The following is a 60,948-nucleotide window of genomic DNA, read 5'->3' on the forward strand; positions in this document are numbered from 1 at the left end:
ATTATACAGACCTATATCACATTGACATTATACAGACCTATATCACATTGACATCAGAGTTCTTACCTGCTGATGTGTTATGAATGTGGCTGATGTTTTCTTCTTCCCAGACATCCAGCTTGGAAATGATACTGATGGTTAAATACGAGAAAACACTTTTTGACCATTCCATTTGAATCGCTGTGGACTACATTTTTTACAACCTGTTGATACCGTGGCATTTCCATAACTAACCTGACTACTACCGTATGTTTAGGATAAACTATGGGGCCGAACTTTAACCAGGTCACCTATCTATGATTTTAAACAAGACAATTTCAACTTAACCCTTATTTTAACATGTCATATAATCACATATATCGATATCAGTTAGTGTGTTTTGGAGACAATTGACTTGTCAAGAATTAAATCTATCCCTTTGCTTTTATCACCCAAGTAGGGTAGTGATCTCATAGTGTCTCACATGCGACTTGGCCCACCCACAAGGGGTGATGATCTCATAGTGTCTCACATGCGACTTGGCCCACCCACAAGGGGTAGTGATCTCATAGTGTCTCACATGCGACTTGGCCCACCCACAAGGTGTGATGATCTCATAGTGTCTCACATGCGACTTGGCCCACCCACAAGGGGTGATGATCTCATAGTGTCTCGCATGCGACTTGGCCCACCCACAAGGGGTGATGATCTCATAGTGTCTCACATGCGACTTGGCCCACCCACAAGGGGTGATGATCTCATAGTGTCTCACATGCGACTTGGCCCACCCACAAGGGGTGATGATCTCATAGTGTCTCACATGCGACTTGGCCCACCCACAAGGGGTGATGATCTCATAGTGTCTCACATGCGACTTGGCCCACCCACAAGGGGTGATGATCTCATAGTGTCTCACATGCGACTTGGCCCACCCACAAGGGGTGTAACTGAATATCTCAGACCTAGTTCATCTTACGTCCCACTGCTGACTTTATGCATCCAGATCTATTTTAGCCCCCCGAATTTCCCTTCACACACACCAATGGCATTAGGACTTTCTTTGACTGCCATAATGTGCACCAGGTTGTGTATCTCTTCTTTTATTTTATTTTATTTTTTTAAATGGGGGGGTAGATCAGCTTTAAAATTGCAGATAGATTATAGTTTCTATCAATGTAGTTGTCTGCATGAATTCCAAACTCGTATATATTTACTTTATATATATTTTCCATTATTATTATTATTATTATTTCCCCCTAACCCTAACACCCCTCCCCTAATTGGAGTAAACTAATGGAGAACAACACTAAGGCTTCTACTTCCAGCTTAAACATATTATATACATTTTACAGACACAGTATATTTTACATTAGTTATCTATTGTTTGTTTTTAGTCCCATCCTTCAGTTACCCTCAACCCCTCCCATCTATCTCTGAACACCGTCCAGTTTTGATTTCTACTTAGTGATGAGGATGGTTAGCCGCCATACTTCCATCTCGTAATGAACCCACTATTTTCTCAGCAAATTCCCTGAGTTGACTTCTTCACCCTCAGCCCCAATTTGTTACAAATTAGCAATGAATCGTCATATGGGAAACTTCATAATTCTCAGTCTCTCTACTGTGTTTGTTGCAGTTATTCAATGAAATAATTATTGACCCACTAGTAGTAGGCATATTCACTGTGCAGAGAAGCATTACAGAAGATGCTATTACTTAAATTATACCACAGCATTGTTGAATACTCTGATTGGCTAGAAGGGCATACTAGAATAAGCATTAAAACCATACATTTAGAAAAGATATTGGGACACCTTGCAATCATGATGCAATACGCACCTACACATGCAGCCCATACTTGTTACAAAGTTACAGAAAGCTAATCCAACAACCACACAAACTGAAATTGGATACATTGTAAACGCAGACCCAAACAAGAAGAACGTAGCTTTCAATCCCTTTGGATGAGTCTGGTCAATATCCAGGCCTTCAGACCTTCACACATCCCCGAGGTGTGCGTAATTCCCTGGCAATACACAGTATATCGAGTGTTGATGCTTATGTAATGTACAGAAACTCAGGGTTTGTACCTTACATGCACTACATGACCAAAAGTATGTGGACACCTGCTCGCCGAACATCTCATTCCAAAATCATGGGCATTAATACGGAGTTGGTCCCCCCTTTGCTGCTAAAACAGCCTCCAGTCTTCTAGGAAGGCTTTCCACTAGATGTTGGAACATTGCTGCTATAACAGCCTCCAGTCTTCTAGGAAGGCTTTCCACTATATGTTGGAACAGTGCTGCAGAGACTTACTTCCATTCAGCCACAAGAGCATTAGTGAGGTCGGGCACTGATGCTGAGCGATTAGGCCTGGCTCAGAACTATGTGCAGGCCTAACCCAGATTCGTCTGGGGGACTGCCAGATAGTAAAGCGTGAATCATCACTCCAGAGAACGTGTTTCCAATGCTCCAGAGTTCAATTGCGGCTAGCTTTACACCACTCCAGCCGACACTTGGCATTGGTGATCTTAGGCTTGTGTGCAGCTGCTCGGCCATAGAAGCCCACTTCACGAAGCTCCCGACAAACAGTTCTTGTTGCAACAGAGGATAGATCGGCAGTCCCGTTCTGTGAGCTTGTGTGACCTACCACTCCGCGGCTGAGCCGTTGTGTTGCTTCTAGACATTTCCACTTCACAATAACAGCACCCACAGTTGACATGGGCAGCCCAGAGATTTGACAAACTGATTTGTTGGAAAGGTGGCGTCCTATGATGGTGCTAAGTTGAAAGTCGCTGAGCTCTTCAGTAAGGTCATTCTACTGCCAATGTTTGTCTATGGAGATTGCAAGGCTGTGTGCTCGATTTTATACACCTGTGAGCAACAGGTGTGGCTGAAATAGCTAAATCCACTATTTTGAAGGAGTGTCCACATACTTTTGTGTGTGTATCTATAGTGTATATGTATAACTAGTTAGACAAATGGAATGCATCTCCTCCTCCCCTAGGAGGTGCTTCCCTCGACCTGAATATGGAGCCCAAGCCTAACACAGGATGCAGGACATGACGTAGCTCGGCCTGGTCCAACTGTCCAGCGTGCCCCCCTTTACCCAGCTGCTGACCCAGGTCACCCACAATGACCGCTCCTGGAGGGCCTGGTTCGACGAGCCCACCCCTGAGGACACCCTAGTACCTAACGGGTACAACACCATGCTGAACACCTTCACAAAGTTATTGTTGATCCAGAGCTGGTGCCCCGACCGTACCATCGCACAGGTGGTACGGTGAGGGTGGGCCTACCTGTTGCTATTTATGCCTCACTTCTGAGTCTGCTCAATCAACATTTCCTGTGCTATCGGCAACAATCTATTTCAGTTTCAACAGAAGATTCTTAAATGAATGTGAAAAAGCTTCATTATCTATGTCTTCTAGTGTAATATGTACATTTGCATATCTGTTTATTTCCGAGGTAGTAGTTTGTATCTACCCCTCAAATCAAAGGTAATTATTTCACTATATCAGCCAAGCTTGAACACATCTTTATGAATCTTTCATTGAGTCTAAATGATGCCTTTAAACTTTTGCTGCAGCTACTGTGCCTCAGAAATAAACATCCATGAAATTATACCAATCAGTGACTAATTAGCTCGTATTTAAATCTAAATAAAGTCGATTGCTGAGTGATGTCATTTGAAATGCCAATTTACTCCGTAACCATGGAAACTCTGGGGAGAGAGAGAGAGAGAAAGGCACAGGTGCACTGTAATCTTTTACAAATGCATCGTTACAGACAAGCACTATAAAAAGCCTCTCTGAAATGAGCGAACAGCTGACAGCCCACATAGCCAGAGATTACCAGTTCAAATCCCCCATCTCTCCTCAACCAAACCATTGGCAAGTTACACAAACCTGACTGTGTAGTGGAGTGCGTCCAGGTGCTTTAAACACTGAGCAAATGTTATGTGTCTGAAGAAATAACAACCGTTTGAAGATACGATGTGCTGTATTGTGTAATCATAAAGTCAGGTTGATTATGTTTTCAAAAACCGATTTAAAAATATTTTGGTTTTGTCAACAGCATATGCTGCTTCCTGAACTGAAATTAATAGACATAACAGCAAGGTAAGGGTGGGGTGGTACTTTCCCACTATCGGATAGCCAGAGGAACTAAGGCACTGAATTCCCATGTCAAATCTGATCTGAGCCCTCCACTTTCGAAATGCCACTTACGTAATGAGGGGAGGCAGCTTATTACATGTTGACACACAGGACAGGTGGAAGCTGAGCTTGAGGCCCTTTGCCAAACATCCCCTAAAGTAGGACTAATCCAGAAACCTGAACCCTTTTCACACTACTGAGCCAAACCAGGCTAAGACCAGCAGAGCTGTACAGGGCTGGTCACTCAGCCACCATAGTTTATGGATCCATGCTGGAAAGAACAATGTGAAAATAAAATAGCTGGGCCAGTGCAGTATTGTCCATTTCTGCCCCATACGGTGTTAATCAGGCACTGCATGCTCCTGAAACTGGGATGAGGTTCCCTCACAGTGTGGGTGCTGTAAACAAGCTGATTTTTTAAATATATGTTTCATAGATTTAGTTCATGTTCTCCACACAGTTTATTCTCCTTTAGTCAGTGTTGAATTATGTGGCTTCCCCCTTTGACAACACCTGTCTGTGTCTATTCTGCCAGCGCAATGCTGGCCATGCGTCACGTTTCCAATCCTCTATATATATAGAACACGGCTCACACTACTGCTCCCTATGCTCCTAGGCTACAGACCCACTGTGTTGCAGGCTGCAGACCCTCTGTGTTGCAGGCTGCAGACCCTCTGTGTTGCAGGCTACAGACCCACTGTGTTGCAGGCTGCAGACCCTCTGTGTTGCAGGCTACAGACCCTCTGTGTTGCAGGCTACAGACCCTCTGTGTTGCAGGCTACAGACCCTCTGTGTTGTAGGCTGCAGACCCTCTGTGTTGCAGGCTACAGACCCTCTGTGTTGCAGGCTGCAGACCCTCTGTGTTGCAGGCTGCAGATCTTCTGTGCAACACGGCAGTTCTTTTTCTTTAAGTTACTATTTACCATTGACCTTATTAACACCCTGAAATATCAACTTTTCACAAATAAAAACAGGTGGATTCAAACATGTAGATTTTTATTTCACAGTTCTCTGTCATCTTAGAACCCTATTTTAATGTTTTATGTTTACAGTTGAAGTCGGAAGTTTACATACACTTAGGTTGGAGTCATTAAAACTCGTTTTTCAACCACTGCATAAATGTCTTGTTAACAAACTAGAGTTTTGACAAGTCGGTTAGGACATCTACTTTGTGCATGACATGTTGTAGTTTTTGTTACATATAGAAACAGATATGACACTATTGAGCAAAGATAGGTACATTAGAACACAAACAGAAAGCGGACAGGAAACCACAGATTAAACAGACATAAGTGGAATGGCCGAAACCATATGTGCTTTACTGTGCATAAGGGCTTAGGGCAAAGAGGAGGAGGTGACCCTTAAATACATAATCTATCATGGAAGGAGCAGGACATCATTATAAAGATTAGATAGAGAGGGTAAAGGACATAAGTGCTTAGATTCAAGGCCATAAGTGCTTAGGGTAAGATAGACATATATTAATTTTGTCATGTATTGTCATGTTATGTCTTGTTCCTGTTCTTTCTCTTCTCTTCATTTCCCCCTGCTGGTCGTATTAGATTACCTTCTCTCCCTCTATCTCTCTCTCTCTCTATGGTCCCTTTCCTTCTCCCAGCTGTCCCTCATTCTCCTCTAACGACCTCGTTTACTCTCTCACACCTGTTCCCTCTTTTCCCTCTGATTAGGTCTCTATTTCTCTCTCTGTTTCTGCTTCTGTCTTTGTCGGATTCTCGTTTGCTTCGCCCTTGTTCTGTCCTGTCGTAATCTGCCTCTTCATTAGATGCTGCGTTTGATCAGGTGCCTCTGTCCTCTACGGCCCGCGCCTACCCGGAGGGACCTGCAGTCTGTTGCCGCTAGCCCTGCTATTCTCCTCTGCTGCTAGAAGGGGACTAGTCAACCGATACATCTGAAGAGGATTTATGTTTTCCCAGTGTTTGAACATTAAAAGACTCTGTTTCTGTTAAACCGCTTTTGGGTCCTCACTCACCTGCATAACAAATTTTAGGACACGAGAGGGTCCTGCCACCATTGTAATCTAATCAAGAGCGGATACAGGCGTTATTAGGCATGAACAAGCTGGAAGCCTGGACTGAAAGATAATGGTGGCCGATGACCTGAGAGAAGTAACTTCATTAACATATGGAATGGACTCATATACTGCGTGTGTATAAATACAGAGCCAGTGCTCTGAGAAAGTGTGTGTTCCGCGGACCATCTAGGCTTCTGATATGTTTGTATTAAAAGCCTATATTGAATTCACAAGTTCTTGTAAGTGTTATATTTTGTTACGATTCTCCACGACAGACACAAGTCATTTTTCCAACAATTGTTTACAGACAGATTATTTCACTTATAATTCACAATATCACAATTTCAGTGGGTCAGACACTTACATACACTAAGTTGACTGTGCCTTTGAACAGTTTGGAAAATTCCAGAAAATTATTTCATGGCTTTAGAAGCTTCTGAGTCAATTGGAGGTGTATCTGTGGATGTATTTCAAGGACTACCTTCAAACTCAGTGCCTCTTTGCTTGACATCATGGGAAAATCAAAAGAAATCAACCAAGACCGCAGAAAAAACATTGTAGACCTCCACAAATCTGGTTCATCCTTGGGAGCAATTTCCAAACGCCTGAAGGTAGGCAAGTATAAACACCATGGGACCACGCAGCCGTCATACCGAAGGAGACGTGTTCTGTCTCCTAGAGATGAACATACTTTGGTGTGAAAAGCAAAGGACCTTGTGAAGATGCTGGAGGAAACATGTACAAAAGTATCTATATCCACAGTAAAAGGAGTCCTATCTTGACATAAAAGGCCGCTCAGCAAGGAAGAAGCCACAGCTCCAAAACCACCATAAAAAAAGCCAGACTACGGTTTGCAACTACACATGGGGACAAAGATTGTACTTTTTGGAGAAATGTCCTCTGGTCTGATGAAACAAAAATAGAACTGCTTGGCCATAATGACCATCGTTATGTTTGGAGGAAAAAGGGGGAAGCTTGCAAGCCGAAGAATACCATCCCAACTGTGAAGCACAGGGGTGGCAGCATCATGTTGTGGGGGTGCTTTGCTGCAGGAGGGACTGGTGAAAAACTATTTTTAACACTGTACAGTGTAACTAACATTAGACAATATTTTCCTCTAGTCATCATGTTTTACCAACTGAATCCTTTGAGTCGCGTTTCAATAGGATTCAGGGAAAAAAAACTTAACTGAGTACCATTAGAAATCATTATCATGTCTGAGGATTTGAGGGATGCCCTGGACAGCATGTATGATGCCCACATCTACAAACTATGTCAAAATATCAGATGGGACTTGGCAATGTGGGCTTCTGTTTCATCAAGCTACAAGAGAGGAACCAGCAGTTCCATACCTGGATCTCCACTGGACGGTTCCACCAGTTCTGGTTCACTGGACAGCCCCACTGGTCCTGGCTCACTGGCTTCTTCAATCCACAGATGGAGTATAAACGTTTATACAACGGGTGGGTCTAATACTGAATGCTGATTGGTTAAAACTGTATTCCAGCCAGTGTCTATTTCACAAGTTACCACCGTCTAAATCTGTGACGTTACAATGGCTATTTACTCTGTTCCATCTGACTGTCTCGTCAGCCCATCCAGGGAATTTATAAACTTGATCTCCACTATAAAAACCATCGAGGTATTATCTCACATTTCTTATAGACTAACATTTAGTTTTCAACAGCAGAGATTTGTATAAACCTTCCTGTCTGTCTCTTCGACATTTGCAACATTGTTTCAATATTCAAATTCGATCTCCAGCTGTCCCATAGTAATACACATATCGGGACGAGACAGACAGGATGAGACAGACAGGATGAGACAGACAGGATGAGACAGACAGGCAGGCAGCTTTTCTCCGTCAGTTGAAATCATGAATCAGCATCATTTTTTTGGATATATATGAAGAAATAGGGTTTTCTGACTGCCACGAGGCAGGAGACCACAAAGGCTTGTCATATGGTTTTCTGACTGCCATGAGGCAGGAGACCATAAAGGCTTGTCATATGGTTTTCTGACTGCCACGAGGCAGGAGACCACGAGGGTTTGTCATAGGGCTTTCTGACTGCCATGAGGCATGAGACCATGAGGGTTTGCCATAGGGCTTTCTGACTGCCATGAGGCATGAGACCACGAGGGTTTGTCATAGGGCTTTCTGACTGCCACGAGGCATGAGACCATGAGGGTTTGCCATAGGGTTTTCTGACTGCCACGAGGCAGGAGACCACAAAGGCTTGTCATATGGTTTTCTGACTGCCATGAGGCAGGAGACCATAAAGGCTTGTCATATGGTTTTCTGACTGCCACGAGGCAGGAGACCATGAGGGTTTGCCATAGGGCTTTCTGACTGCCATGAGGCATGAGACCACAAGGGTTTGTCATAGGGCTTTCTGACTGCCACGAGGCATGAGACCATGAGGGTTTGCCATAGGGTTTTCTGACTGCCACGAGGCAGGAGACCACAAAGGCTTGTCATATGGTTTTCTGACTGCCATGAGGCAGGAGACCATAAAGGCTTGTCATATGGTTTTCTGACTGCCACGAGGCAGGAGACCACGAGGGTTTGTCATAGGGCTTTCTGACTGCCATGAGGCATGAGACCATGAGGGTTTGCCATAGGGCTTTCTGACTGCCATGAGGCATGAGACCATGAGGGTTTGCCATAGGGCTTTCTGACTGCCACGAGGCATGAGACCATGAGGGTTTGCTATAGGGCTTTCTGACTGCCACGAGGCATGAGACCATGAGGGTTTGCTATAGGGCTTTCTGACTGCCATGAGGCATGAGACCATGAGGGTTTGCCATAGGGCTTTCTGACTGCCATGAGGCATGAGACCATGAGGGTTTGCTATAGGGCTTTCTGACTGCCATGAGGCATGAGACCATGAGGGTTTGCTATAGGGCTTTCTGACTGCCATGAGGCATGAGACCACGAGGGTTTGTCATAGGGCTTTCTGACTGCCACGAGGCATGAGACCATGAGGGTTTGCCATAGGGCTTTCTGACTGCCATGAGGCATGAGACCATGAGGGTTTGATATAGGGCTTTCTGACTGCCATGAGGCATGAGACCATGAGGGTTTGCTATAGGGCTTTCTGACTGCCATGAGGCATGAGACCACGAGGGTTTGTCATAGGGCTTTCTGACTGCCATGAGGCATGAGACCACGAGGGTTTGTCATAGGGCTTTCTGACTGCCACGAGGCATGAGACCATGAGGGTTTGCCATAGGGCTTTCTGACTGCCATGAGGCATGAGACCATGAGGGTTTGATATAGGGCTTTCTGACTGCCATGAGGCATGAGACCATGAGGGTTTGCTATAGGGCTTTCTGACTGCCATGAGGCATGAGACCACGAGGGTTTGTCATAGGGCTTTCTGACTGCCACGAGGCATGAGACCATGAGGGTTTGCCATAGGGTTTTCTGACTGCCACGAGGCAGGAGACCACAAAGGCTTGTCATATGGTTTTCTGACTGCCATGAGGCAGGAGACCATAAAGGCTTGTCATATGGTTTTCTGACTGCCACGAGGCAGGAGACCACGAGGGTTTGTCATAGGGCTTTCTGACTGCCATGAGGCATGAGACCATGAGGGTTTGCCATAGGGCTTTCTGACTGCCATGAGGCATGAGACCATGAGGGTTTGCTATAGGGCTTTCTGACTGCCATGAGGCATGAGACCATGAGGGTTTGCTATAGGGCTTTCTGACTGCCATGAGGCATGAGACCACGAGGGTTTGTCATAGGGCTTTCTGACTGCCACGAGGCATGAGACCATGAGGGTTTGCCATAGGGCTTTCTGACTGCCATGAGGCATGAGACCACAAGGATGAACCTGGCCAAAGGCTGGGCCCTGAACACTGTCTTCCTGCAAAACGATGTCGCCTGGAGGATGAGGAAGGATGTCATGGCGCAGCCACCAGACGAAATGGGTGGAGTCTTCATCTACTGACTCTTCTTGGACAGGGGAGGGTGGGACAGGAAAAAAGTCAACTCACGAGTCGCCTTTGAAAGGTTACAAGAAACATCTCATCTTTCAATAGAAATGCTTATACACATTTTTGTTTTATAAAACGTATACTGAAATTATCTGAATTAAAAAGAGGTGATGTACCAGGCCTGGGTCAAATAATAATGTCATATACTTACAGATACTATCTTCATGCTATCTGCCTCTTCACACCCTTCAACTGTGGTCAATGTCTATGTTATCAGCATCTTGGCTGACTATGCCAGGGTCAGCAAGGGATGAGCCTGTATCCCTGTCCCATGTATAAGAAACCTAGACATACAGACCTGATTTTCCTCTTAAGTCCCCTGACCACTGGATGCTGAGGGAAGTGGCTCTGCTCTGTGACTGGAAATGAGTGGGAATTTCACTTCAAGTGGTAGCTATTTTAGTTTGCACAAGTTATGGATGGTGTGTGTGTGTGTGTGTGTGTGTGTGTGTGTGTGTGTGTGTGTGTGTGTGTGTGTGTGTGTGTGTGTGTGTGTGTGTGTGTGTGTGCGTGCGTGCGTGCGTGCGTGCGTGCGTGCGTGCGTGCGTGCGTGCGTGCGTGCGTGCGTGCGTGCGTGCGTGCGTGCGTGCGTGTGTGTGTGTGCGTGGGTGGGTCTCAACCACATACTGAATACGATAATGACAATGTGTGTGTTTATCTCATTCCAAGTAATTTGTCAGAATTATACTCTATTGATATACAAATTAATTGATTAATCAATAACAATATCATTTTGTGCAGCCAATTTACAATAATTTGCATTTTTATTGAACATATTTTCAAAGAATACCGGAAGATGGAAACAATGCAATGGTCTTATAGAAATTACTGTTTTTGAGTAACTCATCATCACACCCTGATGTTGTATCTGCTCAAGTGCTTTAGAAAATATTTTTGTTTGATAGTCAACCTGTCATTAACACCTCATCCTAACACCCTTATCCACATAAATCAACCCCTCTATGACACTTGATGCTCTCAAAAAGCATTTAAATAGCATCATGTGGCATCATAGTAACAACGTTCTAACCTTTTTTGGTCCCTTTTTATTTGAAGTGCATTTTATGAAGGCTTCATAAAGCCTTCATACAGGATTCATAAGCACTATATAGATGCTTCACAAATCATCATGTTCTATAATGATTCATAATGTGGTATAACTGTGTAACATCAACTTATTTGTTCACGTTTATTAATCTTTTATAGAGCATGAAATACGGTTATAGATTATGTGTGACCCATTTATGCAGTTCTAATGAAGCCTTCATAAGATGCACTTCAAATAAAGCAGGGCCCGTTTAAAAAAAATAATTTTGTAATAAAGCATATCATAGCAAACAAGGATGCCATTTCTTTATGTTTTTGTTTTACAGTTCTATACTTTATGACAGGGTCGTGTACGTTGCATTAAACAAAGTGTGGTTGTCAAGCTGTTTCAACAGATTTATGGGAACTTACAAAAAAGCTTTTGACTTCATGTAACAAATGCCAACTATCTTGAGATATGTTATAGCAAAACAGTTCGTCTGGTATTGCACCTATTTTTAGACCTTTTGCAACAGGAGTAAAGAACTGTGTTCATTAATAGAGAAACTAAATCTACAATGAATAAGATTATTAGACAGTTGAATAAGACGATAACATGCACAATGTGTTACCTCTCCTTAGCAGCAGAGAGGCTTCATATATATTACATATTCAGGGACATTCACTCTAGAGAATTACTCTCAACTTAAACCTAAAATAAAATAGTATCTATAAACATGCAGAATTACTCACTCTGTTGAAGCAAACAACTCTCAATAAAATGTCCTAGTAATGGCTTTATATATTAAACTACACTAGATATGGAGCAGATGCATATATTTATGAATCTGCTTATGTCCATTTGGCCATTTGTATAACTAATATATATTTATTTTTTAATAAAAATGTTTCCATAGATATTTGACATAATGCACATTAGTTTCTTCACTCAACAATTTGTCCATTCAATTATATATGCGTTCTATATATGCTTTACTCCTCAGACACCAGCTGATGGAGTTTTCATCTGCAAAAAATTGCACAAGAAATTCTATTTATCACTAAATTCTGGTTCGGCTGGCATGAGTTTACATAATTGAGACCAAATGCTCATCATTCTTCACTTACTTTTGCACAAATAAACTTTCCAGTCAATTTAATGTTTTATGTATGAAACATTAACCTTAATCAAAACATACCAGAACTCCATTTCAACTTCAATCACTTCAATAGTTTAGCCTTAACATCCCATATTCAGCCTTTCAACATGCAAATGAAAGACAATTGAATGTCTTCTGTATTATAATATGTTGATTTAGAAGTCTGTAGAAAATGTCCAATCGCACAAATTTGCTGTAATTCTTGTCAGTTGATTTGTTTTGCATTCTTGTGTTAAATGTAAGAAAAAAAATGACAAAAAAGATAGAAGTATATCTATATAAATCATTGAATTTCTAAAATAAAGACGATTTCAAAATGTTGTGTGGATTATATAAAGTCATTGTGTTGAATCCCTAACTGGCCTGTTTATGGGACTATCGGTAACAGGACAATCCTTCAAAAAGAAAGAAAGATTCAAAGAAAAACACACGTTGTTGTTTTCATTTGATTGTCGCTGGTTTAGGAGAGCTGTTTAATATCATGCATCGGCACCTCCTCCTCTACACCATCCTCAGCGAGCGCAGGGCTGTTGGATTTGTGGCCCTTGGGTGGCGGGACGGGTGTGGCGTCCTCGGTGACCCCCACAGCCCCCTCCTGGCCCTCCGCCACAGTCCTCTCCTTCTTCAGTTTGGCTGGCACATGGCTGGCAATGGATTCCCTGAGCCGCGAGCCGGACTGCTTGAGCCTCTCCCCAGACTGGCGGATCTTCTGCCGACGCTCGGTTGATACGATGCGCTCACCCATCTGGCCAACCTTGCTGCTCATGTTCTCTTTCGTCTTTGTCATGTTCAAGCGGGAGAAGGTGGACTTGAAGCTCTCAATGCGGGTTAGGCCTGATTTCTTCATCTTAGCGGCCGTGGACGAGGCTTCCTCCACCACCATGTACTCATCATCAGACTCAGGGGGGAGCTCAAAGTGGTCTGGCTCCACTTCGGCCACAGACGGTTTGGGTTCCTTGGGATCCTTGGGTTCTTTGGGTTCCTTTCCGGCTGCCACAGCTGACACCTCACTGTCCCCCTGTAATGAGAACAGAAACCAGATCAAGTGTCATAAAACTAACTCAAAAGAATCAAAGGGATTCACAAAAGCACTTGTGAGTCTGCCTGCTAGAATACATCTGTAATATCAAGTGATAGCATTTTATCAGTTTCTGAATAATGTCTGAGCACTGACAGAAGCATTGCAATAGTATTGAGCTGTAACACTTAGAAAATAAAGACCTAAAATAAAAGTCTGGATAGATGTTTGGAGGAGAATGGCAGCCATAATATTTCTGTTTGTGTCTTATTTGTATGATCTAAATCAGGTTAAATAAAGTATCTCACGCCTTGACAATCCTGAGAAGGAGAGGCCAATTGTTTTCGCTTAATGCCGCGGTTCCCATAACCCAGTTAAGACATTAGTTAATTGGTTAATGTTTCATGTTTGAAATAAGAGCAGTCATTATGAAGACATTGCCAAGAATCATAAATCCTTCTATTTTATGATTGAGCATAGAGTGCAGCTACAGTGCCCTCAGAAAGTATTCATACCCCTTGACTTATTCCACATTTTGTTGGGTTACAGCCTGAATTCAAAATGGATTCAATATTTTTTTTTTCTCACCCGTCCACACACAATCTCCACACTGACAAAGTGAAAGCATGTTTTTAGAAATGTGTTTTTGGAAAGTCCTACAGAAGGACTTTTGTAAAGTTGAAAATTAAATACAGAAATACCTAATTTACATAAGAATTCACACCCCTGAGTCAATATATGTTGTTGATTATTGCTAGACCACCATTTTCAAGTCTTGCCATACATTTTGAAGCAGATTTAAGTCAAAACTGTAACTCGGCCACTCTTGGTAAGCAATTCCAGTGTAGATTTGGCCTTGTGTTTTAAGTTATTGTCCTGAAAAGTGAATTAACCTCCTAGTGTCTGGTAGAAAGCAGACTGAATCAGGTTTTCCTCTAGGATTTTGTCTGTGCTTAGCTCCATTCTGTTTCTTTTTTATCCTTAACAATTACAAGCATACCCATAACATGATGCCGCCACCACAATGCTTGGAAATATGGGGAGTGGTACCCAAATGTATTGGATTTCCCCAAACACAACACTTTGTATTCAGAACAAAAAGTGAATTGCTTTGCCACATTTTTAGCAGTATTACTTTAGTGCCTTTTTGCAAACAGTATGCATGTTTTGGAATATTGTTATTGTACAGGCTTCCTTCTTTTCACTCTGTCTATTAGGTTAGTATTGTGAAGTAACTACAATGTTGTTGATCCATCCTTAAGTTTTCTCCTATAACAGCCAATTAAACTCTGTAACTGTTTTAAAATCACCATTGGCATCATGGTGAAATCCCTGAGCGGTTTCCTTCCTGTCCAGAAGGACGCCTGTATCTTTGTTGCGACTGGGTGTATTGATACATAATCCAAATTGTAATTAATAACTTGATCATAATCAAAGGGATATTCAGTTTCTGCTGTAAGGTGCCCTTCTTTGCGTGGCAATGGAAAACCTCTTTGGTCTTTGTGGTTTGAATTTGACTGCTCGACTCAGGGACCTTACAGATAATTGTATGAGTGAAGTACAGAGATGATGTTGTCATTCAAAAATCATGTTAAACACCATTATTGCACCAAATAAAGGTGAAATAAAATGTAAAAAATTGTGAGTGAGGTCATGCAACTTATTATGTGACTTGTTTAGCAAATCTTTACTCCTGAACCTATTTACATTTACATTTACATTTAAGTCATTTAGCAGACACTCTTATCCAGAGCGACTTACAAATTGGTGCATTCACCTTATGACATCCAGTGGAACAGCCACTTTACAATAGTGCATCTAAATCTTTTAAGGGGGGGGGGGGGGGGTGAGAAGTATTACTTTATCCTATCCTAGGTATTCCTTAAAGAGGTGGGGTTTCAGGTGTCTCCGGAAGGTGGTGATTGACTCCGCTGTCCTGGTGTCGTGAGGGAGTTTGTTCCACCATTGGGGGGGCCAGAGCAGCGAATAGTTTTGACTGGGCTGAGCGGGAACTGTACTTCCTCAGTGGTAGGGAGGCGAGCAGGCCAGAGGTGGATGAACGCAGTGCCCTTGTTTAGGCTTGCCATAATGAAGGGGTTGAATAGTTATTGACTCAAGACATTTCAGCTTTTCACTTTAATACATTTGTAAACATTTAGAAAAACATAATTCCATTTTGACATGACGGGGTATTGTGTGTAGGCCGGTGATAATTTTTTTCTCTCAATTTAGTCCATAAATTCAAGCTCTAACACAACAAAATGTGGAATAAGTCAAGGGGTGTGAATACTTTCTGTAAAAACAAATGTAAATGAGTCTAGCTAATTAGGATTGTAATTCGCACGCAAATACATGGTCTAGCACCACTTTACTTCAAAGTGGAACGGTCCACTGCATATATTGTTCTCACTTAATAAAGTTGGGAGTTTAAAGGTGAACTGGGGACTATTAATCATACTCACACTGGCTGATATAGCTCAGCTATAGGGGGTAGAAAGCTAAACATATCACATCATAGCTTTTGCAACCTTTTACAGTGTGTAAGTAGCTTTAAGGAAGCTGAGTCTGTTTCAATGGGCAGCTTTATCAGTCAGGTAACTTGATGTCTAATATAATACAACAAATAAGTTTTAAAAAATATACAAATGATAGGTTAAAAGTATCATGCTAAATCCTTACAAGTATTCAAGTTCCATTTATGGTTGACGAAGTGTACTTGCAGTGCCTAATTCAGAGTTGCAGGGCTGTTCCAATATAGCTACGTAGCTAGGTAGGTACCATTCAATATATGAGATATAATCACTATTAATGTACTGTATCATTTATATGCCTCTTGCGTATTATGTGAAACCTGATGGTATCACTTTATTTTGCAGTCCCCTAATAACCTGGTATTTAACTTAAAACCACAGGGTAACAGCTTACGTACATATTTATTGCTACCAAGAACCATTGGCAACAAACTAGATACATGTTTTGAAGTAACTATTCAATTTTTTATTTTTTTAGTAACTTCATATTTTAAAAAACCCAGATAGGTACCAGTAGTAATATTACATAAATCATGACATTTTCTATAAGGTATTTTAGTACCAAGTGGTGTTAAAATGTTAGACAATTGATCCAGTCATCTTAGATAGCTTTAATTACAGCATGACATTCCATTTTCATAGAAGGGAGAGTATGAATTTAATCAATTCATTTGATGCTGATTTCAAAGCATGTGCTTGATTCAACATTAGTATGTGAGGCATGTCAAACTGCATATTTTTCAGTGATTATGCGGCTGCCAGTGAATCTAGTTTGTCTTTGGAAAAAACATGTTGTTCTTTATGTTATTTGACCTTCCCCTCTTCTTTCCTCATCTCAAATAAAATGGCTGCCAAAATCCACTACGCCCCCATCCCTGGCTGCTTCATCCAAATCGTATCATCATTGGCTATTTGCCACATAGGTTCTTGTTCTTGAGTGCAGCATCTAACCTTTCAGTAGACTGCAGTATATCTTGCGTGCTGTCAAGGGAACTTAGACCCTGAAATACTCTGGTCAACGGTGGGCTTGCAGCTGTTAGCTCTGAAGGCCAAAGTAAAATTAAGCCGGTACCATTCTGTCATCTAAAATAGTCCATGCTTTGATTTCACTATAACACCCTCAATTTTATCAGATGCTTTCACCCCTCCTCTCTGTTGTTTCTGTTGGCAAAATCTGACCAAATTCCTCAAGTTTTTAACAATTGACCACATCCTTCTACAACTATTGAGAGTATGATCCTCAAATAACCGATAATGAAGTCAGTTAGTGGATAAAGATGACAATGATTACTACCACTTGCTTCTGACACCATGCTTTTTGCAACAATGCAATTGGCTGGATGGGATTACCTGGTAGATGACAACCCGGAACTTGTTCTTGGCCAACAGTTCCTCCTGGGTGGTTTCCACCTTCTTGACGCGGATGTTCTGATTCTCTACCCGTACACGGACGTCCTTGATGTGGCAGCTGACCTTGCGTGTCTTCTCCAGCAGCCTGTCCACTGTGCTGCTCGTGGCGGCATGGTTTACCGTCAGCTTCACCACATCCTCCTGGATGGTCTTGACACTGTTCTCCAGCTCGAGCTGCCTCTCCTCCATACGCGTCTGGCACGTCTGCACGTTGTCGATGATGCCCGCCACACGCTCCAATAGCGCCATGATGGTTGCACTATCGTCCCCCACAGCCAGACCTAGTTTATCAGCCATGGTTGGTGTCTTCAACCACCGTGTCTCGGATCCAAAGGGAAAATGTTGAGGTTAGAAATCCTATTTTTTCTTAGTGGTCAGTAGAAACCACAGAAAGGGTAACCAGGCCTCTAGGTAGCTTCAACCTGAGACTTGTCAGAAAGGGTAACCAGGCCTCTAGGTAGCTTCAACCTGAGACTTGACAGACCAGCAGGGGTTGGGTAGGATTTGGTTGGGTTGCTGGATCATTGGGCCATGGAGGGCAGCAGACACCTCGGCCAAAGAGACTCACCCTGGAACTGGTGCCTCACCCAGATCCAATGCACAAGAACATGGAGGCTCCACCTCTCTACGGTGTGGGCAGCTCAGATGCGAGAGGGCAGACACCGTCAGGCAGGGCTCAGAGTGAGAGAGTGACAGAGAGAGACATGGGGCCCAGACTTGTCATGCGTTCACCCCAGCTAAAAATACTGAGCGTAAAGTGACTCCTCTACATTTTTTGAAGATGTGTGGCTGGGATCATGGAAACCCCCTATCCATTCTACTTCCATCTTCTCTAAGCGAGTTATAATTTTACAGTTGCACCATTGGACAACAATATGCGAGCTATTGCCCTGAATGCCTACAGCACAATCAGGAACATATCTTTAATTGGAAAAACCTCTCAATGGAGCTATCGTTAAATAGAGTAGACCTTTTACGCTAAGGTACACTAAGGCACATAACTGTTTCCCCAGTTAACATTGGTATCCAGAGGTCTATGCTGTCCCCTCGGCAGACCCCTCTGAGATCTATGCTTACCCCCCAAGCAGATCAATCAGATCAGGGGTTGGGCATGCGTTCCGAGAGGTATGCTGTATTGGAACGTAGCCCAGGGCTCACACACACTATGGGAGTGACATCACATCTGACATCACATCTGTGACCTTGTGGATACAGACTTAAAACATGAGTCCAACAAGATTACAGGCCTAAGAGTTCAATAATTGCTTATTCCCTCGTGTAATGTGTCTTGTATTTCTGTCTTTTATTATATGAATGGATTCCAAGGGTATCTTTGGTTTGTAATTTGGTTTAAGAACAGATGCATAATTTTGTCTCTGCATCATTAAAGTGAATTTCTCAGATGGGGTGCTATAAAGCTCTTCTTCTACCCTTCTTTATATTTAGGCCAGTCGGAGGGGACTTCCATGATTGAGTATCTCAGTATAGCATTGGTAATATAACTCAAGTTAATCATCGTAAGATTATTATTGGTGCAAAGGATTTTACTCAATTCAGCTTGTCAGTAGTCAGAATCATCAGTAGGAAATGAAGTAAACTAATCAGTTACTGATTGATACATTAAGTTAGAAAAGGTGCTGGCAGGTAGCTTAGCAGTTAAGAGAGTTTGGCCAGTAACTGAAAGACTGCTGGTTCGAATCCCTCTGCCAACAAGGTGAATAATCTGTCAATGTGCCCCTTGAGCAAGGCACTTAACCCTAATTGCTCCTGTTAGTTACTCTGGATGAGAGCATCTGCTAAATTACTAAAATGCTGGGAAATCAATAGATTCTTGGAAGTTATGGATCCCTACTGTAGATTGTAACTTTTTCTCTGCACACTGATTGGATATTGCAAACAATCAGTTACCTGAAATAGGATCGATATCTATTTCATGTGATAAAATACAACTGAGTTGCAAGCAGATTGCAGACAAATGTTGAGAGTGACACACGGAACATGCAACCCAGGTGCAACTTTGTTTAAGCAAACAAAGGATGTGTTGAATGATTTTACCTTCATTTAAATAGGCACATTGTTTGAGAAAGCATTCTCATTTACAACATCGGGATACGGCAGGGCAGAAGTGAACGTTATCACTATTTATTTTCCAAAATACCGACAGGTCGGGCTGGCTGAGTAGGCCCCCATAACTTAGCAACCTGTGCAAGTCGTTCCTTCCATACAGGGAGGGGCTAGGCACCTCCATGGGGACTGGGTAGGGGGAAGGGGACTGTCCAACTCCTAAAATGATGCCACCAGCTGCTGTCTATAATTAAACACTGGGTATATCTATAATTGCCCATGTCCCGTCATAGCGGAGAGCAGGCTTACTTCATCCATGTGAAATCTTCATCCATATGAAAGTTTACATTTACATTTACATTTAAGTCATTTAGCAGACGCTCTTATCCAGAGCGACTTACGTTACTCACTAACTCACATAACCCAGTGTATATAATATCCCCAAATACCATCATCCATCTCTATACCTCATATCCCCATGTTGTGCAGAGTCAATGTGGAGGCTATACACAGGGGGTACAGGGGGGTACCGGTACAGAGTCAATGTGGAAGCTATATACAGGGGGTGTCAGGATTTGGCCAGGGTTGTTCCGGTTTTTGGTCACTAGATGTCCCCATTGTGCATTTTGACCTTTTGTTTTCCCTTGATCCCCATTATTATTTGCACCTGTGCCTCGTTTCCCCTGATTGTATTTAAACCCTTTGTTTTCCCTCAGTCCTTTGCTCTGTGTTTGTATGTTAGCACCCAGCCCTAGTACTCTGTGAACTCTTGTTGATCCCGGTGGACTCTCTTGTGGAATTATGTTTTTTTGTTCTTGTTTGTTTGTTTTTGAGTATTTTTTTAGGCTTTTTGTGCTATACCTTCCACCTTGTGGATTTACCTTTTTGTCTTGGAGGATTACCTTATATAGACTCCACATTGACTCTGTACCGGTACCCCATGTATATAGCCTCCACATTGACTCTGTACCGTCACCCCCTGCCAACTATTCGTGGCTCAGTTGGTTAAGTGACTGTTTCTCACTCCGGAGACCCGGGTTCGTAACCGGGTCCTGACAGGGGGTGACGGTACAGAGTCAATGTGGAGGCTATATACATGGGGTACCGGTACAGAGTCAATGTGGAGTCTATATACAGGTGGTACCGGTACAGAGTCAATGTGGAGGCTAGATACAGGGGGTACCGGTACAGAGTCAATGTGGAGGCTGTATACAGGGGGTGCCGGTACAGAGTCAATGTGGAGGCTATATACAGGGGGTACCGGTACAGAGTCAATGTGGAGGCTATATACAGGGGGTACTGGTACAGAGTCAATGTGGAGACTATATACAGGGGGTGCTGGTAAAGAGTCAATGTGGAGGCTAGATACAGGGGGGTGCAGGTACAGAGTCAATGTGCGGGGGCACCGGTTGCTTGAACCATGCTAGTTTGTTAGTGATGTGGACACCAAGGAACTTGAAGATCTCAACCTGCTCCACTGCAGCCCCGTTGATGAGAATGGGGGTGTGCTCTGTCCTCTTTTTCCTGTAGTCCACAATCATCTCCTTTGTCTTGATCACGTTGAGGGAGAGGTTGTTTGCCTGGCACCACAAGGCCAGGTCTCTGACCTGCTCCCTATAGGCTGTCTCGTTGTTGTCGGTGATCAGACCTACCACTGTTGTGTCATCAGCAAATGTCATGATGGTGTTGGAGTCGTTCCTGGCCGTGCAGTCATGAGTGAACAGGGAGTACAGGCTAAGCACTCACCCCTGAGGGGCCCCTGTGTTGAGTATCAGTGTGGTGGATGTGTTGTTACCAACCCTTACCACTTGGGGGAGGCCCATCAGGAAGTCCAGGATACAGTTGCAGAGGGAGGTGTTTAGTCCCAGGGTTCTTAGCTTAGTGATGAGCTTTGAGGGCACTATGTTTTTGAACGCTGAGCTGTAGTCAATGAATAGCATTCTCACATAGGTTTTCCTTCTGTCCAGGTGGGAAAGGGCAGTGTGGAGTGCAATAGAGACTGCATCATCTGTGGATCTGTTGGTGCGGTATGCAAATTGGAGTGGGTCTAAGGTTTTTGGGATGATGATGTTGATGTGAGCCATTACCAGCCTTTCATTACCAGCCTTTCAAAGCACTTCATGGCTACAGACTTGAGTGCTGTGGGTCGGTAGTCATTTAGGCAGGTTACCTTAGGGTTCTTGGACAAAGGCACTATGGTGGTCTGCTTGAAACATGTTGGTATCACAGACTCGGACAGGGAGAGTTTGAAAATGTCAGTGAAGACACTCACTAGTTGGTCAGCACATGCTTGCAGTACACGTCCTGGTAATCCATCTGGCCCTGCAGCCTTGTGAATGTTGACCTGTCTAAAGGTCTTACTCATATCGGCTGCGGAGAGCGAAATCACACAGTCATCCAGAACAGCTGGTGCTCTCATGCATGTTTCAGTATGATTTGTCTCGAAGCGAGCATAGAAGTAGTTTAGCTCGTCCTGTAGGCTTGTGTCATTGGGCAACTCTCGGCTGTGCTTGACCTTTGTAGCTCGGCATTCAACACCATAGTACCCTCCAAGCTCGTCATCAAGCTCGAGACCCTGGGTCTCGACCCCGCCCTGTGCAACTGGGTACTGGACTTCCTGACGGGCCGCCCCCAGGTGGTGAGGGTAGGCAACAACATCTCCTCCCCGCTGATCCTCAACACGGGGGCCCCACAAGGGTGCGTTCTGAGCCCTCTCCTGTACTCCCTGTTCACCCACGACTGCGTGGCCACGCACGCCTCCAACTCAATCATCAAGTTTGCGGACGACACAACAGTGGTAGGCTTGATTACCAACAACGACGTGACGGCCTACAGGGAGGAGGTGAGGGCCCTCGGAGTGTGGTGTCAGGAAAATAACCTCACACTCAACGTCAACAAAACTAAGGAGATGATTGTGGACTTCAGGAAACAGCAGAGGGAACACCCCCCTATCCACATCGATGGAACAGTAGTGGTGAGGGTAGCTAGTTTTAAGTTCCTCGGCATACACATCACAGACAAACTGAATTGGTCCACTCACACTGACAGCGTCGTGAAGAAGGCGCAGCAGCGCCTATTCAACCTCAGGAGGCTGAAGAAATTCGGCTTGTCACCAAAAGCACTCACAAACTTCTACAGATGCACAATCGAGAGCATCCTGGCGGGCTGTATCACCGCCTGGTACGGCAACTGCTCCGCCCTCAACCGTAAGGCTCTCCAGAGGGTAGTGAGGACTGCACAACGCATCACCGGGGGCAAACTACCTGCCCTCCAGGACACCTACACCACCCGTTGTTACAGGAAGGCCATAAAGATCATCAAGGACATCAACCACCCGAACCACTGCCTGTTCACCCCGCTATCATCCAGAAGGCGAGGTCAGTACAGGTGCATCAAAGCTGGGACCGAGAGACTGAAAAACAGCTTCTATCTCAAGGCCATCAGACTGTTAAACAGCCACCACTAACACTGAGTGGCTGCTGCCAACACACTGTCATTGACACTGACCCAACTCCAGCCATTTTAATAATGGGAAATGATGTAAATATATCACTAGCCACTTTAAACAATGCTACCTTATATAATGTTACTTACCCTACATTATTCATCTCATATGCATATGTATATACTGTACTCTACATCATCGACTGCATCCTTATGTAACACATGTATCACTAGCCACTTTAACTATGCCACTTTGTTTACTTTGTTTACACACTCATCTCATATGTATATACTGTACTCGATACCATCTACTGTATGCTGCTCTGTACCATCACTCATTCATATATCCTTATGTACATGTTCCTCATCCCCTTACACTGTGTATAAGACAGTAGTTTTGGAATTGTTAGTTAGATTACTTGTCGGTTATCACTGCATTGTCGGAACTAGAAGCACAAGCATTTCGCTACACTCGCATTAACATCTGCTAACCATGTGTATGTGACAAATAAAATTTGATTTTTTTGATTTGATTTAGTCTGTAATGGTTTACAGGCCCTGCCACATCCGACAAGCGTCAGAGTCGGTGTAGTAAGACTTGATCTTAGTCCTGTATTGATGCTTTGCCTGTTTGATGGTTTGTCAGAAGGCATAGCGGAATTTCTTATTAGTTTCCAGGTTAGAGTCCCACTCCTTGAAAGTGGCAGCGCTAGCCTTTAGCTCAGTGCGGATGCTGCCTGTAATCCATGGTTTCTGGTTGGGGTATGTACGTACGGTCACTGTGGGGGGACGTCATAGATGCACTTATTGATGAAGCCAATGACAGATGTGGTTTACTCCTCAATGCCATTGGAGGAATCCCAGAAAATATTCCAGTCTGTGCTAGCAAAACAGTCCTGTAGCTTAGCATCTGCTTCATCTGACCACTTTTTATTGATCAAGTCACTGGTGCTTCCTGCTTTAATTTCTGCTTGTAAGCAGGAATCAGGAGGATAGAACTATGGTCAGATTTGCCAAATGGGGGGCGAGGGATGCATTTCTGTGTGTGGAGTATAGGTGGTCCAGAGTTCTTTTCCCTCTGGTTGCACATTTAACATGTTGATAGAAATGAGGTAAAACTGATTTAAGTTTCCTTGCATTAAAGTCCCCGGCTCCTAGGAGCGCCGCCTCTGGGTGAGAGTTTCTTGTTTGCTTGTGGCAGAATACAGCTCATTCAATGCTATCTTGGTGCCAGCCTCTGTGGTGGTATGCGAACAGCTACAAAGAATATAGATGAGAACTCTCTCGGTAGGTAATGTGGTCTGCAGCTTATCATGAGAAACTCTACCTCAGGCAAGCAATGGCTTGAGACTTCCTTCGATATCGTGCACCAGCTGTTGTTTACAAAAATACATAGACCGCCGCCCCTTGTCTCACCAGACGCCGCTGTTCTATCCTGCCGATACAGTATATAACCAGCCAGCTGTATGTTGATATTGTCGTCCTTCAGCCACGACTCTGTGAAGCATAATATGTTACAGTTTTTAATGTCCCGTTGGTAGTTTAATCTTCCCAATAACTCGTCCATTTATTGTCCAAAGATTGCATGTTTGAGAGCAGAATTGAGGGGAGTGGGGGTTTATTAGAACGCCGCCTACCCCTCAGAAGGCAGCCCATTCCCCGGACCTCTCTTTCTCCGCCTCCTCTTCACGCAGATCACTGGGGTCGGGCCTGTTCCCGAGGGAGCTGTATATCCTCTGCCTTGGGCTCGTCAGAGTCGTGAAAGAAGAAAAAGGATTCTGCTAGTCCATGGTGGGAATTCGCAGTCCTGATGTCTAGAAGTTATTTTTGGTCATAAGAGGCGGTAGCGGCAACATTATGTACAAAAATAGTAAAACAATAAGTTACAAACAACGCAGATAAACAAACTAAAAAACACAATCGGTAGGGGGCACGTAAAACCTCTGCTCCGGTGCCATTTTACCTTGTCAGACCCCTTGTCTTTTTCCACATTTTGTTATGTTTCAGCCTTATTCTAAAATTGATTTTTTTTTAAATATCCTCAGCAATCTACACACAATACTGCATAATGACAAAGTGAAAACAGGTGTTTAGACATTTTTGCATTTTCTTTTACATAAATACCTCATTTACATAAGTATTCAGACCATTCGCTATGAGACTTGAATTTGAGCTCAGATGCCCCCTGTTTCCATTGATTGTCATTGAGCTGTTTCTACAACTTTATTAGAGTCCACCTGTGGTAAATTCAATTGACTGAGAGGTTTGAGACAGGATTGTGTTGAGGCCCAGAACCTGGGGAAGGGTACCAAACAATGCCTGCAGCATTGAAGGTCCCCAAGAACACAGTGACCTCCATAATTCTTGAATGGAATAAGTTTGAAACCAGCAAGACTCTTCCTAGAGCTGGCTGCCCGACCAAACTGAACAATCAGGGGAGAAGGGCCTTGATCAGGGAGGTGACCAAGAACCGGATGGTCACTCTGACAGAGCTCCAGAGTTCCTCTGTGGAGATGGGAGAACCTTCCAGAAGGACAGCCATCTCTGCAGCACTCCACCAATCAGACCTTAATGTTAGTGGTCAGATGGAAGTCACTCCTCTGTAAAAGGCACATGACAGCCCGCTTGGAATTTGCCAAAAGGCACCAAAAGACTATCAGACCATGATAAACAAGATTCTCTGGTCTGATGAAATCAAAATTGAACTCTTTGGCCTCAAGCATCACTTCTGGAGGACACCTGGCACCATACCTACCGTGAAGCATGGTGGTGGCAGCATCATGCTGTGGTGGTGGCAGCATCATGTTTTTCTGCGGCAGGGACATGGAGATTAGTCAGGAGAGATTCTTGATGAAAACCTGTTCCAGACCGCTCAGGACCTCACACTGGGGCGAAGGTTCAACTTCCAACAGGATAGAAACCCTAAGCACACAGCCAAGACAACACAGGAGTGGCTTCGGGACAAGTCTCTGAATGTCCTTGAGTGGCCTAGCCAGAGCCCGGACTTGAACCTGATCAAAATTCTCTGGAGAGACCTGAAAATGGCTGTGCAGCAAGGCTCACCATCCACCCTGACAGAGCTTGAGAGGATCTGCAGAGAAGAATGTGAGAAACTCCCCGAATACAGGTGTGCCAAGCTTGTAACTCCATACCCAAGAAGAATCGAGTCTGTATCGCTGCCAAAGGTGCTTCAACAAAGTATTGAGCAAATTAACTGAATACTTATGTAAATGTGATATATTCATTTTTAGGTTTAATAAATTAGCAAACATTTATAAAATCCTGGTTTTACTTTGTCATTATGGGGTATTGTGGGTATTGTGGGAAAAATACAATTTAATCAATTTTACAATAAGGTTGTAATGTAACAAAATATAGAAAAGGTCAAGGGGTGTGAATACTTTCCGAAGGCACTGTATGACAGAGGCACTGTACAATAAGTGGCTTTGTCTACCTCTGCTGGATTCTTGTGTTTACTGTGGTTCTAATGTTGAGGTTATGGCTTTTTACACCACCAAGTAACCAGTGTTGGGGAGTAGTGAACTACATGTAGTTCAACTAGTAATTTAACTACATTTTGCAGTAGTTTGGTGGTAGTTTAACTGAATTAAAATATTGGTAGTGGTTTCAGTAGTTAATTACTTATTTTGCAGTGTATCCAACTACTGGAACTACACATTTTCTTTTGCAAAAAATAAAATAAAGATGGGTTAAGTAGACAAGAATTTCCCTTAACTCTCAGCAGCAGACCTGCTGCTCATAGTTTCAGCAGCAGACCTGCTGCTCATAGTTTCAGCAGCAGACCTGCTGCTCATAGTTTCAGCAGCAGACCTGGTGCTCATAGTTTCAGCAGCAGACCTGCTGCTCATAGTTTCAGCAGCAGACCTGCTGCTCATAGTTTCAGCAGCAGACCTGCTGCTCATAGTTTCAGCAGCAGACCTGCTGCTCATAGTTTCAGCAGCAGACCTGGTGCTCATAGTTTCAGCAGCAGACCTGCTGCTCATAGTTTTAGCAGCAGACCCGCTGAATCATAGTTTCAGCAGCAGACCTGCTGAATCATAGTTTTAGCAGCAGACCCGCTGAATCATAGTTTTAGCAGCAGACCCGCTGAATCATAGTTTCAGCAGCAGACCTGCTGAATCATAGTTTTAGCAGCAGACCTGCTGCTCATAGTTTTAGCAGCAGACCTGCTGCTCATAGTTTCAGCAGCAGACCCGCTGAATCATAGTTTTAGCAGCAGACCTGCTGCTCATAGTTTTAGCAGCAGACCTGCTGCTCATAGTTTCAGCAGCAGACCAGCTGCTCATAGTTTCAGCAGCAGACCCGCTGAATCATAGTTTCAGCAGCAGACCTGCTGCTCATAGTTTCAGCAGCAGACCTGCTGAATCATAGTTTTAGCAGCAGACCTGCTGAATCATAGTTTTAGCAGCAGACCCGCTGAATCATAGTTTCAGCAGCAGACCTGCTGAATCATAGTTTTAGCAGCAGACCTGCTGAATCATAGTTTTAGCAGCAGACCCGCTGAATCATAGTTTTAGCAGCAGACCTGCTGCTCATAGTTTTAGCAGCAGACCTGCTGCTCATAGTTTCAGCAGCAGACCAGCTGCTCATAGTTTCAGCAGCAGACCAGCTGCTCATAGTTTCAGCAGCAGACCCGCTGAATCATAGTTTCAGCAGCAGACCTGCTGCTCATAGTTTCAGCAGCAGACCTGCTGCTCATAGTTTCAGCAGCAGACCCGCTGAATCATAGTTTCAGCAGCAGACCTGCTGCTCATAGTTTCAGCAGCAGACCTGCTGCTCATAGTTTCAGCAGCAGACCTGCTGCTCATAGTTTCAGCAGCAGACCCGCTGAATCATAGTTTCAGCAGCAGACCTGCTGAATCATAGTTTTAGCAGCAGACCTGCTGAATCATAGTTTTAGCAGCAGACCCGCTGAATCATAGTTTCAGCAGCAGACCTGCTGAATCATAGTTTTAGCAGCAGACCTGCTGAATCATAGTTTTAGCAGCAGACCCGCTGAATCATAGTTTTAGCAGCAGACCTGCTGCTCATAGTTTTAGCAGCAGACCTGCTGCTCATAGTTTTAGCAGCAGACCTGCTGCTCATAGTTTCAGCAGCAGACCTGCTGCTCATAGTTTCAGCAGCAGACCTGCTGCTCATAGTTTCAGCAGCAGACCTGCCGAATTCTTACTTGAATCATAGTTTTGGTATTTAATAGGTTGAATAGGCAAAGAATTTGATTTGCTGCACTGAAAGTAAAGGGGCTGAATAATCTTGCACGCCCAATTTTTCAGTTTTTGATTTGTTAAAAAAGTTTGAAATATCCAATAAATGTTGTTCCACTTCATGATTGTGTCCCACTTGTTGTTGATTCTTCACAAAAAAATACAGTTTTATATCTTTATGTTTCGAAGCCTGAAATGTGGCAAAAGGTCGCAAAGTTCAAGGGGGCCGAATACTTTCGCAAGGCACTGTATGTAATAATATTGTATGTTATGTACTGTATCTGAAAAATGAGCTGGGTTTGACATTAACCCATTATTACTGTAACAATATTACAATCCTATAATAAAAACATGTAATAATATCACAATAACATTACATGAATATAACTACATTCTGGTTCTGTAATTTGTACTCATATGAAGACTACATGAGCGTTTGGAACACAGATATTTTAATACCACTGAAACGACATCACTAAACACATTTTCACAGCTCATGCAATATACAGAATCTACAATCAAATATGTTTACAACTATGTCATTAACAATAATACAAACAGCATCAGAACATCAAAAACAACAAATGATATATAAAAACATTTAAATTAGTACCTAGTGGGAAAAAGTGTTCCATCTCCGGAATGGTATTTTGAAAAGTAACCAAAACAAACTGTACACATCAGCTTATACCTCATTTATAGAAAACTGCATTTGGTATATAGTTGAATTTTGTAAAAACAAAACATAAACAAAGAAGTAAAATGTACTGAAAGAAAGTCACTAACGCTGAAGCTCGGTGTCCAAGGTTTGTGTGCCTAAAGCTACCACCACCACCACCACCACCACCTTGCAAACAATGGATGATCAGATAAAAATAGCTGTCCTTTTTCTGCCCGTTGAAAAAAATTATAATGCAGCAGTCTGACAAAAAAAGCAGCAAGAGCTGCAAATGTCCACAGGGGAGAGAAAAATAAGGCCCCATTATAAAAAAAATAATAATAAATGTCCATTCAAAATAAAGAAGGCACAAAACAACAGATATCAAAATGCGATTCATGTGGTGCAATCCAAAATGCATTCAAAAAACAAACAGCTACATCATCCTGGATGAAGTCCCAGAGGGAAAATGTCCAGGGTGTTGCGTTTATCTTCGTCCCCTTTGGTTTTTGGGACACCTCCTATTTAAAAAATAAAAAATGAATAACAACAAACTCTACATTTTGACTGCCCCTCAAAGTACAGCGTTCTGAACTGTAGAACTTAAAGAAATATGGAATGAATTACAAAATTAGCATAGTATGTATGCATACACCTTTTTCAAATGACACACATTTGCCATAGCACCTTCCATAAGACTTGCAAATTCATGCCACTGTATGTTGTTTACAAAAATGACATAAGCAGATGACATGTTTCTGTCTTTTATAAGCCTACCATAAATGTGCTAATAAGATCACATAGGTCACTTTGGAGAACACACCCACCTTGTGAAACACATGACAACGGCGACGATGATGGCGATCTGTACGGCTCCGATGATGGCCGCTATGAGAACATAGTGGAGTTTCTGTCCACTGGGAACCACGTACAGGATGTTGAAGTCTTGGATCTCCTCACACTGCTGGCCAGTGTAGCCTGAATCACACCTGAGAAGTCAACCAACCAGGTAGCACTTAATTTCATGATACAGAAATGACCAGGTGTTCACTGAGAAATGACACACACACAGTAATTACCTATGAATTAAGAAAAAAAGGCACACAGAGCACATCGCTGCTGTCAGAAGAAAACATCCTCTTCAAAACAGAAAAAAACGTCATATTTTCCCATTAACAAACATACAATTATGAAACATTAGACACTATTTTGAATAAATATTTAAATTTGTAAAAATGTAGTTACAAGGTTTTCATTCGACAGCGACGATATGCAGGTAAGTAAAAAATTGTTTTTAAAAAGGACACCACATTATCTTACCGGCATGTGGGGATGCTATACTTGATTTCACATTGGCCGTGTTCACAGAAGTTGGCGTAGTCCTCTGTGCAGGGGGTGAGGATCTCTCCATAAGCTCTATCCTCCCCTATGTCTGCCGTGTCTTTAGAGGTATGAATAAAACCGCGGTCATTGATATTGTTTATATACATTTTAATGAGTGAGCTAGGCCTTGTCATCATTTACAAATCAAATATAACTGAAATGTATCGTCGAACAGAAATATTATTTGCAGTGATGTAACAGCATATTCCCATATAGACAACATGAACCATGGTCTGAGAGATAAATCAACTACCATAACAACATCATAACAGAGTGTGGGAAATGGGAGGAACCTTACCAAAAAGATCAGTCTTGCTTTTGCTACCATCGTCTTTTTCTTTTTTCTGCCCTTTTTCTGAAAACAAGACACATATTTGTGAGTGCAACACAGACATTTCCCAGTATTGCTACAAGGCCCTTTATCTACTTCCCCTTTAAGGGATAGCAGCAATTGAAATGTGAAATAATTCATTAGGCTACCTTAAAAATAGTTTTTCTACTGTAAGAAGTAAAGAGAAATTGAATTGAAGTGACTCGGGGAATCAGTGTTCCAGCTCTCTGTTCTAGGAGTTGGAGAACTGTAATCACAAGGATTATACAACTGATCATAAGAGGCCTGAAAACTGCTCCCACGTTATTTGTATGCCTGGAACAAGCGGTAACTCGGTCACATTATGGTCTCATCCCATTACTTAGTGCTGGCTTGATAGAGATAGGAATGTACATACATTTCAGCTCCACCTCAAGAATAGAATAAAAATACTATTTTGACTCTAATATAGTACATGTCCAACATTTGCAATTGCAGTAAACTAGCATCATCATAAAAATACATTTGGTTGATCAACAAACCAGTTATATGATGTGGATTTTGTACAAGTAAGACTCCTACCATTTCTATAACAAACGAATAACCTACAGTACTGTTTAGGATGCTCATTGACAATAAGGCCACCGTAGACACAATGTGAGGGGTATGGCGGGTTTCTATGTTGACCAGTCATCGTACGAGGCTGCTGGTAACTCTGACAGACAGTTATTGTAATGTATGCAATCATTTGCAATGCTCATTTGCATTACCAAATTAAACAAATGACAGATAAGTGGTGAGTGGCTGGGTTTAACTTGAGGGGAATTTGGCCTGTTGAGATGTAGGGTGACACAGGCATGCTTCAGCTTCCCTGCATTTAATGGCCCTCCTGCAACATTTGGCCAACTGCACCGTCATTATAAATGCCTCGCAACTGATTTAAGAAGAGATAGACACGTATTGTGCATAGGGGTCACATGACAAATGTTGTTAAAACACATATCAGGCTGTGCACAACAATTACTATCTGGGAATAAATGCAATAACACCATGGTTGCCAATAATATCACTGTGGTTGCCAATGATATCACCGTGGTTACCAATAATATCACCATGGTTGCCAATAATATCATCATGGTTGCCAATAATATCATTATGGTTGTATACAATGTGAAATTCCATTATAGGAATACTATAGGAATATTGGAACATCCATAATTAGTTATTAGGTTTCCACGGTGGGATGCATTCGATTCAAGTTTAGATTAATGTGATATGTGGGACAAAACAGTTCATTATTTGTGTAAATTGATCTTTTAGATCTAGATTTTGGGACATATTTCAAATAGGCCCATTTTTTGTGTGGTATGGCATCGCACTCAGATAAAGAACTACATTGGAAAAATGGCTTTAAACTGATTTTCTAATAAGAATGGAGAAACATTTTTGTAGTTCTCTGACCAGCTGGTTGCCCAATGTCCCTGGGTCATAATAATGTGCCCCAAATCCCAACTGTGTGAGATTGGGGTCATGTTCGCATTGTAACATTAGTGTACAGAAGAAAGAACAATCTCAGGTTTTTTATTTGAATCTCAAGCATTGTATAACGCTGTTGTAAGTAGGGGTGAACCTAATAGACTTAGCTATCACCATGTATAACGCTGTTATAAGTAGGGATGAACCTAATAGACTTAGCTATCACCATGTATAACGCTGTTATAAGTAGGGATGAACCTAATAGACTTAGCTATCACCATGTATAACGCTGTTATAAGTATGGGGTGAACCTAATAGACTTAGCTATCACCATGTATAACGCTGTTATAAGTAGGGATGAACCTAATAGACTTAGCTATCACCATGTATAACGCTGTTATAAGTAGGGGTGAACCTAATAGACTTAGCTATCACCATGTATAACGCTGTTATAAGTAGGGATGAACCTAATAGACTTAGCTATCACCATGTATAACGCTGTTATAAGTAGGGGTGAACCTAATAGACTTAGCTATCACCATGTATAACGCTGTTATAAGTAGGGATGAACCTAATAGACTTAGCTATCACCATGTATAACGCTGTTATAAGTAGGGGTGAACCTAATAGACTTAGCTATCACCATGTATAACGCTGTTATAAGTAGGGATGAACCTAATAGACTTAGCTATCACCATGTATAACGCTGTTATAAGTAGGGGTGAACCTAATAGACTTAGCTATCACCATGTATAACGCTGTTATAAGTAGGGATGAACCTAATAGACTTAGCTATCACCATGTATAACGCTGTTATAAGTAGGGATGAACCTAATAGACTTAGCCATCACCGTATACTGTAGCATAGCATAGTGCACGGTCATAGTGAGAATCGATCAACCAATTGGAGTGGGGATCATATTTGAATTGCCCTTCCTGTGTTCACAACAGGCATCAGAGTTTTACATTAACTAGCCATCATACAGGTCACTGGCTGTGTAGAGTGATGCAGGGGGAGGTCATCACTTGGAAGGAGGGATGTTTATATTAACACACTACGGATCAGGAATATCAGGACTGGCAACAGAAACACAGAGGAGGATATCCAGGACATTGTACTCAACATGAAGGATTTATATCATCTACACTAAAAATCTCAGTCAAATATAAAATTGTGATTGGTTCTCTTTCCCTGAGACTGTGAAAAATAAATTAAATAAATCGAAAGCCCAATGTTTTCTTTCCCCCCCCTGACATAATCCTCTTTATAATACAATACAATATAATAATGCAGTGCAATGCAGGCTAAATGCAGTATATTGGACATGAAATGACATGTTTCCAAATGACATTTTAAGATGAAAATGTGGCATTACCTGGACATCTCCCCAGATGCTTCACGTCAATCTTCACCTGCTTCAAGCACGATGCCTCTCTTACGTGACAGGGGGCACTGTAGGAGTTTCCGTCTGTTCCACACACCGGGTTGTCATTATGGCCACTGCAGTCAATGTTGCACATACACCTGGGTGTCGAAGAAAACATTTATATAAACATCTGTTTAATGATCACTGTATGAACACTGCATTAACACTGCATTAACACTGTATGAACACTGTATGAACACTGTATGAACACTGCATTAACACTGCATTAACACTGCATTAACACGGTATTAACACTGTATTAACACTGCAACATTAAAAGCTCTAAACATACACCATCAATCAAACGGAATCGAATGTGACAACCCAGGACCCCAGTATATGGAGAAAATAACAGAAGATTTGAAAGGAGGACTAGCGGTCGCTAAGGATTCAGATAATTGAGACACAAATAAAGAAGTCCCCCTTCCAGAAACTACTGGTTGCACAATAACATACCTTTAAAACCAATACGTTTTCCCACCAACTTTCTTCCACCTTTTCTTTATATCTAAACAGTTACGGCTCAGTATGAAATGTAGCCGTAATACTGAGGCGGCATTGGCGCGCACTATGCTCTGGTTGCTAGGCAGCGCCCGTTGCTACTATCCTCCTGGCAGTTGTAAACTTTGCGAGGCATGTCACCACACACACTGTTTTCTTAACCACAACTGGATGAATCCATAAATAATTACTGTGGGAATAAGTATTACTGAATGACGAAAATACTGTAATAAATTAGGCTAATGCAATTGAAGGCATCAAATTATTGGTTATAATTAATTGTTATAATACATTTGAAGCAATAGCAACTATTTCAGCACCGTTTTGTGTTGCTTTGAGACAAGTCTGGGGATCAATCAATGTCATAATATTCTCTGTTTGGATATTAGTTAGGCAACAATAAGGCTGTGGAAATGTTAGCTAAGTTGAGGTGAGTGCTGCTCATGATCACCTTGTCTAGTTGGTTCATTCATTAGTCCTGGTCAGAACATTTTGCCAGCATGTTATGTAACTTAACAAGTGGATAATTTTTCTCTTCACTCACAGTCGCTTATGTCATGTTTTGTCATTTATTATCTTGTCTTGTCCCTGTGCTTCCCATTCTATTCGTTTCCCTCTGCTGGTCTTATTAGGTTCTTTCCCTCTTTCTATCCCTCTCTCTTCCCCTCCCTCTCTCACTCTCTCGCTCTCTCTTCTCTCTATCGTTCCGTTCCTGCTCCCAGCTGTTCCTATTCCCCTAATCAATCATTTAGTCTTCCCACACCTGTTCCCGATCCTTTCCCCTGATTAGAGTCCCTATTTCTTCCTTTGTGTTCCGTTCCTGTCCTGTCGGTTCCTTGTCTAGAATTCACCGTGCTGTGTTTGTGTATCGCCCTGTCGTGTCGTGTTTTCCTCAGATGCTGCGTGGTGAGCAGGTGTCTGAGTCTGTCTGGTTCAAGTGCCTTCCCGAGGCAACCTGCTGTTCACCTGCTGTTCAAGATCGAGTCTCCAGTTTGTCCTCGTCATTTCGAGTGAAAGTTGTGTTTTTTGTTTGTATTTACTTTACTGGATTAAAGACTCTGTTTTCGCCAAGTCGCTTTTGGGTCCTCTTTCACCTGCATGACAGAAGGAACCGACCAAGGAATGGACCCAGCGACTTCAGACGCTCGTTACACTGCCGTCGAGATCCAAGGAGCCATGCTCGGCAGACACGAGCAGGAATTGTCTGCTGCTCGCCATGCCGTGGAGAACCTGGCCGCTCAGGTTTCCGACCTCTCTGGACAGTTCCAGAGTCTACGTCTCGTGCCACCTGTTACTTCCTGGCCTGCCGAGCCTCCAGAACCTAGGGTTAATAACCCACCTTGCTACTCCGGGCAGCCCACTGAGTGCCGCTCCTTTCTCACGCAGTGTGAGATTGTGTTCTCTCTCCAACCCAACACATACTCTAGAGAGAGAGCTCGGGTTGCTTACGTCATTTCACTCCTTACTGGCCGGGCTCGAGAATGGGGCACAGCTATCTGGGAGGCAAGGGCTGATTGCTCTAACAGGTTCCAGAACTTTAAAGAGGAGATGATTCGGGTTTTTGACCGTTCAGTTTTTGGTAGGGAGGCTTCTAGGGCCCTGGCTTCCTTATGCCAAGGTGAACGGTCCATAACGGATTATTCTATTGAGTTTCGCACTCTTGCTGCCTCTAGTGAGTGGAACGAGCCGGCGCTGCTCGCTCGTTTTCTGGAGGGACTCCACGCAGTGGTTAAGGATGAGATTCTCTCCCGGGAGGTTCCTTCAGATGTGGACTCTTTGATTGCTCTCGCCATCCGCATAGAACGACGGGTAGATCTTCGTCACCGGGCTCGTGGAAGAGAGCTCGCATCAACGGTGTTTCCCTGCTCCGCATCGCAACCATCTCCCTCCTCTGGCTCAGAGTCTGAGCCCATGCAGCTGGGAGGGATTCGCATCTCGACTAAGGAGAGGGAACGGAGGATCACCAACCGCCTGTGCCTCTATTGCGGAGTTGCTGGACATTTTGTTAATTCATGTCCAGTAAAAGCCAGAGCTCATCTGTAAGCGGAGGGCTACAGGTGAGCGCAACTACTCAAGTCTCTCCATCAAAATCCTGTACTACTTTGTCGGTCCATCTACGCTGGACCGGTTCGGGTGCTACATGTAGTGCCTTGATAGACTCTGGGGCTGAGGGTTGTTTCATGGACGAAGCATGGGTTCGGAAACATGACATTCCTTTCAGAGAGTTAGAGAAGCCTACGCCCATGTTCGCCTTAGATGGTAGTCATCTTCCCAGTATCAGATTTGAGACACTACCTTTAACCCTCACAGTATCTGGTAACCACAGTGAGACTATTTCTTTTTTGATTTTTCGTTCACCGTTTACACCTGTTGTTTTGGGTCATCCCTGGCTAGTATGTCATAATCCTTCTATTAATTGGTCTAGTAATTCTATCCTATCCTGGAACGTTTCTTGTCATGTGAAGTGTTTAATGTCTGCCATCCCTCCCGTTTCTTCTGTCCCTACTTCTCAGGAGGAACCTGGCGATTTGACAGGAGTGCCGGAGGAATATCATGATCTGCGCACGGTCTTCAGTCGGTCCCGAGCCAACTCCCTTCCTCCTCACCGGTCGTATGATTGTAGTATTGATCTCCTTCCGGGGACCACTCCTCCTCGGGGTAGACTATACTCTCTGTCGGCTCCCGAACGTAAGGCTCTCGAGGATTATTTGTCTGTGTCTCTTGACGCCGGTACCATAGTGCCTTCTTCCTCTCCGGCCGGGGCGGGGTTCTTTTTGTTAAGAAGAAGGACGGTACTCTGCGCCCCTGCGTGGATTATCGAGGGCTGAATGACATAACGGTTAAGAATCGTTATCCGCTTCCCCTTATGTCATCAGCCTTCGAGATTCTGCAGGGAGCCAGGTGCTTTACTAAGTTGGACCTTCGTAACGCTTACCATCTCGTGCGCATCAGAGAGGGGGACGAGTGGAAAACGGCGTTTAACACTCCGTTAGGGCATTTTGAGTACCGGGTTCTGCCGTTTGGTCTCGCCAATGCGCCAGCTGTTTTTCAGGCATTAGTTAATGATGTTCTGAGAGACATGCTGAACATCTTTGTTTTTGTCTATCTTGACGATATCCTGATTTTTTCTCCGTCACTCGAGATTCATGTTCAGCACGTTCGACGTGTTCTACAGCGCCTTTTAGAGAATTGTCTCTATGTAAAGTCTGAGAAGTGCTCTTTTCATGTCTCCTCCGTTACTTTTCTCGGTTCCGTTATTTCCGCTGAAGGCATTCAGATGGATTCCGCTAAGGTCCAAGCTGTCAGTGATTGGCCCGTTCCAAGGTCACGTGTCGAGTTGCAGCGCTTTTTAGGTTTCGCTAATTTCTATCGGCGTTTCATTCGTAATTTCGGTCAAGTTGCTGCCCCTCTCACAGCTCTTACTTCTGTCAAGACGTGTTTTAAGTGGTCCGGTTCCGCCCAGGGAGCTTTTGATCTTCTAAAAGAACGTTTTACGTCCGCTCCTATCCTCGTTACTCCTGACGTCACTAGACAATTCATTGTCGAGGTTGACGCTTCAGAGGTAGGCGTGGGAGCCATTCTATCCCAGCGCTTCCAGTCTGACGATAAGGTTCATCCTTGCGCTTATTTTTCTCATCGCCTGTCGCCATCTGAGCGCAACTATGATGTGGGTAACCGTGAACTGCTCGCCATCCGCTTAGCCCTAGGCGAATGGCGACAGTGGTTGGAGGGGGACCGTTCCTTTTGTCGTTTGGACAGACCATAAGAACCTTGAGTACATCCGTTCTGCCAAACGACTTAATGCCCGTCAAGCTCGTTGGGCGTTGTTTTTCGCTCGTTTCGAGTTTGTGATTTCTTACCGTCCGGGTAGCAAGAACACCAAGCCTGATGCCTTATCCCGTCTGTTTAGTTCTTCTGTGGCTTCTACTGATCCCGAGGGGATTCTTCCTTATGGGCGTGTTGTCGGGTTAACAGTCTGGGGAATTGAAAGACAGGTTAAGCAAGCACTCACGCACACTGCGTCGCCGCGCGCTTGTCCTAGTAACCTCCTTTTCGTTCCTGTTTCCACTCGTCTGGCTGTTCTTCAGTGGGCTCACTCTGCCAAGTTAGCTGGTCATCCCGGTGTTCGAGGCACTCTTGCGTCTATTCGCCAGCGCTTTTGGTGGCCGACTCAGGAGCGTGACACGCGCCGTTTCGTGGCTGCTTGTTCGGACTGCGCGCAGACTAAGTCGGGTAACTCTCCTCCTGCCGGTCGTCTCAGACCGCTCCCCATTCCTTCTCGACCATGGTCTCACATCGCCCTAGACTTCATTACCGGTCTGCCTTTGTCTGCGGGGAAGACTGTGATTCTTACGGTTGTCGATAGGTTCTCTAAGGCGGCACATTTCATTCCCCTCGCTAAACTTCCTTCCGCTAAGGAGACGGCACAAATCATTATCGAGAATGTATTCAGAATTCATGGCCTCCCGTTAGACGCCGTTTCAGACAGAGGCCCGCAATTCACGTCACAGTTTTGGAGGGAGTTCTGTCGTTTGATTGGTGCGTCCGTCAGTCTCTCTTCCGGGTTTCATCCCCAGTCTAACGGTCAAGCAGAGAGGGCCAATCAGACGATTGGTCGCATACTACGCAGCCTTTCTTTCAGAAACCCTGCGTCTTGGGCAGAACAGCTCCCTGGGCAGAATACGCTCACAATTCGCTTCCTTCGTCTGCTACCGGGTTATCTCCGTTTCAGAGTAGTCTGGGTTACCAGCCTCCTCTGTTCTCATCCCAGCTTGCCGAGTCCAGCGTTCCCTCCGCTCAAGCGTTTGTCCAACGTTGTGAGCGCACCTGGAGGAGGGTGAGGTCTGCACTTTGCCGTTACAGGGCACAGACTGTGAGAGCCGCCAATAAACGCAGGATTAAGAGTCCAAGGTATTGTTGCGGCCAGAGAGTGTGGCTTTCCACTCGCAACCTTCCTCTTACGACAGCTTCTCGTAAGTTGACTCCGCGGTTCATTGGTCCGTTCCGTGTCTCCCAGGTCGTCAATCCTGTCGCTGTGCGACTGCTTCTTCCGCGACATCTTCGTCGCGTCCATCCTGTCTTCCATGTCTCCTGTGTCAAGCCCTTTCTTCGCACCCCCGTTCGTCTTCCCTCCCCCTCCCGTCCTTGTCGAGCGCACCTATTTACAAGGTACATAAGATCATGGACATGCGTTCTCGGGGACGGGGTCACCAATACTTAGTGGATTGGGAGGGTTACGGTCCTGAGGAGAGGAGTTGGGTTCCGTCTCGGGACGTGCTGGACCGTTCACTCATTGATGATTTCCTCCGTTGCCGCCAGGATTCCTCCTCGAGTGCGCCAGGAGGCGCTCGGTGAGTGGGGGGTACTGTCATGTTTTGTCATTTATTATCTTGTCTTGTCCCTGTGCTTCCCATTCTATTCGTTTCCCTCTGCTGGTCTTATTAGGTTCTTTCCCTCTTTCTATCCCTCTCTCTTCCCCTCCCTCTCTCACTCTCTCGCTCTCTCTTCTCTCTATCGTTCCGTTCCTGCTCCCAGCTGTTCCTATTCCCCTAATCAATCATTTAGTCTTCCCACACCTGTTCCCGATCCTTTCCCCTGATTAGAGTCCCTATTTCTTCCTTTGTGTTCCGTTCCTGTCCTGTCGGTTCCTTGTCTAGAATTCACCGTGCTGTGTTTGTGTATCGCCCTGTCGTGTCGTGTTTTCCTCAGATGCTGCGTGGTGAGCAGGTGTCTGAGTCTGTCTGGTTCAAGTGCCTTCCCGAGGCAACCTGCTGTTCACCTGCTGTTCAAGATCGAGTCTCCAGTTTGTCCTCGTCATTTCGAGTGAAAGTTGTGTTTTTTGTTTGTATTTACTTTACTGGATTAAAGACTCTGTTTTCGCCAAGTCGCTTTTGGGTCCTCTTTCACCTGCATGACAGCTTAGAGGCCTAGGCCTTCTCCTGACCAAAATCCCGTGACTTGTCGAAATCAATCAATGTGATTTTGCTTCACTGAATATCCATCTGTATATTTGGTTAATTCTCTGGCTGGGCAGATAAGTGGAGGTGGTATAGCTCATCTATCACTGGTCAGAAATATTTATCATGCTGTAATGTAGCCTAAATCAACTGTAGGTCTATCACTGGTCAGAAACATTTAGCATGCTGTAATGTAGCCTAAATCAACTGTAGGTCTATCACTGATCAGAAACATTTAGCATGCTGTAATGTAGCCTAAATCAACTGTAGGTCTATCACTGATCAGAAACATTTAGCATGCTGTAATGTAGCCTAAATCAACTGTAGGTCTATCACTGGTCAGAAACATTTAGCATCCTGTAATGTAGCCTAAATCAACTGTAGGTCTCTTATTTTGCTCGAGCAACTCCAAAAGCCTGCAGAGTTTGTGAAATATAAACACGAAATTCACATGTTGTTGAAAATATACAACAGATATACAAAACGTGGATAATAAAAGCATGGGTTCAGTTTCAAAATATAATTTTTTTAATTTATTTGACAGCAGTTCCACATGCTGCTGTGATGTAAGTTGTATGGGAAAAGTATTATTTGTATTTTATTCTGCTATATTTCATTATAGTCTTAGCCTACTGTAAAAATATATGTGTGTTTACTGTGATCAGGGTAAGTCTTGTCTGTTTAATGAACTAAATAACTATTGATTTCCTGTGCATGGATACAGCCATGTATCCCATAGGATGCACAGACCAGTAACATCATTCAACTCAAAATATGCCATTCTAATCTTATAAAAATACATTTTATTAGTCGTATAATGTTTCTTAGGACCTGCCTAAAACATAATGGATTTCTTTGAGTTGGTGTATAATTAATGGATTTATTCAAATCCACCACATCAGCCCATGTCGAGTCACACTCCTAAACGTGCCGGCATGTGCACGGGAGATATAAAAAGCTTTTCCTGGAAAGGATGAGGCAAAAATGGGCCTGTATGAATTGGGTTCTAAAAAACATTGCCTGATTGATTTTATAGGCAACATACAGTGAAGTCTTTCTGTTAAGATTATATAATTCCAGAAGAATGTACTCACAAGATATCCTCAGAGTCCACATCGCATTCTGCTCCAAACTTGCAGGTGCCACATTTTGTGGGCTTTTTCCCTCTGCCTGTGCCTGATCCTTCATCATCTGTAGGAAAGGAGTAAAACAAACATGTGCTGTTAGCTGTCAACAAAGTTAATATCGTTCCATTAGTGTTTGAATTTGCAAAGCTTTTCTTTTAGCAAGCTCTTTCTGTAACATTGTAACATGGGTTGGCAAATCCAACTTATTAAAGTGAAGCAGGAACAAGTTACAGCACAATACCTCCGTCGCCTGATCCGGAACTGCCATCTGTGAGTTAGAGCATAGAAAATGAGTTAGTTTCAGCTTCATCTAAATGAGTAATAACGTGATCAGTCTGCTGCATCCTGACACTCACCGGTAGAGCAGGCCCCTTCAGAGACCTGTGATATGGACTTCTGCTGCTTGCACGCTGCTCTCCTCATGAAGCACTCGTTCTGGAAGGTGTCTCCGTTGGACCCACAAACAGAGATGTACTTCTTAGAGCACTGGAACACAACGGGTAATGGTAGGGTGTTAGAGTCACTGAACCATCATAGCCTAGACCTAACCATTTCTGAGGACAGAAACCTGAAAGCGCACATAACATTTTAAATGCCCATAGACTTCAGAAATAATCTATAAGCAAACGCCATGCTAACGGATGGCAAAGGGTTGTGCCACATTTGGATAAGCCATTCCTGCTTGCTTTCTTACTCATGGTGATGGCAGTCTTATTTCACAACAGAGAACATGATAGCATCTTTCCCACTGTGTTACTTACATGGAACTGGCAGACACATTTCAGGTCAGACCCGTTCTCTCGACAGCTTCCCCCATAACGACATGTTACAGCATCACACACTCTCAGGTCACTCTTCTTCTCAGGCGCATCTGTAAAAAATAAAGGTGTTCTGATCAGCAAGGCAGTAAAATACCATTATTTTACAAAGAAATAAAGTAGAGATATATTTTCCAGTTTACAATAAAACCATCTAAATATTTTTGACAAGGTATCTAGTGTAGTTATTATTATTATTATTATTATTATTATTAGTCTACTAGTATCCATGTGATATAGCTTTTCTATCTTTGAGAATAACATATGAATAATTGAGCCTAAACTATTTTTTTAGTGAGAGTACATGGAATAGTGTGAAACCCTGTATAGCTATGCTCGTATAATTCATGTTCCAAAACAAACCCTCAACTTCCCACTCACATTTGTACACAAACACAGTATTTTCCCTCATTTGTATCTTACCTTAAATACAGTTAGCCTGGATTCCAAATCAATATGCTTTGTTTCACCATGAAACTGAGTAAATCAGTTAGGATTCCAGGCTAAAAATCCAGTATGAACCAAAGTTAATTAACTCCTGGCAACTCAAGAGTTCACAGACACTCCTTCCAGTAATGACTTTCATCACTTGTATGTGCTCCAAAGCCAATAACAAGCTTCCCCTTTAGCCAGAAATATACTTGAACATATCTCATACTGGACAGTATTTGTCAGAGGAAGAAGCCAAAATCAATGCCACTAAAAGAGCGAAGATGCGGGTCGTTAGCAGCACGTAGCCACCGGACTGCTTTACCACAACACATCAATAGTAGTAATCTCATCACTTCGTCAATGGGTCTACTAATGAGAGATCGGGTACCGAGAGAGCTTAGCTACACATCATTGAGAAAGACAGTGCTATGAGAATTGTGGTACAGTCTCTGCCCAGTATAACTGGACTGAGAAATTTAGCCACTAGTCATTCGGACCATTTGGCCCTCATTTACAAATTCCTTGGCATTACATGATCACGGGAGTCCAAAGCCAAGTACGATCAACAGGGACCTAGATAGTTGAGCAGAAAAGATTGGAGGAGAAGGCAATGTGAGAATCTTTCATCGGGAGCTGAAGCACATTATGTGTAAGAAGCATCACTGATAGGATTGATGAGGATTTCAGGTAGCCACGGTATGCTTACCAGCACAGAGCCAGGTATGCTTACCAGCACAGAGCCAGGTATGCTTACCAGCACAGAGCCAGGTATGCTTACCAGCACAGAGCCAGGTATGCTTACCAGCACAGAGCCAGGTATGCTTACCAGCACAGAGCCAGGTATGCTTACCAGCACAGAGCCAGGTATGCTCACCAGCACAGAGCCAGGTATGCTTACCAGCACAGAGCCAGGTATGCTTACCAGCACAGAGCCAGGTATGCTTACCAGCACAGAGCCAAGTATGCTTACCAGCACAAAGCCAGGTATGCTTACCAGCACAGAGCCAGGTATGCCATCACAATGTGTACAGAATGATGTGTTACGTAATCCTGATATTTAGTGAAAACAAAGCCAAGTGCTGTACAACCGGTAGGCTTTCAGTAAACTGTTTAATTCCCCCTGTTGATATGCAGTTGCAGTACATTTAGTTTTTTCCCTAGCTTTGATAACTACAGCAGGAGTGGGAAATGATTGTTGTACTAGAACTACTCTAGGTTCATGGACACCCTGAGGGGGAGTGGAAGAAAGGTAAACACAGAGTTGTAATGGAGGAGTGAGAAGGTCTTCCCAGCCTTCCAGGCAGGTTGGACAGCAGCCATTTACATCCTCCTGGGGTCAACAGCATTATCTCCTAGCCTTCCTATCAACTGGCAGGACATTGGAAAAACCCCTGGCCTGTGAGTTTTAGAGGGTGGGGGTTGGGGGGGGGTGCAGAGAGAGCGAGGAAGAGAAACATAGGAGAGAGGGAAAGAAAGAGAGAGAGAGAAAAGGAGAGGTGATGGGAATGGAAGAATCCTACTGCACTGAGGTTTGACCTGAAGTTCCCTTCTGTTCTCGTTGCCAGTCCCCATGAGAGAGAAACATTTTCAACACATATGATCTGCAATAGGAGCTTTGTGTTCTCTTATTCCCAAGAGTCTTATTCCCAAGAGTCTTATTCCCAAGAGTCTTATTCCCAAGAGTCTTATTCCCAAGACCTTCTCTGTAAGAAGAGGGTCTAAAACAAGGAAGGCAATAGTATGCTGCTATTCCAATAGCTTGAGACAGGTAAACGCGCCACAGGGTCTAATAACCCAACCTTTGAACAAATGGGAGGCAAAGTAGTTCCAGGCCAAAGATTATCATCAGCCATTCCTAACAATTAGCTCCTCCTCTCAATAGACCAGTCTGTTACTGATAGGCAGTCCTGTGTAGCTCAGTTGGTAGAGTATGTCACTTGCAACTACAGGGTTGTGGGGGACCAGTACAAAGAAAGTATGAAAATGTATGCTCTCACTACTGTAAAACGCTCTGGATAAGAGCGTCTGCTAAATTACTCAAATGTAAAAATGTTACTCAAGCAATGGTCCCAGTCTCTGTTATAAAGGCAGCTATCCCCCATCTCAGTCACCCTGTACATGAAGGATTATTGACCAAACGGCTCATTTCCTCATTAAAGTCACGCCCTGGGGGTCCTGAAGCTAGACCATTTAAATACGGGTCCTGACCTAAAACTCCTCTGTAATCAAGAAAGAGCACCACTGAATAGGATCAGAAGTCTTCAAAACACTGCAGTAGTCAAGAGAGTATTTCAAAGCATTTCTCCACACCCGCAATAACATCTGCTGCACACGTATATGTGACCAATAACATTTTATTTTATTTGAGCAGGACCAGGCCTAGAATTCAGTCAAACAGCATTGATCCTGACCAGCACTATAGAAGCATTAGTATTGTAAGTATGGTAATTATTGCTGTTTTACCAATATTTGTTCTTCAGAGACATTTTAGTCATTTAGCAGATGCTCTTATCCAGAGCGACTTACAGTAGTGAATGCATACATTTTATTTCACTGGTCCCCCTTGGGAATCAAACGGACAACCCTGCTGTTGCAAGCACCATGCTCTACCAACTGGGCTACAGCAGAGCAGCAGTGCAGGTTCATAACAACCATGCTTCCACTGAATTCACCCAATCAATGCATGCGTTGACAAATAAAATCAGTGTGTCTCAGTGGAAGTAGGGAAATGCCACAATTCACTGTATTTAAAGGGACAGTTAACTCCAAAATGTAAATTTTGTCAGATATTTTTTAGAAGTAGTCTAATGTCAGGTCAAGCTTAATCCACGTCCCACATGATCAGTTGTGTGACCTAGATCCAGCTAAATGCCTCAACCTGAAAATGATGGAAAAGATAAACACACTGAAAAAAGGCAGGAAATATGGTGCTTGTATTTTCCATTAAATTCTGAAAGGAATTTTACCCTTTATATCTGGGAGATTTATGGTTGCTAAGGTCACATCTGCTATGGGGGTTTCTGAGCCTAATCAGCACCCAATTATAGGTTGTTTTCATGAGCAGTGAAGAACAACCAGGACCACAGGGAAAAGGAATGGCTCTGTTTATTGAAGGAAGTGAATCGGGTGAGTAGAAAGTAAACAAATAGCTTAACATGAGGAAAACAACGACGATTGGTTTTTATCAGGAAAGCTACGCCGACATGCTCTTCTTTATAAATCGTATACTTTGAAATGAAAAGTAAAAACCTAGGTTACTTAATGAATACCATACATATAGGCCTCCATTAAAAACAGATGCCATGGGAACACTCAGGGCAAAATATATCCACATTGTGTTTCCATTCATCTCTAATGTCATCAAGCATAGGCCAAACCATAGGTCAAATCTGGTTCTTCTCTAGATTTATTCCTAGGCCACATTAATAAATGGAACACTAGTCACTTTAAAAATGCCACTTGTATATTGTTTACATATCTTGCATTACTCATCTCATACGTATATACTGTATTTTGTACCATCTATTGCATCTTAGCCTATGCTGCTGTCATTGTTCATCTATATATTTACATGTATATATTCTTATTCCATTACTTTACTTAGATGTGTGTGTATTAGGTATCTGTTGTGGAATTGTTAGATATTACTTGTTAGATATTGCTGCACTGTCAGAACTAAAATCACAAGCATTTCACTACACTCTCAATAACATGTGCTAACCATGTGTATATGACCAATAACATTTTATTTGATTTGGATTTGATTTAGGTTCCTGGGAGTTTTTCCTAGCCACCATGCTTCGACATCTGCATTGCTTGCTGTCTGGGGTTTTAGGCTGGGTTTCTGTATAAGCACTTTGTGACATCTGATGATGTAAAAAGGCCTTTATAAATAAATGTGATTGATTGAAAGTCACACTGAATGTTGTCTTCCATCCCGATCATCCTGATGGTGGAACCCCACCCCCCAATTTGACCAATGATGACACTGTATACAAACAAAAGTCATTACTCCTAAGCAAGAAACTGAGCACTGGCAGTTTCCATTTAATAATGAAACACAACCAAAGAGAGCAGCAAAATCCAGGGTGGGGTTCACAGATGGAAATTATTTCCCTACATGCACCTCATCAGAGGGGACAGATTGAGGCATCCTCCAAATACACATAGGCCTATCCGATCTAATTTCTCAAAAAAAACTTGCATTGATCCACAGTGATTCCGCTTATGAAGCAGGGCCACTCAGTGCCGTATTTCCGACTAATTCAGACTAAGTGAGCATGATGTTCTTTGTCTGCTGGTCAAGGATGCCCAATTTACCGAGCAGCGTTCATTCAGCAAGGAGGGATAACCTACCTCCAGGGTCCTATGTAGCAAAAACACATAAAGTGTTTGATAAACCCAAATTATTTCCCTATAAGAACTTGTTTTGTCAAAGTGAAGTGATAAAGTAAATGTGTTGATACTCACCTAGGCATCCCTTGCCTTTTCCCGAGACACATTCGCTGCTCTGAGAGTATGAAGCTTGTGCTCCAGGCAGTGTAGAGACGGCCAAAAGGCAGAGGACCAAGGAGAGAAAACGGCCTGCCGAGGGTCCGTGAGATGAGAGGGGATATCCTCTGGACATGATGCTTACAATGCTGTGTAGAATGGGCACACTGTCGTTTCCTATATTTCCTAACCTATGCTTTTTTTTAATTGCAGAAATATTTCAACGAATCCACCAAGATGTGTATGGACACCCAACGAACAAAACGCGATGTTATTTGCAGACGGTTTCACCCACGGCTAAAAAAAGGTTTCATCTCCAACGCAGAAAGGGGATTTTCTCCCAGGATAGCCATAGAAAAACACCATTATCTCGGACTTTAGCACACAAATTGCATAAACCAAATGTCGGGTTGACTCTACTGGCCGCTCGACTGACCGCGGTACAGATAGGGTGTGCGATCATGGGCTATTTTGACTGTCGCCTTTACCTTTGACGTGCTTGCCTTTCTCTATTTTATCCCAGCGGAAAATATCCCTTGTTAAAATGTCCCTCCTTCATCAACACAATCCCAGCAAAGGCGAAAATATATTGTGTTGTTGTAGCAATTTACCCAGACAATGTCCTAGTGAGGTTTTGTGTATCACCATCAACAAAGGACTTCGGTGAAGCTTGGGGATCACATGACGCGAGACCACCCCCATCATTGAAGCACGCTTTGCGATGGAGGGGCAATATAACCCCTTATAAATAAAATATGTGTGGGGAGGGGATTCCGATTGTACCCTGGAAGGACACGTTATAACGCGACAGTTACTAATCCTGTATAAAGCCTATCACCTATGAGACTAAGCCAAAACTTTATTTTGTTAACATGGAAATTAAGACAATTAAGCCTAAAGAAATTAGAATTATTACAATTCTTATATTTAAAAAAATATATATTCAAATGCAGGCCTTATGTGCTCTTTTACACAGATCAGAAGGGTAACCGGAGAATACAGATATACATTTTACCAATCCATGTTCAATTGATTATTTCCAAGTCATGTTATCCTTAACAAATTATATCCCAGATTCACAATTATACCATTTCTAAAAAGCTTTACATTCTAAACACGGATTATTATGGCACTGTCTTTAAATTAAAAACACTGATTATTATGGCACTGTCTTTCAGTAGCAGTTTGCCTCAAGAATAGACTATAACATGATTTAGATCATGGTTTTTTTTTTATATATATATTTGTACCTTTATTTAACTAGGCAAGTCAGTTAAGAACAAACAAATTCTTATTTTCAATGACAGCATAGGAACAGTGCTAACTGCCTGTTCAGGGGCAGAACGATTGTACCTTGTCAGCTCAGGGGTTTGAACTTGCAACCTTCCGGTTACTAGTCCAACGCTCGAACCACTAGGCTACCCTGCCGCCCCATGGCTTATGGTTTATAACATGGTTTATAACATGGTTTATATCATGGTTTATAACATGGTTTATAACATGGTTTATAACATGGTTTATAACGTGGTTTATAACATGGCTTATAACATGGTTTATAACATGGTTTATAACATTGCTTATAACATGGTTTATAACATGGTTTATAACATGGTTTATAACATGGTTTACTTATTCAATGGCTTATTAAATGGCTAATCTCTATGGCTCACTCAGCCCACAGGCTCAGTATATCATGTGGTGTTGGTGAGTACCACAGCAGCAGTGTCATTATTGATCCTGATGACACAACCACTCTTTCCATTTCATGTTTGGGCTGCCCTTCAAAAGAAACATTGAAGGGTAGTCTAGCCTGTATCAGACATGTGAGGTGCTTGCTGTGAAGGTTCTTATTCCAAGAGCACAACACGTGGTTTTGTTATAGGATAAGGCAAATCCGGACAGGTTTGACTAAAATATGGATTCCTTTTTTCGGAGTGAAGAGATGTGTCTTGTCCAGCTGTTTTTCCAAACTGAGTCAGCTCACAACTGCATCAATGAGCTTGGGCATCTAGGACTGGTGCAATTTAAAGATGTGAGTATAAACAATCACATTTCCGGTGAAACTTATAGAAATGTGGTACATAACTAAACTATATTAACGGAAAGTTCTTTACATTTGAGGTTAATCGTCTAACCTGTATGACTTTTTCTTTTAACCCGTATGACTTTTTCAATATTTTTCAAGTATTGGGTATTAGTAGAAGTTAACAAAATAAAATAAACAAAGACCTTTGTAGTTGAAATAGCCCAAATTAAACCGAGCACAGTATGGCGAATGGTATGAAGGTCAAATCCGTTTAACTGCATGCCAGTCTATTACATATTGATTCCACCATGTACACTGGCTTAATATTGACACATTGCTGTAAGTTGAAATAATATAGAGTTTTAACACTGTAAGTTGACATAATATAGAGTTATTAACACTGTAAGTTGACATAATATAGAGGCATTAACACTGTACATTTAAATAATATAGAGTCATTAACACTGTACGTTTAAATAATATAGAGTCATTAACGCTGTAAGTTGAAATAATATAGTCATTAAAACTGTAGGTTTAAATAATATGGAGTCATTAAAGGAAAAAGTTTAACCTATCCAAATTCTTGTGCGTTCCAATGACAAATAACATGTGAAATGTGGAGATACTGTGTCATACATGTGTAGGTCCATTGATTCCCCTCTCACATTAAGGTTCATATATTTTGCCTGTAAAAAGCATTCCCCAAAAATATTTCATTATGTTTGTGCACAAACCAACAATTACACATTCACCATGCAAAATCATTATTTAAACTGCAACCGAGGCTACTAACACCTAAGAAATGTCAACCAATTTAAGTATATATTTGCATATGTTTTAGCTAAATCCTGGAACAGTCGCCTTTCAGCGCCGATTTGTGAAGGAGGTGAAGAAATGTGAGGAGATGGAGAGAATTCTTCGTAAGTATGTGTTTTTTAAAGGAAGATTTAAATAGGACTCTGGACAAATGCCCCTCTTCTAAATAAATACCTAGAACATCCCCTCTATAAACATTGGGCTCATTTCTACTAGGGTTCTTGGAAAAGGAGGTTGTCAAATCAAACATCCCCATTCCAGCAGACTTTACCAGTGAGACAATACCTGTTCCACGAGATGTTCTGGATTTAGAGGTAAGGTGCTTGCTCTCATAGTTGCTTCTCTCCCAGCCGTGTCATCATTCGTTTGATGTAACTTGTTTATACCAAGTTAGGCCAATGACAATCATTTAATACAATAAACTCATTTTGCAATCCCCCTTTCTCCATGTATGTTAAAGTCTAGCTTGATTCGTGTTATGATATGGGTGGAAGGTTAGTGTTAGGACATAGACAAACACACTACCAGGATGCACTTAAACACTCCATCCCCAGTTGGCAGCAGCAACCAGGTCACGGTCTGTGCTCTACCAGGAACCCTTGATAAGCACTACAGGTGGTGCCAATCAGGATTGATTGGCAATGTGTGACGAGAGGCCTCTCGGCTTGTTTAGAGTTGTTTTGTGTTGGTTAACCTCTTTAGTTTAGGCATTGCCTCTTTGTAGTTTTCTTTTTGTATATATTTACTTTGGGTCACCACTTTGAACGGATACTGATCTGCTTGGACTGGCCGATGATGGGAGTCATGGCTGAGCTGGCCCTGAACCTGAGGTAAGGTCTTCTGGGCACAAGCACTGAACACCTGGTCGCATATGCTTATGTCTCACATTTATGCACACATCAAATCAGGTTACAGACCATGTAGCTGGGCCTAAGACCCCTAGACATAACGAGTCAGGTTACAGACCATGTAGCTGGGCCTAAGACCCCTAGACATAATGAGTGCAGCAAACCCAGTAGGCTAGTTATTGGTTTTCGTTAAAATGTGTTTGATGTTAATGTAACTTGTTTATACCAAGTTAGTCCAAAGACTACCGTTTAATACAATAAACTAATGTTGGGATCCCCTTTTCTCCATGTATGTTACAGTCTAGATTTGATAAACTGGAGCAGGAGCTGAAGGAGATCAACGCAAACCGAGACACCCTCAGGCAGAACTTCACTCAACTAATGGAGATCAACCATCTCCTGCAGATGACTGATGACTTTTTTGAGGAGGTAAATGACTGACTGCATTTGACGTATGTCCTCCTAACAAATACTGTGATGGAAAGAAGAATATCGTGAAAGAATGATAGCATAAACAGTCCTGTTTCTTCTCATGTTGTGCCTATAGGCTGAGTCCCAGCTCTCCATCTCTGAGCTTCCTTCTGAAGAGTCGGTGTACTCTTCCAGGGTGACATGCCGACGCACCAGTTACACCAGCACCAACGGACCCCTGAAACTTGGGTGAATTATTAGCCTAATGTTACTAGTCAGGCTAACCACACAAAAAAAACACTGGAATTGGTTTAAAGTAGGGGCCACCACCATTTTCAGGTTGCTATCAGGTTGTAGAGAAATCTGATAACCAAGTAAAGTATTTGATGCCTTCCTCTTCTATCCCCATGACAGGTTTGTTGCAGGAGTCATCAAGCATGAACGTTTCCTTGCCTTCGAAAAGATCCTGTGGCGACTGTTTCATGGAAACTTTGTCCTCCGTCATGCTGAAATCAAGCCCCATGAGGAGGAGAACATGGCTGTAAGGAAATGGTTCACTAATAAGCACATCTTCAAACATGAGGATCTCCTCTATTTAAAGGCAAACAACCATTAAACAAAAAGGTTGTTCATTAGCTTATAATTGCAGATGCGTGTTGAGTAAACAAACATTGTTTAATGCTCACAGGAGGATCCAGTGAAGAAGGATGTGTTCGTAGTATTTGTCCAAGGAGACCAGATCAGAGGAAAGATCAGAAAGCTATGTGATGGGTGAGTGAAAAGATCCCTTGAGTATGTCAAAAGCCTTGAAAATAAGTAAATTAGCCAAAAATATTAATATTATGTTCTACTTCAGGTTTCATGCCAGCATGTATCCATGTCCCAACAATGCGTACGCAAGAAAGGAAATGAGAACAAACGTCAACACACGCATTGAAGACCTTCGATTGGTAAAAGTTCATTATAGAGCACTTTGACAATGAGGCTGCTCCCGAGCGGCACAGCGGTCTAAGGCACTGCATCTCAGTGCTAGAGGCATCACTACAGACCCTGGTTCGATTCCAGGCTGTATCACAACCGGCCGTGATTGAGAGTCCCATAGGGCAGCACACAATTGGCCCAGCGTCGCCCGGGTTAGGGTTTGGCCGGGGTAGGCCATCATTATAAATAAAAAGTTGTTCTTAACTGACTTGCCTAGTTAAATGAAGGTACTCATGCTAATACATACAGTTGAAGTTTACATACACTTAGGTCAGAGTCATTAAAACTCGCTTTTCAACCACTCCACAAATTTCTTGTTAACAAACTATAGTTTTGGCAAGTCGATTAGAACATCTACTTTGTGCCTGACACAAGTAATTTTTCCAACAATTGTTTACAGACATATTATTTCACTTATAAGTCACAGTATCACAATTCCAGTGGGTCAGGAGTTTACATACACTAAGTGCCTTTGAACTGCTTAGATTCCAGAAAATTATGTCATGGCTTTAGAAGCTTCTGATAGGCTAATTAATATAATTTGAGTCAGAGGTGTACCTGTGGATGTATTTCAAGGCCTACTTTCAAACTTAGTGTCTCTTTGTTTGACATCATAGGGAAATCAAAAGAAATCAACCAAGACCTCAGAAAAAACATTGTAGACCTCCACAAGTCTGGTTCATCCTTGGGAGCAATTTCCAAACGCCTGAATGTACCACGTTCATCTGTACAAACAACAATAGCATAAACACCATGGGACCACGCAGCCATCAAAAGTACTGTCTCCTAGAGGTTAAAGTACTTTGGTGCAAAAAGTGCAAATCAATCCCAGAACAACAGCAAAGTACCTTGTGAAGATGCTGGAGGAAACGGGTACAAAAGTATCTATATCCACAGTAAAACGAGCCCTATAATGACATAACCTGAAATGCCACTCAGCAAGGAAGAAGCCACTGCTCCAAAACCGCAATAAAAAAGCCAGACTACGGTTTGCAACTACACATGGGGACAAAGATTGTACTTTTTGGAGAAATGTCCACTGGTCTGATGAAACAAAAATAGAAGTGTTTGGCCATAATAACCATTGTTATATTTGGAGGAAAAAGGGGGAGGCTTGCGAGCCGAAAACCCATACCCAACTGTGAAGCACAGGGGTGGCAGCATCATGTTTTGTGGGTGCTTTGCTGCAGAAGGGACTGGTGCACTTCACAAAATAGATGGCATCATGAAAGAGGAAAATTATGAGAGAGGAAAATTATGTGGATATATTGAAGCAACATCTCAAGACATCAGTCAGAAAGTTAAGGCTTGGTCGCAAATGGGTCTTCCAAATGGACAATGACCCCAAGCATACTTCCAAAGTTGTGGCAAAATGTCTTAAGGACAACAAAGTCAAGGTATTGGAGTGGCCATCACAAAGCCCTGACCTCAATCTTATGGAAAATATGTGGGCAGAACTGAAAAAGCATGCGCGAGCAAGGAGTCCTACAAACTTGACTCAGTTACACCAGCTCTGTCCGGAGGAATGGGCCAAAATTAACACAACCTATTGTGGAAGGCTACCCAAAATGTTTGACCCAAGTTAAACAATTTAAAGGCCAAGCTATTAATTAGGTGTATGTAAACATCTGACCCACTGGGAATGTGATGAAAAGAAATAAAGCTGAAATAAATCATTCTCTCTGTCACGAATAACACTGAAGGTGTCTCCCCTTCCTGGGTGGTGCTCGGCGGTCGTCGCCGCCGGTCTATTAGCTGCCACCCTTTTCCCTTTTCGTTTGTTTTTGTCTAATTGTTTTCACCTGTTCCTTGTTGTTTGTTTTTGTTTTTCACTGTCCAGTGTTTGTAACTAGGGTTTGGGTTTGTTTAGCGCCAGTGTTTTAGGGCATTCACCCATGTTTGGACCTGTTACGTTTTGAAGGACATTAAAGCGTTTTCCCCGTTCACTTCGCTCTCTGCATTTGACTCCTCACTCATCACTCACCCGACGTTACACTCTTTACTATTAATCTGACATTTCACATTCTTAAAATAAAGTGGTGATTCTAACTGACCTAAGACACATAATTTTTACTCTGATTAAATGTCAGGAATTGTGAAAAACTGAGTTTAAATGTATTTGGCTAAGGTGTATGTAAACTTCCCACTTCAACTGTACATTATATGTCAGTAATATGTCAGGACTTTTGCTATCCTGCTTGAATTAGTCCCAATGTAATGTCACAGATGGAAGTAGAACAATATTTTAAGTGAGAGGTTAGAGGGATGGAAGAAAACAAAACACTTTTCTTTCTTTCTGGTCATTCATCTTCTGCCAGGTCCTGAAGAGGACGGAGGAGTTCCGTGAGACTACTCTGACTGCAGCAGCAGCCAACCTCCAGGAGTGGGCCTCTAAAGTAAAGAAAATGATGGCCATCTATCACACATTGAACCTGTGTAACATAGACATTACACAGAAGCTGATTGTTGCTGAGATTTGGTGTCCAGTGTCTGACTTAAACTCTGTGCACACTGCACTGATACATGGATCAGTAAGTCTCCCAAACTTACTTAAATTACTAAGCATTCAGGGTGTGAACATGCAGATTTTTCTAAATGAACTATGTGTGCTTATCTTTCTGTGTGTTGGTGCTTTTTTAACATTAGGAGCAGAGCGGCTCCAGTCTTAGCCCCGTCGTGAACAGAATCCAAACCCAGCAGACACCCCCAACATTCAACAGGGTTAACTCCTTTACCTCAGGTTTCCAGAGCATTATTGATGCCTATGGGGTCGGCAACTATCAGGAAATAAACCCAGGTAACAACACCACTATCTCCTGTGTGCGCTTGATTTACATTGGAGTGTGCAGTTTGGGGACTTCCATTTGATCACCCTGTGTCAGGAGAACTTTCTCGCAATGCTGGAACTGTAAAACCTGTAGTGTATTTGAGGATTAAAAGGCTTCTGAAGTTTGTAATTCCATATAGAAATTTCAGACTTGATTTTCCTTAATGAAAAATGTTTCTACCTCTACAAACATTTTCATTCGTTACAATCCACATTGCTGCAGGATTATTTTCCTGCTGTAGAAAACTAGTTCAAATTAAGATACTATGTGTGTATTTAGAAGTATTTGACTTTTAAAAAAATGTGTTTTTATTTAATTAGGCAAGTCAGTTATGAACAAATTCTTATTTACAATGACGGCCAACCCAGGCCAAACCCTCAACTAACCCGGACGACACTGGGCCAATTGTGCGCCTCCCTATGGGACTCCCGATCACGGCCGGTTGTGATACAGCCTGGGATTGAACCCAGTCTGTAGTGATGCCTCTTGCACTGTAATGCAGTGCCTTAGACCACTGCGCCACTCAGGATCCCTTAATGACATAATGTGACTGACCCAGATCTGATTAGCCTATGTTTGTTTCCTTTTTTAGCTGTTGGTAATATTGTAAAGAAAGAGAGAAGTCCCTCCAAAGTCGTTTTGGCAGTGATCACAACTATTGAATTCTTGTTCGAATGTAATATCTTTTCAGCTCCATACACCATGGTGACCTTCCCCTTCCTGTTTGCGGTCATGTTTGGAGACTGTGGTCACGGTCTCGTCATGACTCTGCTCGCTTTATGGTTGATCCTACACCAAGAACACTTCAGGAAGCTGAAGAACGAGGTATGAAAAGCACTCTGTCAGAGGATGGCCTGAGCCCTGAGGATGAATAGTATATGTCAAGTCAATTATGTTGTTTAAGTGCCACTAGTGAAAAGTCAACTTTTGAAGCTGTAAAAGTGATGTCGTACAAAATGTTTGTGGAAATCGTTAAAAAAAAAAAAAAACATGAGGGTGTTACAACTACACTAACATTGAAAGACAATGCGGTGCATTATTTTGACTGTAACGTTAGTTACCCGTCCCTGCAGCTGATTGACATGCTGGTGGATGGACGCTACATTATATTCCTGATGGGCCTCTTCTCCATATACACTGGCCTCATCTACAACGACTGCTTCTCCAAGTCCTTCAACGTCTTTGGGTCCTCGTGGAGCGTCCGCCCCATGTTCCATCCACACGGACCGTGGACGTGAGTTTCCTCCGTCATTAAAGCTGTAATAGTATTGTAACAAATGAGTTGGAATAAGAATGTAAATGGTTCATTTTGTTCTTTCCCCCCAGTAATGACACGTTGCATGACTCTGGCCATCTTCATCTGGACCCCCTGGTGTCTGGAGTCTACTCTGGCAATCCCTACCCATTTGGTGTTGACCCGGTTAGTGTGTGCAAACTCTTCTAACCATCTAAGCCCACATAGATTTGAGGACAAAGGGTCAAATATATTTATCTCTATTTACAGTCGTGAAAAAAAAGTGAACAGCATTGTTTTCATTGTCATTATGTTACTGTTCATATGTCATGAAAAGTGCTTTTCTCTGCTACTCAGTAAGGTGGGCTTTCCTTCAGTGTATTTTATTCTGGGTTTTGTTTCTTTTGTGCATTTTATTGTGTGTATTATAAATGCTTGAGTATTAAGTTATTAACCAGCTGGGATGCAGTTACTTAACTTCTTTAATTAAAGATGATCTTATATACAATGTAACCTGATCCAACTTTTTCTATTTCAAACTGATGTCTGATACAGATTTGGAATATTGCATCGAATAAGCTGTCGTTCCTGAACTCTTACAAGATGAAGATGTCTGTAATCATGGGAGTGGCCCACATGCTCTTTGGAGTCACTCTGAGTCTGGTGAACTACATGTAAGTAAAGGGTGTTCAAGAAAGGAAGCGAAACTCGCCAAGTTCGCCAAAATAGAGCAGATTCCTATTTTCTCCGCCAGGTGGCTTTCAGGAGCGCCGCCGACTACTCCTCTTGGATTTAATTCCACCCCCCGCCTAGCTCCTTTGAAAGTGAATAGGAAACTCTGTCGCCACTTCCTGTTTGGCAAGCCCTTAATACTAACACAGAGGCAGGAATATTACTGTGATAATGACATGTGAGAGTAACAGGGTAATAAAGAAAAGTACATGTGTTTTTCCCAGGAGAAATACAGCACTTACAAAAACACTGTATAGCACTGTTTATGATGAACCAATACACTGTCACTTAAAATGGAGTGCCAACTAATTGCCTCCAACTGTATCGTTTCATTGCAGATTCTTCAGAAACTTAAAGGATGTTGCGTTGCAGTTCATTCCAGAGGTGATTTTCATGCTGTCTCTGTTTGGATACCTGATCTTCCTCATCCTCTACAAGTGGTGTGTAGTGATGAAGTCTGAATCTGCTCCTAGCATTCTGCTCCTCTTCATCAACATGATGCTCTTCGACTACAGCTCTGAGGGTACTGTGCTTTACAGAACACAGGTACAATGGGTTTCTTCAATCTAAAATATCATGGGTTCTTAAAATATAATTTTCCGGTTCATTTCCCAGATTGGAAAACATATACATACTCAAATGTATGCATTCACTGTACTTTAAGACCTTTGGATAGAATACTCTGCTAAGTGACATAATGTAATCATATTTTTCATCCAAGGAGACCACAGAAATTATTTCAATTTAACGTATGCATTTGGACACAAAAAAAAGTATAGATGCCCAGACGCAACATAAACCTCGCTATGCATTAAGTTCTAAGCAAAAACTGTCATTTTCTTTCTTTTTTTAAACATTCTATTATACAGAAACCTGTGCAAATATTTCTGGTGGTTGTTGCTGTGCTTATGGTTCCTTGGCTACTGTTTGCCAAGCCCCTGCTCTTGTATAGAAAACACAAGCAATTAAAGCTGGTAAGTCAACTAGATTAGAATAATGCATTTTATAAGTAGACGTTTGTGATTAAAAGTATTGGATTGACAAGGCTGTTGTTTTGTCAATGTGTACTCTGTAAGTAGACTGTTCCTGCCTTTTATAACTGCCATTAAAATACATATTTTAATGAAACTTAATATAAAAATGATTCCAACAGAAGCCCTCAACAAACAAGCTTCCCATGCAGGTTTTTGGGATCTCCAACCAAGAGGCTTCAGATAAAAGGAAAGAGAAGGTAAGTCACTGTTTATAAATAAATATACATGGTCAGAAAATATGTTCTGTAATGTATCATAGTTATATGTTTATGGAAACGCCATTAAATGTTAAAAATACAACTTTATTGTATTAAAGAGCAAAAATTAGAAATGTTGTAAATAATAAATATATTTTTAAAAAATAGAAGAGCCAGAATCTCAATTGGTGGCAATGAAATGGAACAAGTCACATTCACTAGTTTCCTCTGAGTTCTAAGTAATGAAAAGTTATCCTGGAAATATCATATTACATTTGTCTGCAGCAAAGTGATGAAATCTGTAGGTATCATCAGAAAGATTAGTGGTTTGGTTCATCAGGCTTGCTTCCTAACTCTATACTATAGCTTCATTTACCCATATCTGATTTACTGTAATATTAGGCCTGTACATATGCCTCCTACCCAGACAAATTACTCATCATACAAAATACATGTGCAAGACTAACTATTAACTTTCATCTTCAACTACTCATACCTCCCAGACAGTTTACCTTTCAATGGATTCTTCCAGGTTCATTCTGACATCCATCTATATAACACAAGACACTGCAATAACCTTCACCTTCCCAACTGCCGCACCTCAGAGTCAATTCTCTCAGACACAGAGGTACCATACTCTGGAATCCTTATCTTCACATTGCCAAAAGCTCATCATCCCTCAATAACTTCAAGAGAAGAAAGGGGGTCAGCCTGATGAACCAAACTACTCAATAATCCCCTCTATGTAGCCTAACTCTCACACACACACACACACACACACACACACACACACACACACACACACACACACACACACACACACACACACACACACACACACACACACACACACACACACACACACACACACACACACACACACACACACACACACACACACACACAGTGTTTCTTGTATACTGACTACATTATGTACAATTATAATTAATATGCTGTTTAACTAATTTCAAGAAACTTGTTTTTGTTGTACTTATATTTGTGATGTCGTTTTCATATCAGCACTTTTGGGCTTCCAACCTCACCTGCACACTGTTTTTACCAGGTTTTTATCTCTACTGTTTTGTCTTTCACTTTTCTTTGGTGTGAAAAAAGCCTTTGTCTCATTGCAGGTCAGTATGGCTGACATTTTCGTGTACCAGGGCATCCACACCATCGAGTACTGCCTTGGATGCATCTCCAACACAGCCTCCTACCTCCGCCTGTGGGCTCTCAGTCTAGCTCATGCTGGTAGTGTATTATTCTGCACAACACAATAAAAGCTATATCCATGTGGCTGTTATGGTTATGACCTTGCCTCCCCTCGACTTTCTGATCCCCATAGTGAAAAGTATGACATAAGATGGTGTATGGAATAAACTTCAATAGCAATCATTCCAGGATTTTAAAAAAATCAGTAGTTACATTTAAGTCATTCAGCAGATGCTCTTAAGTGCCCCGCTCAAGGGCCATTAACAGGCTATTCAACTAATCGGTTCAGGGATTCAAACCAGTGACCTTTCAGTTACTGGCCCAACGCTCCGAACTGCTAGGATACCTGCCGTCATCTGTTATGTTCAAATTAATTTAACTGTATTCTATGTTCCTGTGCATGTTGTCTGTGTAGAGCTGTCTGAGGTGCTGTGGAAGATGGTTCTGCAGGTGGCTCTGAGGGTCACCTCGGGGATGGGTTCTGTTCTGCTGGCAGTGACCTTTGCTGCCTTCGCTGTCCTCACAGTCACCATTCTCCTGGTCATGGAGGGTCTCTCTGCCTTCCTCCACGCCCTACGGCTGCACTGGTAGGGACAAGCGACACAAACACACATGCATCTGCAAGCGCACACTTGGATTCTGCAGCACTCCATCCACGTACAGACCTTGAGCTTATTGACACAACTGAAGCAGCAATTATGTAAAGAATATAACAAGTGAATTACACTTGAATGATACTTCCAAAGGTTGTGTTTTTCTGTCTCATTTGTCTTTTACAGGGTTGAATTCCAAAACAAGTTCTACAAAGGATCTGGGTACAAGTTCACACCGCTTTCCTTCGACAGGATGAGAGCCATGCAGTGACTTCAGATAGGGAAACACGTTATTGCTACGAGTCCGTTCTCATATGCATTTACTGTTTATGTTGATATGTCTTTGTGTTAGTCATTGATCACATTAAGTTGTTTTCGGTATGTAGATCGTACTCTATAACTGTCGCCATGGAATGAAAAATCTGTGCAAGCAAGGTGCAGCATTTGCCACAAGATGGCAGCACGCAATTATTAGTCAGTCATGGTTCTAAAAGTAGGCTACATTCGGCAACAGAAGAATTGTCAAAAGAACACAATAAATATAAGGAGATTTAGTTGAGCATCTACTTCCTAAAATGTCTTAAGAGTTTAATTAGATTAAAAAACAATGAACAATATTTAGATCCAACAATAGTGTACAAAACATTAAGGACACCTTTCTAATATTGAGTTGCACCCTGCCCCTTTTTCCCTCAGAACAGCCTCAATTTGTCGGGGCATGGACAATACAAGCCCTCAAAAGCGTTCCACAGGGATGCTGGCCCATGTTGACTCCACTGCTTCCCACAGTTGTGTCAAGTTGGATGGATGTTCTCTGCGGACCATTCTTGATACACATGGGGAAACTGTTGAATGTGAAAAACCCAGCAGCGTTATAGTAGTTCTTGACACAAACCGGTGAGCCTGGCACTTACTACCATACGCCAATTCAAAGGCACTTCAATATTGTTTCTGTCCCATTCACCCTCTGAATGGCACACACACACACAATCTATGTCAATTGTCTCAAGGCTTAAAAATCCTTCTTTAACCTGTCTCATCTACACTGATTGAAGTGGAATTAACAAGTGATATCAATAAGGGATCATCGCTTTCACATGGATTTACCTGGTCAGTCTATATCATTGGAAAGAGCAGGTGTCCTTAATGTTTTGTACACTCAGTTTATATCTGTGAAATGTATTGGGATAAAACATGGAAATGTTATTCTGTTGTGATTGTCTGTAGGGATTATTCTTGTACATGCTTCATGCATTGAAATTCAAATCCCAAACCAATCAGTGTATCTGTTGCCTTGCAAAAGGTTTCATATTCATTTTAAAGAGTGTAATAATACTGTATGTCTTTGGGTTCAAGGGAAGTTGAACCCTATCCCTTCAGCTAAATAAATACTTTCTTGAATAAACTAATT

General features: G+C 42.6%; 3 protein-coding genes across 5 annotated transcripts; 1 reads left to right on the forward strand and 2 right to left on the reverse strand.

Moving 5' to 3' along the window:
• Nucleotides 1–10,912: 10,912 nt before the first annotated feature.
• Nucleotides 10,913–18,015, reverse strand: LOC123990273 (caveolae-associated protein 4a-like). The gene is made up of 2 exons (XM_046290861.1): nucleotides 17,256–18,015; nucleotides 10,913–13,374 (listed from the first exon to the last, which is right to left on the reverse strand). The coding sequence occupies exons 1-2, from the start codon at nucleotides 17,610–17,612 to the stop codon at nucleotides 12,817–12,819; spliced, it is 915 nt and encodes a 304-aa protein (XP_046146817.1). The 5' UTR covers nucleotides 17,613–18,015; the 3' UTR covers nucleotides 10,913–12,816.
• Nucleotides 18,016–28,477: 10,462 nt separating this feature from the next.
• On the reverse strand, nucleotides 28,478–47,327 carry LOC123990274 (tomoregulin-1-like). Its single transcript, XM_046290862.1, has 10 exons — nucleotides 46,608–47,327; nucleotides 41,649–41,758; nucleotides 41,244–41,373; nucleotides 41,129–41,155; nucleotides 40,855–40,951; nucleotides 33,252–33,400; nucleotides 30,388–30,444; nucleotides 30,027–30,147; nucleotides 29,534–29,695; nucleotides 28,478–29,227 (listed from the first exon to the last, which is right to left on the reverse strand). Exons 1-10 carry the CDS (start codon nucleotides 46,762–46,764, stop codon nucleotides 29,194–29,196), a joined length of 1,044 nt encoding a protein of 347 aa, XP_046146818.1. The 5' UTR covers nucleotides 46,765–47,327; the 3' UTR covers nucleotides 28,478–29,193.
• A 1,100-nt stretch (nucleotides 47,328–48,427) lies between these two features.
• si:ch73-173p19.2 (V-type proton ATPase 116 kDa subunit a1) lies at nucleotides 48,428–60,295 on the forward strand. 3 transcript variants are annotated; one of them, XM_046290863.1, is made up of 20 exons: nucleotides 48,428–48,660; nucleotides 49,496–49,574; nucleotides 49,687–49,784; nucleotides 50,619–50,747; nucleotides 50,866–50,978; nucleotides 51,144–51,270; nucleotides 51,418–51,500; nucleotides 51,586–51,679; nucleotides 54,029–54,241; nucleotides 54,357–54,507; nucleotides 55,230–55,363; nucleotides 55,612–55,772; nucleotides 55,865–55,958; nucleotides 56,328–56,446; nucleotides 56,843–57,050; nucleotides 57,374–57,478; nucleotides 57,658–57,735; nucleotides 58,866–58,983; nucleotides 59,360–59,531; nucleotides 59,724–60,295. In XM_046290863.1, the coding sequence occupies exons 1-20, from the start codon at nucleotides 48,544–48,546 to the stop codon at nucleotides 59,806–59,808; spliced, it is 2,478 nt and encodes an 825-aa protein (XP_046146819.1). In that variant the 5' UTR covers nucleotides 48,428–48,543; the 3' UTR covers nucleotides 59,809–60,295. The 3 variants fall into 3 exon arrangements, with proteins under 3 accessions (XP_046146819.1, XP_046146820.1, XP_046146821.1); XM_046290864.1 differs by having other exon boundaries at nucleotides 54,029–54,106; XM_046290865.1 differs by lacking the exons at nucleotides 48,428–48,660; nucleotides 49,496–49,574; nucleotides 49,687–49,784 and adding an exon at nucleotides 49,875–50,300.
• Nucleotides 60,296–60,948: the final 653 nt, after the last annotated feature.

This window comes from Oncorhynchus gorbuscha, linkage group LG12, assembly GCF_021184085.1.
Source record: "Oncorhynchus gorbuscha isolate QuinsamMale2020 ecotype Even-year linkage group LG12, OgorEven_v1.0, whole genome shotgun sequence".
Classification (NCBI taxonomy): Eukaryota; Metazoa; Chordata; class Actinopteri; order Salmoniformes; family Salmonidae; genus Oncorhynchus; species Oncorhynchus gorbuscha.

Coding starts and splice junctions, on each gene's coding strand:
- LOC123990273 (XM_046290861.1), bottom strand. CDS start 17,612: ATGGCTGATAAACTAGGTCTGGCTGTGGGGGACGATAGTGCAACCATC. Junction 13,375..17,255: donor TCCGGGTTGTCATCTACCAG/GTAATCCCATCC, acceptor TTCTCATTACAG/GGGGACAGTGAGGTGTCAGC.
- LOC123990274 (XM_046290862.1), bottom strand. CDS start 46,764: ATGTCCAGAGGATATCCCCTCTCATCTCACGGACCCTCGGCAGGCCGT. Junction 30,445..33,251: donor GCATCTGGGGAGATGTCCAG/GTAATGCCACAT, acceptor TCTTGTTTTCAG/AAAAAGGGCAGAAAAAAGAA. Junction 29,228..29,533: donor GTTGTCATGTGTTTCACAAG/GTGGGTGTGTTC, acceptor TTTTTTAAATAG/GAGGTGTCCCAAAAACCAAA.
- si:ch73-173p19.2 (XM_046290863.1), top strand. CDS start 48,544: ATGGATTCCTTTTTTCGGAGTGAAGAGATGTGTCTTGTCCAGCTGTTT. Junction 49,785..50,618: donor GAGATGTTCTGGATTTAGAG/GTAAGGTGCTTG, acceptor TGTATGTTACAG/TCTAGATTTGATAAACTGGA. Junction 50,748..50,865: donor CTGATGACTTTTTTGAGGAG/GTAAATGACTGA, acceptor TTGTGCCTATAG/GCTGAGTCCCAGCTCTCCAT.